At 48.3% G+C, this 70,998-nt stretch overlaps 1 protein-coding gene across 1 annotated transcript; it reads left to right on the forward strand.

Moving 5' to 3' along the window:
- The first annotated feature begins 9,958 nt into the window (after positions 1 to 9,958).
- PTBP1 (polypyrimidine tract binding protein 1) lies at positions 9,959 to 54,667 on the forward strand. Its single transcript, XM_056844595.1, has 15 exons — positions 9,959 to 10,070; positions 17,664 to 17,694; positions 29,813 to 29,888; positions 34,952 to 35,124; positions 36,780 to 36,926; positions 38,176 to 38,340; positions 39,545 to 39,655; positions 41,497 to 41,671; positions 42,371 to 42,445; positions 44,991 to 45,139; positions 50,315 to 50,348; positions 50,837 to 50,929; positions 52,900 to 53,116; positions 53,614 to 53,691; positions 54,531 to 54,667. The coding sequence occupies exons 1-15, from the start codon at positions 10,063 to 10,065 to the stop codon at positions 54,661 to 54,663; spliced, it is 1,665 nt and encodes a 554-aa protein (XP_056700573.1). The 5' UTR covers positions 9,959 to 10,062; the 3' UTR covers positions 54,664 to 54,667.
- The last annotated feature ends 16,331 nt before the right edge of the window (positions 54,668 to 70,998 follow it).

Genomic DNA, 70,998 nt, shown 5'->3' on the forward strand with positions numbered 1-70,998 from the left:
GGAAGGGGTGAAAAAACAAATCTCAAAATAAACTAGAGAAGGATGGGGGATAGAGGAGATTTCTCAGAGCACGTCTAGGGAAGTTTTCTCATGCATTTCTGATATGCTAAAATTCCGATGTGACATCTGATTGGAGGGTTCCCCCACCAAATGAACATTAATGCATTTTGTTACAACTAAGTAGTAGATTTGGGTCTTCCATTATCAGTATTACTAGCAAAATGCTCATCATTACGATAGACAAGGTGTATACTGCAATAGCTTTTGGGCGGCGGCAGTGCCTCTGTGCACACTAAATGCAAAGAAACACGTCACGCAGCCATGCTCACTGACAGCATGCTCATCTCTGTCACTGAGGATGGGAGCCCAAACTTCCCTGAGCGTGGGTTTCACCTTGCCACATTGCTGACCGCCCCCCCAAAACCAACTTGGAATAAGGAATGTCGGGGGGATGGGGTGTGGGCCGCTGCCCCTAAGATTTCCTTCGCCATCTGAAATGGCTATTCTGCTTCTTTCTCTCTTGTGACACTGTTCCCATGTCTTCATCTAGACTCCAGTGGTTCATTTCTAGAAAAAGATCATGATGGGTAGCTGTGTTAGTCATCCTGTAGCAGTAGAAAAGAGCAAGAGTCCAGTAGCATCTTAAAGAATAACAACATTTTAGCAGGGTATGAGCTTTCGTGAGCCACAGCTCACTTCCTCAGATACAGCTAGAATGTGAGTCCATCTATCCTTAAGTAGAGAAGAATGAATTCAGGCACCCAATGGCAATAGCATGTAAATGTCAATCGCAGGTAATTGATGTTAGCAGGCGGGATTGGAGGAGGAGGAGGAGAAGAAGAACAAGAAGAAGAAGAACAAGAAGAAGAAGAAGGAGGAGGAGGAGGAAGAGTTGGTTTTTATACCGACTTTCTCTACCACTTAAGGAAGAATCAAACCGGCTTACAATCACCTTCCCTTCCCCTCCCCACAACAGACACCCTGGGAGGTAGGTGGGGCTGAGAGAGCTGTGACTAGCCCAAGGTCACCCAGCTGGCTTCGTGTGTAGGAGTGGGGAAACCAACCCGGTTAACCAGATTAGACTCCGCTGCTCATGTGGAGGAGTGGGGAATCAGACCCGGTTCTCCAGATCAGAGTCCACAGCTCAAAACCACCACTCTTAACCACTATACCACGCTGGCTCTCTTAAAGGGACACATTTTGAACTGGACACCGGGGAGGGGTGTTGGCTGATTCTGAGCGAGGAATTAAAGGTGGGTTTCCACGTTTCAGGTTTGGTGGAAGGCAAGTTGTGGTTCGACAATATCCGATGAATGCAGCTCTATGTGACTTCGGAGCTTGTTTGGTTGAACGGGAACTTTCCATGACACTCGGCGGGGATGAAAAGAGAAAGAAGACACCTGAGCTCTTGGGCATGAATAAATCATGAAGGGTCTGAATTATTCAGCATTCTTGTTCAGCGCAAATGTTCTCTCCAGCACATCCCACTGTGGGACATGGCTGGGAAGCTGAAATAAGAACATAAGAAAAGCCATGCTGGATCAGACCCAGGCCCATCAAGTCCATCAGTCTGTTCACATGGTGGCCAACCAGGTGCCTCTAGGAAGCCCACAAACAAGACGACTGCAGCAGCACCATCCTGCCTGTATTCCACAGCACCTAATATAATAGGCCTGCTCCTCTGATCCTGGAGAGAATAGGGATGCATCATGACTAATATTCATTTTGACTAGTAGCCATGGATAGCCCTATCCTCCATGAATGTGTCCACTCCCTTCTTAAAGCCTTCCAAGTTGGCAGCCATCACTACATCCTGGGGCAGGAAGTTCCACACCTTAACTATGTGTTGTGTGAAGAAATACTTCCTTTTATCTGTTTTGAATCTCTTACTCATTAAAAAGTTTTCTCTATGTTTAATGCAAGCTAAAATCCAAATGATGCTAATAACTGCTATAAGGCCCTATAGGAGTTAGTAGCATCATTTGGATTTTAACTTGTAATAAACTTATATGTATTTAGAAAACGTTTTAATGGTTTAGCTTTTAATCATATTGTTGGCCTCGTCAGCTGTTTCTTGCTTGACCTTCAGGGAAATTAATTCCATTTGTAGGATTAAGTTTTATCCCCCCCCCCCGCCTTTTTTTGGACTTTGAATCTCTCACTCTCCAGCTTAAGCAGACGACCCCATGTTCTGGTCTTATGAGAGAAGGAGAAAAGCTTCTCTCTGTCCATTCTCTCCATCCCATGTATAATTTTATAGACCTCTATCATGTCTCCCTTTAACCGCCATCTTTCCAAGCTAAACAGCCCAAAGTGTTCTAACCGCTCCTCATAAGGCAGTTGCTCCAGCCCCCTGATCATTTTGGGTTGCTCTTTTCTGCACCTTCTCAAGCTCTGCAATATCCTTTTTTAGGTGTGGTGACCAGAACTATACACAGTATTCCAAGTGTGGCCTCACCATACATTTGTACAAGGGCAGTATGATAGCAGCAGTTTTATTCTCTGTTCCTCGTCTGATTGTGGCCAGCATGGAATTTGCCTTTTTCACAGCAGCCGCACACTGGGTTGACATCTTCATCGAGCTATCCTCTACCACCCCAAGATCCCTTTTCTTGGTCTGTCGCTGCCAGAACAGATCCCATCAGTGTATATGTAAAGCTGGGATTTCTTGCCCCAATATGCATCACTTTACACTGCCAGATTCCGATGAAGCCATGAGAACTGCATACAGGGGAGGGAATTTCCTGGTGGGCTGTTGCCAGGTCCCTCTTTTCCACCGGCGGGACGTTTTTGGGGCAGAGCCTGAGGAGGGCAGGGTTTGGAGAAGGGAGGGACTTCAGTGCCATAGAGTCCAATTGCCAAAGCGGCCATTTTTTCCAGGTGAACTGATCTCTATCAGCTGGACATCAGTTGCAATAGCAGATCTCCAGCTAGTACCTGGAGGTTGGCAACCCTATGGGCTGATGACCTGCGCCTTCCCCATGCTTGGGCCAGTCCAGCCTAGGATGGAAGGGCAATGTGTAGTAGGGCTGCGGTTGCCAGGTCCCTCTTCGCTACCGGTGGGAGATTTTTGAGGTGGAGCCTGAGGAGAACGGGGTTTGGGGAGGGGAGGGGCTTCATTGCCATAGAGCCCAATGGCCAAAGCGGCCATTTTTCTCCAGGTGATCTGATCTCTATCGGCTGGAAATCAGATGAATTAGCAGGAGATCGCCTGCTACTACCTGGCAGTTGGCAACCCTAAGTAGGGCTGCCAGCTCCAGGTTGGGAAATACCTGGAGATTTTGGGGGCGGAGCCTGAGGAGGGAGGGGTTTGGGGAGGGACTTCAGTGTCATAGAGTCTAATTGCCAAAGCGGCCATTTTCTCCAGGGGAACTGATTATCAGCTGGAGTTCAGTTGTAATAGCAGGAGATCTCCAGCTAGTACCTGGAGGTTGGCAGCCCTAAGGATAACAGACCACAGCATGTGGATGGTGGAGGTTAAACTGTTTTGGGAGGTTCTGTGTGGTCAGCAAGGGAGAAAGAGGCCTGCATTTTGCGGATGGATACAGGAAGGAAACTGGGGTGGGGGCAGCTTTGAAGGGGATTATTTATAAATATATCTTTTGTGTGTGTGTGTGTGCAAAGAAAGGCTTCTAAAGTCCTGATCTCAACCATGTCAGGGGGGAGGGTGACTAAAGAGGACACCAAACAGACGGCTCTCAGACACACGGCCTTTGTGGCCAGAACAAAATTCCTCAATACAGTAGGCAGGAAATGGCCGGGGTTTATTTCTTTTCTTTTCTCCTTGCGCACACAGGGAAATGAGTAATCAGAAAAAAGTCGAAAGGAGCAGGGAAGGCAGGAAAGAGCCACAATGATATGGAAAGAGAACACCAAAACAACTTTAAATGTCCAGTTTGCAAAATGTTAAGAGTGAAAAGGACGAGCGGAGGTGTGAATAGAGCCAGTGGTGTAGTGGTTAAGAGCTGTGGTTTGGAGCCGTGGAGTCTGTTCTGGAGAACCGGGTTCGATTCCCCACTCCGCCACATGAGCAGCAGAGGCTAAGCTGGTTTCCCCGCTCCTGGACATGAAGCCAGCTGGGTGACCTTGGGCTAGTCACAGCTCTTAGAGCTCTCTCAGCCCCACCTACCTCCCAGGGTGTCTGTTGTGGGGAGGGGAAGGGAAGGTGATTGCAAGCCGGTTTGAGTTTCCCTTAAGTGGTAGAGAAAGTCGGAATATAAAAACCAACTCTTCTTCTCTTTTTCTTCTTCTGTTAAGTACAGGCAATCCTCATTTTATTGTGCTTCACTTTATTGCGCCTCACAGATATTGCATTTTTTTTTTTTACAAATTGAAGTTTTGTGGCAACCCTGCGTCTAGCAAGTCTATCGGGGCCATTTTTCCAACAGCATGTGCTGACTTCGTGTCTCTGTTTCACATTTTTAGCAATAAAGTATTTTTAATTAAGGTATGTATATTGTGTTTTTAGACATAATGCTATTGCATCCTTAATAGACTACAGTATAGTGTAAACACAACTTTTATATGCACTGGGAAACCAAAAAATGTTTGTGATGGTCTAGAACTGGGGTTGCCAGCTCCGGGTTGGGGAATACCTGGAGATTTTGGGGGTGGGGCCTGAAGAGGGCGGGGTTTAGAGAGAGGAGGGACTTCAGTTCCGTAGAGTCTAATAGCCAAATCGGCCATTTTCTCCTGGTGAACTGATCTCTATCGGCTGGAGATCAGTTGTAATAGCCGGAGATCTCCAGCCACTACCTGGAGGCTGGCAACCGTATCTGGAACCGAACTCGCAATATGTCTGAGGTATGCCTATATTCTTTCTCTGAGCGCACTTGGGAATTTTGCTCTAGCTATCTGGGGATTTGGAGACATATGGATATATGGAGAGACAGGTCAAAGAACTGGAAAACTGTACAGTAGGGTTGCCAGCTTTTGGTTGGGAAATACCTGGAGATTTTGGGCGTGGAGCCTATTGGGTAAATTTGGTTAATATAGCAGTTTTGCCCAGTCATGGAATTGTGATACTGAGTGCAATAAATCAATCTTCCCAAGAAGTAAATTGCAAAAAGTGAAACTTACATTTATTCAAATAGATTCTGTTCAGGTTTTTGTTGCAGTTGATAGAAAGGTAGAAACCTAATCTAAACAGCACATTTCCCTATAAGGTTGCCAGGTCCCTCTTTGCCACCTGCAGGAGATTTTGGGGGTGGAGCCTGAGGAGGGTGGGGTTTGGGGAGGGGAAAGACTTCAATGCCATATCCAATTGCCGAAGCGGCCATTTTCTCCAGGGGAGCTGATCTCTTATCGACTGGAGATCAGTTGCAATAGCAGGAGATCTCCAGCTAGTACCTGGAGATCATCCCACTTGGGAACCTGTGGACATTGCTGTGGCTTAATAGTGTACCTTTGTGGACTTTGTTATATTCTGGAATTACCATTACATGGATGAGATAAAATGGGGCTGAAGAAACCAAGGTGAAACGGCCGTCCCCCATCTTTGGATTTATATTCACTGGATTCATACCAGATGAACATATTATACAATTGGAACCAACCAACTTTGATAGACTTAAGAAGAGGATATTTTTGCCTGGTTATTCTATAATCCATGTATATATTGTACATTGTGTAGTCACTGCTGTAAGTGTACATTGTGTAGTCACTGCTGTTAGGTCTATTTGTCTCACACTGCTGTCTTTGATGTTTTGCACTTATTAACATTTGAATTTTTGCTACTTGGCTCTGTGCATTTGTGTACCTTTCACCCGTGCTAATTTCCAAACCATATGGTATAGGCACGGGAGTGCTTTTGTTTTGTTTATACTGCCTGGAGGTTGGCAACCCTATTTCCCTAATACAAGTGGCCAGCTAGTCCAGCGTCACGTGAGTGCATGTATGAGTAGGGTTGCCACCTCCGGGTTGGGAAATACCTGGAGATTTTGCGGGCGGAGCCTCAGGAGGGTGGGGTTTGGGGAGGGGTGGGGCTTCAATGCCATAGAGTCCAATTGCCAAAGCGGCCGTTTTCTCCAGGGGAACTGATTTCTTATCGACTGGAGATCAGTTGCAATAGCAGGAGATCTCCAGCTAGTACCTGGAGGTTGGCAACCCTACGTATGAGATATTTGTGTCTACAGGAGAGACCTGCAGAAACATCTGCCTCCATTTCAGCCCACATGGAGAGAGAGCAACAATAAGAGAGAAGGAGGAGGGGTCAGAGGGCAGCTTCCTGGTTCAGACAAAGAGAGGAACATCCCATTCAAGAAATAACACTTATACACAGAGTGATTTAGCGCCAAGTCCCTCTTCACAACCAGCAGGAGGTTTTTGGGGCGGAGCCTGGGGAGGGCATGGTTTGTAGAGGGACTTCAATGCCATAGAGTCCAATGGCCAAAGCAGCCAATTTCTCCGGGTGAACTGATCTCTATCGGCTGGGGATCAGTTGTAATAGCAGGAGATCTCCAGGTAGTACCTGGAGGTTGGCTACCTATTTGGGGTGGGGTAATCATTACAAAAAAAAAAAAACCCCAGCAAGCTGGAGTAAGTGAGCAGCCTTTTCAATTTCTCCAGCACCGCTTCACTTTCAGAAACTAGAATAGTTATTTTCGACAGCTCTGCACTTCATCTTTTGCATTGTTTCTGGGTTTTGCTGCACACACCCCTTCCACCCATCCTTCCTTTCCCTTTCGTTCTTGATCTTTTAAAAACAATTTTTTCCCCACAGGCACGGAAAGAAAGGAATCCTTGTTTTGTACCAACAGCTTTTCAAAACGAAATGAAAAAATGGAAAATGACTGACACTGGGCCTCGATTCAGAATTTTCCCTGTCTGTTAGAGAATAAGGAAATGTCTTATTTCCAAGCGTCTGGGGCTGATCAGCTGCTTTAAACGGAAGAGTGACACACCCATAAATGCAAAGAGAACAAATATATTCTTCCTCCAAACTTGTCCTTCGGTACACAGTGGCCAACAGCTTATGCAAAAACCCCACGGCTATTTGGTGGTAGCTGCATTTCTTCTTCTTCTTCTTCTTCCCCACTTATCTACTCAGCTACTCAGCACAGTCCTGACCCCAACAGCATCCGTGGCATACCAGCAGAACACCAGCAACACCAGTTGTTAACCAAAGGGCTTACCATACGATGCTGCCAAAGGCCCCTCTTGCCAGGTCCCTCTTCGCCACCGGCGGGAGGTTTTTGGGGCAGAGCCTGAGGAGGGTGGGGTTTGGGGAGGGATTTCAATACCATAGAGTTAGGGTTGCCAACCTCTAGGTACTTTCTGGAGATCTCCTGCTATTACTGATGTGCTCCCCTCATTAACGTAGAGTCCAATGGAGCAATGAGGGCAAGGAGGCTGGTGTGAGCTTACGGCTTGCTTTATTGGCCAAGAAGTCATAACCGGGTGAGTCAGGATACAGACGAACAGCTCTGCAATCCTGTCACACCGAGGGAGGGGCAATGCAAGAGTTTTATAGACATTTGACATTCCAGTACAATATTGATACATTTACTTAACATACGATGTTAGCTTGTCAGTGCAACGTCAGTAGTTTCTACAGCGCCTGCGTGAGCCTGGCTACATTAAGGAATGGTCAGAGTGTTCCTTTGCAGGCTGAAGCGAAAGTATCAGAAAGGGGGAATAGGTGGGAGGGAGGCTGTTCCCTTATGTGAGAGGAAAGATGTGTGTGTGTGTGTGTGCCTACTTGCTTGATGCTAAAGGAAAGGGGGGCACTGGGCAGCGGCCTCTGTGAGTTCTGCTTGTAAGCAGTTTATGCATGTAGCTTGCGTGTCTGAATGTGATTACTCAGGCACAACATTACAACTGATCTCCAGCCGATAGAGATCGGTTCACCTGGAGAAAATGGCCACTTTGGCCATTGGACTCTGTGGCATTGGAGCCCCTCCCCTCCCTTCCCTAAACCCCACCCACCCCAAGCTCTGCCCCAACAACCTCCCGCAGGTGGTGAAGAGGGACCTGGCAACCCTACATAGAGTCCAAGTGCCAAAGCGGCCATTTCCTCCAGGGGAACTGCTCTCTATTGGCTGGAGATCAGTTGTAATAGTGGGAGAACTACAGCCACCACCAGGAGGTTGGCAACCCTAATCATCTACTTTTTAATCAATTGTATATTAATCAGCTCTGTATATTCAGACAGCCTTTGTGCTGGGGTGGATGGAGGGTCAGCCCTAGGGTTGTCAGCTCCGGGTTGGGAAATTCCCGGAGATTTTTGGGCCCCTGGAGAAAATGGCCGCTTTGGCAACCGGGTGCAAACGCTAAAATTCATGCTGAGACTTGACTCCATGGACTTTCTTCACGTTGCGGTTGAATTGCAATTCATGTTCATACCTTTGTATTTTGATTTTTGTATTTCGTTATGTGAATAGGGCAGAGAGTGACTTAGCGCTACATTGTTTAATTTCTCAACAGCATGAGGTAATGCTGATTGTGTTTATAATAAATACAGCTGAATGCTAATTTAATTTTATTGTATAACATATATGGTTTGTTAGTATATGAGCCTCCGTGCTGCCTTTTTCCCCTAAAGTTAACTTATTACTGGCACAGGTTATTTTTTTCGTTGTTAACCTCCAGGTAATAGCAGAAGATCGCCCACTGTTACAACTGCTCTCCAGGCGACAGAGTTCAGTTCACCTGGAGAAAAGGGCCGCTTTGGCTATTGGACTCTATGGCATTGAAGTCCCTCCCCTCCCCCAAACCCCGCCCTCCTCAGGCTCCGCCCCCAAAACCTTCCGCCGATAGCAAAGAGGGACCTGGCAGCCCAACCTGGGACCTTCTGTGTGCCAAACAGATGCTCTACCACTGAGCCACGGGAAGATGGACGAAAAGCACCCATTTCCATCCAAGCAAACCCTCCGTTGGATCAGGGGGTTGCCAATAGAGTTGCCAACTCCGGGTTGGAAAATACCTGGAGATTTTGGAGCCTGGGGAGGGCGGGGTTTGGGGAGGGACTTCCAAGCCATAGAGTCCAATTGCCAAAGCGGTCATTTCCTCCAGGGGAACTGATCTTTATCGGCTGGAGATCAGTTGTAATAGCAGATCTCCAGCTACTACCTAGAGGTTAGTCAAATATATGCAGTCACTATGGCTTGGAAAATATACATAAAGAAAAACCAACAACAAAAATTCTTTGCAAGTGTATAATAATTCTCTTAAGTATTTTATATAAGATTTCTTGGTTCTGTTACCTCATATAAATGTATGAATTATATGGTTTATGTGAGGTAACAGAACCAAGAAATCCTATATAAAATACTTAAGAGAATTATTATACACGTGCAAAGAATTTTTGTTGTTGGTTTTTCTTTATGTATATTTTCCAAGCCATAGTGACTGCAAAAATTTGACTAACTTCCTAGAGGTTGGCAATTCCAGGCTGAGAAATTTCTGGAGATTTGGGGATGGCGCCTGGGATGGGAGAGGTTAGGGGAGGGACCTCAGCAGGGTACAATTTCACACAGTCCACCGTTCAAAGACGCCATCGGGCTTAATTCCGGGAGATATCCAGGCGCTGCCTGGAGGTTGGCAACCCTTGATCTAGCGCTCGGCTTCTCCGCACGGTCATTGCAACGCTCAGAATTCGTTTGCCCACATTCAAGATGGCTGCCGCTTCCCTGGCTCCAACCCATAAAGTACTTACAGGCCCTCATTCAAAATGGCCGCACAAGACAACCCCCCCCACCATATACGCGCCCCCCCATTTTTAAGATGGCCGCTTTTCTCTTCACTGCCAGTCGTCGAGGTGGCGCTCCCGCCCAATAGCGCCACGCGCTGGAGCCTGGCCCCGCCTACTTCCCCCGGGCCCAGCCAATGGAACCCGGCCCAGCCTCCCAAGCCGGGAAGGGCTTTGTGTCGCTGGGAGCCTTCCCAGCCCGCCTCGTCAGGGCGACGCGCCGAGCAGCCAATGGCGCTTTGGCGCCGAGTGGGAGGGGAGGCGGGGTCGGCCCGCGCCGCCATTTTGTGAGTCTATATAACACGTAGCCGTTGGGTCCGCTCCTGCTATTCCAGCGCCTCCACTCAGTTCCCTTCGGGTCGCCTTCGTGTGCAATGGACGGGTGAGGAGCCGCGAGGGCGAGGCGCCGTCTCGGTCTGAGGGGAGGCTTGTGGGGAGGGGAGGCGGAGCGGGGCTCTCCTGAGCTCGCCCTGAAGGAGGGCCCGTCGCTGTCGGAGTCACTTTTCCCCTCAGAGGCGCCCCGTTGTATTTTTTCCGTCATGGGCGAAAAAGAGAACGCAGATTCCTTTTTTTTATTAGGGAGGGGGTGGACGGAAAGAGCGCTTCGTTTCTTTTATAACTTTTTAAAGTTGGGTCTATCTTTGGGGGGCAGAGGAGAGAATGTGGGGGGGGGTGGGAAGTTGAGGCCGTTTCTCGCGCGCGCGCACGCGAGCGTAACTTCGGCCCATCCCCCCACCCGCCTCAGCTTCCCCCCAGGCCGCGCGCGCCCCTTCCACTGGATGTTCCAAACGGCGCGCGCACCTGTACGGCCGCGCGCGCGCTCTCGCCCTCCCCCCTCTCTCGCCTGTTCTCAACGTTCTTTCGGCGCGCGCTGTCCCCTTTTCCGCGCGACGGGCGCGCTTCTTCACCTGGACTGCGCACGCGCACTCGCTTTGCTCCTCTCCACGTTCTAGGCGCTTGCCGTCTTCCTCGTCTCCCTCCCCCCACCCCATCACCAACATCTCTTCAAAGTTCCAAGCCCCATCTGGACTGCGCACGCGCACTCGCTTTGCTCCACTCCACGTTCTAGGCGCTCTTCCTCTCCTCCCCCCATCTCTTCAAAGTTATAAGCCCCACCTGGACTGGGCATGCGCACCTCTGACTTCCCTTCCTTCCCCATCTTGTCGTCTACTTTTCTCTCGAGGTGTGGGTCGTGGGCGTCATCTCCTGGCCTCTCCTCCGGATATGGTGTGAAGGGATCCTTTTATTCCTCTTCTCCCCTCCCCCTTGAAATACGGTAAAAAGGGGAAGTTGTGGAAGGAGGGAAGTAAAGAAACACGCAGGTCTGATCCGCCCTTCCTGCTTGTCTCAACATGACGGTAGAGGGAGCATGTGAAAGATGGGAGCAGGAGCCGGGAGGAGTTTGGGCGAACTTGTGCAAAGTCCTTTGGCCGTCCCTCTAAAGAGCAGCATGTGTAGTGGGGGTGGCTGTGTTAATTTTCTGCAGCCTTAAATGCTAACAGATCTATGGTTGTCGATGCCAAGCCCCCTTCTCTGTGCATCTGGCTTGATGATGGCGGGGGGATAGTGCTTCAGTGGCTTCCTTTTCCTAGGAATAAGGTGGTGTGTTCTCCTGTAAATTTGTTAGAAGTTTTTTCAGCCTCTAGAAAGGTGGAGAAAAATCATTTTTGTTTTGCTTATTTTCATGGCCTGAAACATCATCATCTTCCTCCCCTCCCCCTTGGGGATGTGGACCACTTTTCTATCCATGTATGGGAGAGAGGTTGTTTATAGTCCATTGGTTGGCCTTTTGGGGTGCTACTTAACCTGGTTCTAAAATGAACTTTCTCTTTATAAGGGAAGGGGACTTCTTTATACTTCTGAATGTGTGCGGTTTCATTTTTTAATAGCCTTCCTGTGTGATCTGTGAGGTGGAAATCTTGAAGTGAAGCCCATCTGGAGGGTCTCATGTTGAATCCTGTTTTCAGTTTGACTGAAAGGCTTTCTCTGAGAACTTCTGTCAAAGTAGACCGTACTGTAGAAAGACTGACTAATGTCTGACTCCATGTCCAGCAGCTTCAAGTGACTAACGTGGTATCTGTGGGGGAGACAGCTAGTAAATTTGGATTGAATTTGCAAGGCAAGATACGTGTTGAACTTGCTGTCAGTATCACTCTTTACACCTGGTTCACATCACCTCTTCTGGCCTAGCTTCTGTTGATTGAGCACTGTAAAACTGTTGCTGACACACATGAAGCTGCCTTCTACTGAATCAGACCCTTGGTTCATCAAAGTCAGTATTGTCGAATCAGACCGGCAGCGGCTCTCCAGGGTCTCAGGCAGAGGTCTTTCACATCATCTACTTGCCTAGTCCCTTGAACTGGAGATGCCAGGGATTGAACCTGGGACCTTCTGCATGCCAAGCAGATGCTCTGCCACTGAGCCACAGCCCCTCCCCTAAAACCTTTGCATGTTGCCTGTGGGTGGAAAAAGAAATGCCTTTGCAAGAGTCTCCTTTGTTGCTGCCATACTTCTCTCCCCATTTGCAAACAAAAAACATGTTCAGGACTGCCTCCCTCCCTGCCTGATAGTTACTGGCTGTTATAATAGCTCTGTAATTAATTGTTTGCTTCTTGCCCCAGCACAGACTCTTCCTCCTTCAACTTTCTGCATGTCCAGAAAGACGCTTGGCCTGTCTTTTCTGTGTATTCTAGAAATGCTAGGGGGCATGGCAGGTCTCCCTGCTGCAGCTGCCTGCCACTCCTTTTCCATGCACCAGGAGAAAATGCTCCCTCCTACACTTTGCATAAGAATCCAGGCTTCCCCTGCAGGCGCAGATGAGTAGGGGCTTGTTACCTGGGTGTGGTGAGCTGTGTCTACTTGGCAAGAGGTGGCCTTGTTGTTTTACACAGAGTCATCTTTAAGGTGACTTTGAGGGCAAAGGAAGAGTGGCAAAAGTGTGGTGATGGCCACAGTGTTCTGAGCACGTCTCGCTTTGAATCTTTATACTCCAAATTTCTATCCCACCCTCCCCAGCTGAAGCCAGTCTCGGGGGGGTGGGACAACATTTAAACCATCATAAATGCCATAATACTCAACATTAAAAACAATAAAGATAATTATACTGAACGGAACTATATAACAATAAAACAGATGTTGTTCAATTAAAAGAGTGACCACTGAGAGGCTCTGCTGTCAGACCATCCCCCAAGTTCTTAAGATGGACAGAATAACAGAGGGGAGAGGAGGGAGGGAGGCCACCTCATTACGTTCATGTAACAGATTCGCAGGGCCTGTAAGACGGAGTTATTCCACCAGGCCTACACATTGTCCGTGCTGCCCTCAGTTGTAGACCTGGTGGAATAACTCCGTCTTACAGGCCCTGCGAATCTGTTACAAGAACGTAATGAGGTGACTTGTGCCCTCCTATCTGTTGGAAGTAGGCTGTTGGTCTCTGAAGAGCTTCTGCCACAGTAAACTGGTTATAGATCATGATGGTTAGCCGTGTTAGTCTGTCCGTGGCAGTAGAAAAGAGCAAGAGTCCTCCTGAAAGAGTAACAAAATTCTGGCAGAGTGTGAGCTTTCGTGAGTCACAGCTTGCTACTTCAGTATCTGAAGAAGCGAGCTGTGACTCACGGAAGTTCACACCCTGCCAGAAATTTTGTTAGTCTTTCTGGTGCTACTGGACTCTTGCTCTTTCCTACAGTGAACTGGTTAGTTTGTGCAGCACTGCTGTGCTGTCGCTTTGCAGGAGACTTAAGTTTCTCTGTTTTTGAAACTGCTTCTTTGTCGCCCTGTGAAAATTTTATGAGCTTGCAGTCTGCCAGCATCAAGCGTTTTTGATCCCAGCCCTGTGCTGAGATGGCTAAATTCCAAGGCTTGAGTTCCATAGTTAAAATACCACGGGGTGACTGGGGCTGTTGCTGCTCTGGTGGGACTTGTTCAGTCAGCTTTTTCCTTTTAATCTTTTTGCCTAGTGAAGTGGGTCTCCTTTGGCCTTTCTTCTCATTTTGGACTGCTTGGAGACTTAGCCCATCTAAACATATGATTTTTTGGTTGTGTGATCCTTGAACACCCCTCTGGATGTAAAGTACATTGCAGTCAGGGAATCATCTCCCTAAACAACTATTCAGCGCCTACCAATAATAACCCACTCTTGCTGGAGATGTCCAAGCCAGAGCTGGGCTTGAGCTGTTGAGCTTTCGCTAGCTTTGGATTTCCTGCACTGAGCGGGGGAGGGTGTTGGACTATATAGCCTCTAAGGACTTTTTAACAAGAGGTGGCTATAGAGTTCTTTGCCACTGTTGACACCAATCCGGTTTTTTAAAAGATAGCATAACTAGACCCTTGTCAGGCTTTTTGAGCGCACAGCTCTCTATGAGACTACTCAGTTAAAAACAACAACTCGTAATTCAAGAATACCATTTCTAACCAGTCTTTTATCATGTCAATCTAGTTCTGGCAGGGTTGGTCCTGCCATAACAATGAAGGAAATCATAACATTTAAATCAGGCTTGTCCAAACTGCGGCTGGACAGCTATGAATGCGGCCCAACACAAAATCGTAAACTTACGGAAAACATTATGAATCAGCTATCATTAGTGTTATGGTCAATAGGACTTAAATTTTCTTCTTCACAAGCGATCAAAGAAAACTGGTACAAAATGTAGTGTTAGTGTATTTTATGTGTGGCCCAAGACAATTCTTCTTCCAACGTGGCCTAGAGAAGCCAAAAGATTGGACACCCCTGATTTAAATTCTGAAGATGTGCTTGAAGCTGAAGTTGCTAGAAGTCTTTTTAAAATCCAGTAGTTGTTCTAATTGATAATTTACTTTGTGGAGTCAAGTTTATTTAAAACAGTCATAGACCAGAATATAAATAAGAACACAATTAATCCATAAGTAAAATAGCTTACATACTGCCAATAAACATCTTATTAAAATACGAATTTACATAAGGCATCTTTATGTTGTCCTGCTGGTCTGAAGTGCTGCAAACGTAAAATATTTCCTACTTATAAGTCTTGGCACAGTAACTGTCCTTAAGACAAATGATAACCAGACTGAATAATTCATTACCGTGAAGAGATCTGGCTTTTCATCTGGGTCTTATGTAAATTATACCAGCAGCCCTGTTGGGAGGTGACATGCATCCTCTTCCTGTCGGGCATCTTACTGAGTAGCTGTAGTTGGCAGAGAGGATTGTTTGCCAGGAGCTACTACCATTATAAATATTTGGGAGTTTTGGGTGCGCTCTTAAAAAAGCAAGATGGTTTTAGAAAATAATTTCTAAAATTGCATGTCCCTGTCCTAATTCAGATGCACTACTGAAGCATTCCAGAGCTGGAGTTTTCCCGGATTGTTTCAAAATGGTTGTCCCGAATCAATTTGCCTGAAGTAAAATGTTTCTTGTGTGAGGCCCCCTGAGAAACAGGAAGTAGAAGTCATTGCTCACAGGGGTAACTTTGAGAGCTCTTGAATTTCAAGTGGCCTTGGGAATTTCCTTCTGCTGATTATAAGAGGAATAAAATGGTGTTCTGTTTCCCGGCATATGTTTTTAGCCCTTATATAATTTGGACAGTGAAGTGGCTATGTAAAACATCTCTTAGTTGGACTTCTCCAACGATTCGCAGATGGGTTTAATTAGTCCACTTGAGCCGGCATTCAGGATCTCAACAAAACCCATCTGTCTCTGCTGGCAATTGTAAACACCAGTGGGATTGTAAAAATTCTGTGTTCCCTCAATGAGCTATTTTCAGCAACTGTTTTGAAGCGGCAAAAGCGACTTAAAGCGTTCTGGCAGCCGCTCTTTAGGGCAGATAGGACGCCAGCTGTGAACCGCTGGGTTGCGATGACATGGCAGAAGTTGGTTTTGGAGGATGAAAGGAACAGGCCCTTGGTTGCGAGGAAAACCAGGGAGCTTTGCTGTTTGGCTTCCTTGAAAATACGGCATGGGAGGCATAGGGGCAATGGCAGACGTTTGAGTTAAAGATGAAACTTTACAAGGGTGGCATATTATAGGCCTTTATGCAAAGAGTTTATTCAAACTGTGGTAAGCCAAAGAGAGGGCATAGTTTGGGGAGGCCACCCGAAGTAGGAGTGGGCTGTGCTTGTTGCCAGGGGCATGGGGGGGGTTTTCCATTTCTGATTATTTTTTCATGAAAATAACAATGATTGCTAATGCAGTGTTAGACAAGCAGTCTCCAAGTTGTGGGTTGGATCCATCAAACATTTTCGAAGACAGGGTTTCTGTCCACAGAGTGAAAATTCTTCGCTTTCCCCTCCTACCAAAATGCAGCTCGGGGGGGGGGGGGAGCCCCAGGAACAATATGAGGGAGGAGTATGACGTCTGCAGCTGGGGGTAGAATTGGCAAAAATGGCCTTCCATCTGTCTCTGGAAATCCGCTGCTGGTTTGAAGTCACTAATGTTTTTCGGGTGCTGATCCCTAGGAAGCATGTGAGAGTACCTGTATGTAGTGGTCAATCCAGTGTAGGATCTGTGAGACCGGGGTTCTAATCCCCACTCTACTACGGAAGCTGACTGGGTGACCTTGGGCCAATCACTCACCATCCATCTAACCAACTTCATAGTGTGGTTGTGAGGATAAAACTCAAGGAGAGGAGAAAGATGCTCCTTCGGATCCCTGTTGGGGAGAAAAAGTGGGGTTTAAATGTTTTATTGGCTTGGTGGGGGGGAAGAGAAGCAACCACAAATAAAGCAAACCAAATAAATCACATGAAGTTGCCTCATACTGAGTCAGACCCTTGGTCCATCAAAGTCAGTTTTGTCTACTCAGACTGACAGCGGCTCTCCAGGGTCTCAGGCAGAGGTCTTTCATATCACCTACTCTCATAGTCCCTTTAACTAGAGATGCAGGGGATTGAACCTGGGACCTTCTGCATACCAAGCAGATGCTCTACCACTGAGCCACAGCCCCTCCCCAGCAATCAAGTTGGTTGGCTTTGCAGTTCAAATCAAATCCAAAGCTGCCATTGTTAATTACATGCTCCAGTCACCTGATGTGAAACCAACAGGTAATGGAAGTGAGGCCACAGAGAGTGGCAGTGAAATTGAGGTTGAGGTGTCCCTGCTACCTCTGTGGAAGAGTTAAGTTGAAATGGATGCATGGACGACCACATACACTCCATATTGAGCACAGTTCTTTAGGTATGCTGAAATTACAGTACAACCCTGTGCAGCGTTACTGGAGGTGAGAACATAAGAAAGGCCATGCTGGATCAGGCCAAGGTCCATCAAGTCCAGCAGCCTGTTCACACAGTGGCCAACCAGGTGCCTCTAGGAAGCCAACAGACAAGACGGCTGCAGCAGCATTATCCTGCTTGCCTGTGTACCAAAGCACCTGATATAATTGGCATGCTCCTCTGATCCTGGAGAAGTTTCAGGAGAACTGCTGGGTGTTTGCCCCAAAAGGGACATTTAATGGCAGCCGAGATTAATTCATTACAGTCGTTTTCAAGGCCGTGGACGAGATGGATACACAAGGGGAGAGACATGAGAGCCAATTAAGGCAGATGTTTTCTCTTCCATGAAGTTGTTACTGAAATAATAAAGTTAAGGGGCAGTTAGTTCTCCTGAAGCTGTTTGTGTGTGTGTGTGTGTGGGGTGGGGGGCTGACTGTTTTTACAAACTCTGGTGTGTCTGCATCAGATATTGTTATACAGCAGGCGGACCCGCTAACATGGAAGTAGATGGAATGCTGGGTGGATATCATTCTGGGAGGAGTGCTGGTCATTGGGGCCTTTGTTACCTTCTGCCTCACAGGACCAAAATGGGCATGTAGGAAGGGCAATTTTCATGTTTATTCTCTGTTTCTTGGGGCCTCCGACAACATTCTGAAACACACAAAAGTTTAAATTGCCCCTGGCTCGCAAGATGAGAACTGCACTGTTATGTCTTTTATTTTCCTTTCTGTAAATTGTCATGGATACATGTGCAAACCTACCTAACCTGGTCATCCTTTTCATTCCTTTACAGCATTGTCCAAGATATAACAGTTGGTACAAAGGTAGGCATTTCTCTTTCTTTAATTGCTCACTATCTGATGTATATTTTCTGCAGGCCATGATGTCCTTGCTAAAACAAGCTGCTTTTAAAACATATGGACCTTTTTGTGACATTGTATATGGTGTGTGGCTTATTGCCTCATGGGTGTGGTCATGTAATCTGGTGGCGTTCAAACTGCTGGGTGGGGACAGTGCTGTGTTCCCTCAAGGAGAAGATCAGTAATGGCAGGTGAACTTCCCTAAAATCAACTGTACCTGGTCTTCCCCTGCCATAAGGGATGGTGTGGGATGTGTTCTGGGGCACATCCAGGTATGAAGGAACTGTGCATACTCTAGTTCACTTCCCAAAATACATGGGGTCTTTGACAGGTAAGCTATAGAAAGCGTTTCCTCAGAAATTGCTGTTGTAATCCAAAACTGTATCAAAACATATTTCTGCTTTTAAGACTAATGGAAAGAGAGGGGAAAAGAGAGAAATCTGGATAATCCAGTTTGGAGTTACTCGGGAATCCTTAACATATAACAGCCTTCCTGTTTGGAAAATTGTGCCACTTTTAAAATGCTTTTTTCCTCTTGGAAGCCAGCATGGTGTAGTGGTTAAGAGCAGTGGTTTGAAGCGGGTTTGATTCCCCACTCCTCCACATGAGCCGTGGAGGCTAATCTGGTGAACTGGATTGGTTTCCCCACTCCTCCACATGAAGCCAGCTGGGTGACCTTGGGCTAGTCGCTCTCAACTCGACCTACTTCGCAGGGTGTCTGTTGTGGGGAGGGGAAGGGAAGGTGACTATAAGCCGGTGTGACTCTTCCTTAAGCGGTAGAGAAAGTCAGCATATAAAAACCAACTCTTCTATAAAACATGAACTTTAGTCCTGCTAGTTTTAGCCCAACCCTAATATAAAGCGCTGGTGGGGAAAGACACCTTATCTGCAGGGAAGGGCAACTGGAGATCAGTGTTTGTGGGATAAAAGCTTATGCCTGTGGACTTCAGGGAAATTGAAGGATAGGTGCTCTTAATTGCGCAGAGACAGTTAAAACACAAGAGCTTTGTATCTGCCCGTGTGAGGATGGCTAGGGTGACTACTCCTTAGCTACATGTGGTGTCAGTCCTCCACTGAGTAGGTGATGGTCATCTACAATTCTATGTTCTCCATCATGGTACAGAAGCCATTTGCTGGCCCTAGGAGTTGCACATTTTTTTCTTGCTCTGCCCTTGCTTATTAGTGAGCCAAAAAAAAAAAAAAGAACACTGTAAAATTGTTTTCTCCCAGCAAACATTGACCTTGGAAAAAGCTGTTCACTGGCTTGGCCTGAACTCTCGCATACTGCAACGGCTGCAGGTGGCACGGGCTTTGTAATGTGCCTTTATTGTGCTCTCCTCGCAAGTCGCTTTAGCAGGCGATACGCTTCGCCTGGCTGGCTAGACCTGGTTTTGTGGGGAGGCCAGGATCTTTGCTATGGGAACAGCAATTATGGCTTCGGGCCGCCGGCCAAGAATGCAAGGAGGAAATTCCAGCTCTCGTTTACAGCTTCAGTTCAAAGGCTGCAACAAGCTGGCGCTTGGTGGGCCTGTGGTAGCAGGCTTGGCTCCATTTGCAAGCCACATGTGTTGACACACACAAAAGAATATTGATGAACCCCCGAGCAGTCCAGAAAATATGGGAAACACGTAGGGTATGTGACTAGCATTATCTGGCATGTAAGAGAAGCTCGGTTTCTTCAGGTGGCCAAGGGGCCCTTTTGTGGTTTTTGAATGCATCGAAATCACTTCCCTTCTCACCAGTGAAGCCTGAAGTTCTGAAGAAGAGTTGGTTTTTATATGGCGACTTTCTCTACCGCTTAAGGGAGACTTAAACCGGCTTACAATCACCTTCCCTTCCCCTCCCCACAACAGACACCCTGTGAGGTAGGTGGGGCTGAGAGAGCTCTAAGAGAGCTGTGTCTAGCCCAAGGTCACCCAGCTGGCTTCATGTGTAGGAGTGGGGAAACCAACCCGGTTCACCAGATTAGCCTCCACCATTCATGTAGAGGAGTGGGGAATCAGACCTGGTTCTCCAGATAAGAGTCCACTGCTCTTAATCACTACAGCACTCTGGCTCTCTGGGCCCATTTCTTAATTGGCCCTGTGCCGTGACTCGAGTTGGTAGACTCTTGGAGTTGTAGAGCAGATTGTTTTACCCTCGGATGGCAAGCGGTGTTGTAACACGTGGAAACACTGCCTTGGATTAAAAGAAAGTTCCACAGGTTGAAAACCGGTAGCTCACAGCCTGTGCTGCAGCCGGGTCTCCCTAAAATACTGGGAATATTTGACAAAGGGGGCTTTGTATGTGAGGGAGCGCTCGAATGGTAGTCCTTCAGCCACAGTCTGACGTGGTACAGTCTGTACTGCCACCTTGTTCAGTTGTACAGATCGTGCCCCAAGTGACGTGGTTGCTCTTAGGCTCCAGTTTAGCCTCTGCCAACTCTTTCTAGGCACTTTTCAGTATGCTGGGCATGGTGTGATAATTGTTTCCGTTTAAGAATGGAGTGGGATCAATGTCAGCAGTCAACGGTTGGGTGAGGGTAAATGGTTTAGATTAGTGGTTCACGAACTTTTCGGGCCACCGCCCCCTTGGCTCCACAAACTCAATCCCAGCTCCCCCTACCCTATCCAACAACACAGTTGAAGGGCCCCACCTCTAGCGCCCCCTGCTGCCCCCTTGCTTCTTAGTGCCCCCCTAGGTAATCCCACTGCCCCTCGGAGTGGTACTGCCCACTTTGAGAACCACTGATTTAGATTAAGCCTCAACAAAGCAGTACTGCTGGTTGGGGTGATACCTGGTAGCAAAGGGGAGCCGTGGCAATCTGTTGTAGCAAAATTAAAAGTCCAGTAGCACCTTAAAGACTGACAACTTTAATTTCAATACGAGGTTTTTCCACAGTCCATTTCATCAGGTAGACCTGATCCAGGGATATGCACCTGAAGGAAGGGGCCATGGCTCTGTAATGAGGGGCTCGCCAGCCTGGTGTAGTGGTTAAGAGCGGTGGTTTGGAGCAGTGGACTCTGATCTGGAGAACCGGGTTTGATTTCCCATTCCACGTGAGCAGCAGAGGCTAATCTGGTGAACTGGATTGGTTTCTCCACTCCTACACATGAAGCCAGCTGGGTGACCTTGGGCTAGTCACAGCTCTCTCGGCCCCACCTACCTCACAGGGTATCTGTTGTGGGGAAGGGAAGATGAGTATAAGCCGGTTTGATTCTTCTTCCTCTTCATAAACAAAAGGTTCCAGGCGCCCATAAACAAAAGGTTCCAGGCGCCCTTAAACCAATCTCAGAGTAGAAAATACTCTCAAGGTGGCCTGATGGTCTTCCACATGCACATGTTCTCGTTTTCTGCATATATTCTCTTTCTCTGTCTCTCCCTCCCCCATGCTTTATTGTTTATGTACAGGTAAGTATTCAGCCTCTTTTTGATGGGGTTGCAACTCCTGGAAAGATTTTGCTTTTCTGTTTGGGTGTGCTCCTGTATCAGACCTGGTCCTGGCTGAATGCCCAGGTAGAGGTCTTTGTTTTGCCAGGCAAGAGTCATTTGGCGACTGTGCCCTGTTCTTGGCAAGAAGGGTACTACCATGTTTACTGGTGCTTTCCTCATTGGACTACCTTAATGGTCGGGGGGGGGCTGCCTTAGAAAGTATTTGGGAACAACGTATTGGATTCCATGGAAGATTTCTGCAAAAGAAAAGTGGAACGGTTTTTGTTGATTCCCCCCACCCCAGCTGTGCATGCCTTCTGACCCCCCCTAGGAATAGCATGGGGGGTGGTCTCCTGGGAGCAGAATTTCAAGGGCCTTTGGGGCTGCAGTGGAAGAAAAGGAAATCACACTCTGCAGGTAGAACTACAAGTGGATCTGTGCCTTCTCCTGTTCTGGGATATAGCTGCTGGACATGGTTAGCTAAGGCAGGTCAAAGTCACATGGCTCGTGTTAGTCCAGGTAGTGAACAACCACTAGTTTCCAGGGCCAAGTCAGGATTGTTTTTGACCTTTAAAGCATGAAACTGTTTGGCACCAACTGCTTTAAAGGACCACCTCTTCCTTCCTTGAGTTTGCGCATGAAATAGGTCATACTGGAGACCCTCTCTCATGTGGCCCCCTTTATGAAAGGGGCACGTGAGAGGACTTTCCAGAGGCCGCACCAAGATTATGGGACATCCTCCCTAGGGAAGCTTGCCATGTTACCTTCACTGGTGTTCAGAAGGCAAGTGAAAACTGCTCCTTCCAGTGGGTGCTGAGGAAATTCAACTGAGGTCCTCTGGGTTTTTTTGATGGCCGGTCATGTTTTGAAATTGATTTTGTTGGGTTGTTTTCACGTCTCGATTTTTGGCATGTGTTTTGTAACTTAGATTGCTTTGTGGAAATCAGGTCAAGAAGCAGTCTCTAAATAATTAGGCAAATGGGTTCTAGCTGTAAAGCTGCGAGGGAAGCCTTGCAGCTCGACTGGTCCTGTGAAGCAGGTGCCCATAATTTTAGACCAACCAGTGGTTAAAATACTGGTGAGCAAAAAACATTCCATGCTTGCAGGTGCTGAGAGGCTCAATCTCGTTTGCAGTCTCTTGCCATCAAGATAGAGCAAGTAGTAGTTTAATTAGCTTAAACAGGCCATGTGGGTAAAGCTTCAAGTTACATACAGGCCCTCCAGTGCCAGGGTGGTAAATGAAAATCAGCTGTCTTGAGTAAGCAGGAACAATCCTCAGGATTCATGGTTATTTCATTGCTTGCTTGGGGCATTTGAGTTGAGAAAGATCCCCCTGAGGAAGCGTACCGTAAAACGCGTAGGGGCAATTTAATTATTAAATACTTCTTCCTTGCACCAATTGCTGTTTTTTGTCTTCGTTTAGCATATGATACCGTCACGTTTGCGGGATGAGAGGTAATTTAAGGGATTCTCTCAAGTTACTCCAGAGGGAGAAGGTGGCTTCAGGGTGACAAATGCACTGAGAAAACTAGAGCCCTATACTGGGCCAGGCCTGCCTAAGTGGCCAGATGGAAGGTTTATAATTTCCAGCTCTGGCGTCTTAAAACTTCCTTATCACAACAGGGGAGTTGTTGGTCAGTTGGATCTTGGCTGGAAGAGTGGAATCGAACCCACAAGAGTTCTGATGGGGTCCACAAAGACCTGCCCGAGCTGGAAATGGTTGAGACTGTCAGCTTGGCTGGGCAGAGTGTGTGCCAAGGAAGAGGAACTGGGAGAACAAAGTGAAGCCTGCCTCAAGGCCGGGGAGGAGCAATCTTTAAGCTTCTGTTTCCCTGGAGCCCATTTTCCAGGAGGGAAATGTCAAGGCAAATACTGGCCTAGGATTAGCAAGGTGGCACTCCCTTTCTTCCTTTTTTTGTAGTTATCTGCAACATCTCTTAGCTGTGTTCTGACCCATTTACCCTTGATTGGTTTTTTGTCAAATTTATTTATTTACGTTATTTACAGTCTGCCTTTCAAGGCAGATTACAAAAGAGTGTGATCAGAGTTAGAGCCGTTCCTCAGTGGAACAGGCTTTCTCTGGAGGTAGTGAGCTCTCCTTCCCTGGATGTTTTTAAGCAGAGGCTAAATGGCCATCTGTCAGCAATGCTGAGTCTATGACCTTAGGCAGATGATGAGAGGAAGGGAATCTTGGCCATCTTCTGAGCATGGAGTAGGGGTCAGTGGAGGTGTGGGGGGTGAGGTAGTTGTGAATTTCCTGCATTGTGCATGGGGTTGGACTAGATGACCCTGGTGGTCCCTTCCAGCCCTATGCTTCTATGAGAGTGAATCAATGCAATCACCAGGATGGGACAGTCAATAAGCAATGCAATAGGATTAGGGTTGTAGAACCAGTCAGAAATCTAAATAGAACTGAAGCAAAGCATAAGTATTACTATGACACATTACATGATGCGGCTATTACGTAGTAGGATTCTAACTTCAGCAAGCTAAGCACAGTAGTATAGACCACAGCCAGTTATTAAAGCTCTATCTTTAAAGATGCTTGATATGTTCTGACTGCCCTTAGCTTTTATGTGCTTAGACCATCCATGCAGCTGTGCTTGACCCAGCCAAGCACAAGGGCTAGCTTCGGCTGAGGAAAGGAGGTTTGTCCCCTCTCATGCATTACCCCACCTCTAGTGGGGTATGAGAAGGGAGAAAAAGGGGCAAAAATATCACCCCTGGTTGGTGGCGGCTACTGAAAGAATTCTCTAGCCCCAGGAATGGGGGTTGAAGAGGAAGGGAAACTCGCATTTAACTTAGCTGTGAATGAACCAGCATGGTGTAGTGGTTTAAAGCTTCGGATTCTGATCTGGAGAACCAGGTTTGATTCATCCTCCATATGAGCGGTGGATGCTAATCAGGTGAACTGGGTTAGTTTCCTCACTCATACACACCAAGCCAGCTGGGTGACCTTGGGCCAGTCACGCGCTCTCAGCCTCGTCTACCTCACAGGTTGCCTGTTGTGGGGAAGGGAAGGTGATTGTAAGCCGGTTTGATTCTGCCTTAAGTGGTAGAGAAAGTCGGCATATAAAAACCAACTCTTCTTCTTGATTGAGAACCAGTGTGGTGTAGTGGTTAAGGTGTCGAACTAGGACATGGGAAGCCCAGGTTCAAGTCCCCACCCGTGCTGTGGAAGCTTGCTGGGTGACCTTGGGCCAGTCACAACCCTCTCAGCCCTAACCCTGGCTAGTATTTGAATGGGAGACCTCCAAGGAACACCAGGGCTGTGACGTGGAGGGAGGCAAGGGCAAACCACCTCCGAAGTCTCCTGCCTTGAAAATCCAACAGGGTTGCCATAAATCAGCTGCGACTTGATGGCAAAAAAAGGGGGGATATTCGATTAGCATATTAGTGCAGCTGGCCATTCGTCATTGGCTAATTGATCTTGTTCCTAGAATACTGGCTTGAAGAGCCTTGATGAATAATGTTCTGCCAAAGGCTTTTTAAAGCTGAAGCGGCCAACTTGGGGATCGCTGTTTATGGAATAAACTCTGGCATTCCTGCCCTGATTGAATCTGCTCCATGGTACTCGCAGGTACACTTTGCCCTAAGGTGCAGAAGCCGGAGAGAGCTGAAAACTCTTCTTGGGAGGTGCTGAGGCCTGTCACAGCTTTTCTGGGAAAGGCAAGTTTGTAAAGTAAAATGTGAGACTGTATGGCAAACGCCAACATTCGTGCTGAGAGCCTAGTTACTCATTTACTCTGCCTGCATGCCCCAAGCAGGCTGGCCCTGCTTCTTACTCCTCCTTTTCAGCTGTAGGCTCCCTTTTCAATTAAAAGCTTTAGGTATTTTACAGATAAGCTATTGACATTTCAGCACCCCATAAAGTCCCTCCTGCATAATGGACTGTGAATGAAAATAATAATAGTCTACAGTACCTGCTGACCTGTGGAAAGAAGAGAGTTCCCTTTTAGTGCTGTGTCTGAAGCAGAGTTTCCTTTTCAATTACTGTTTTGCCAGATTTGCCCAGCAGCACAGTTTCTGGTGGGGACAGTGGACTGCCTTCAGCAGAGTCTGGAAGGTGTTTACTGAACCCGATGTACAGGCTGTATCCAAAACTGGCCTGAAGACTCTGCTGTCCGTTTTTGCGACTGAACTTAAAACTTTGGTTAAGGGTCTTGGGTTTGCAGTGTGACTTCACTTTCTGGAACTTTGTAAAAAGTGCCAAACTCAACCGGCAGTTTGCTTGGGGGGACGGGGTGGAGCCACGTACCCTATCAGACAAGAATGGCTGCATTGCTTTGGCTGCTTTGAGCTCAGGAATTTCCAAGTTGTTCAACAATAGCCACACCCTTAGATCTGCTCTGAGGGCAGGCATATTTCATGGCTTGGCTTCATAACAGATGGAAGTTGTCTGGATGGGGGCTGGGGAAGAGGTCAGAGCAGGATTTTGTCCATTTCCCTCCTCAGGCATGGACAAAAGGGGAAAAGTCTCCGCTGTATTTCAAGAGGTATCGAACTACTTGCTTATGCTTTGCCCCGAATGGATTGCACAGTCTTACCTCTGTGCGGGGTTAAACTGGCGCGGGTTCTTATTCTGAATTTTAGCCTGCTTCGCTCATTTGAGGCAGTATGGGGGATAGCCCATGAATGGCTTCTTCAACAGTAACAGCTGGGAGACTCTGGAGGTGTATACACTGAAGGATAGCATTTCAGCTAACTGGAGAAGTGTAACAAGAGTGAGATCTTTATCAAGTTGCCTGGGAAAGGGACACCAGACTGGCTTGGAGAAGCTCAAAACAGAATCAGCCAGACTCTGTTAATAAGCCCCAGTTTGGCTTTTTGGAAATCTGAGACAAGACAACCACAGAACTAGGAAGTAAATAGGGATCTTCCTTTCTGATTTTCTTAAAACCAGTGGTCGTATCCATCACCTTCAGTTGAGAAAAACGCTTCAAGCTCTTCACATTTTTTGGGCCCTTGGATTTCTTGGACTGTGACCATACTTGCATTACCATGGACACTGCCCAGTAACCCTGGGGATTGTAGCTGCTGGAGGGTGCTGGACATGCTTCTGGAAGTTCCTGACATAATACCCTGGGTCCTTGCTGGAACTACTTAAATTAGAGCTAAGCTGGTTTAGGTTTCAAGGTTACCAGAATTTATTCCAGTGCTTCTTTGTCTGATGAAGCCACCTGAAATTAAAATCAGGTCTTGCTTCAGTAGTCGGAGGATGTTTTACCTAGGAACACTCTTTGGATGTGTTTCCCAGTATAATAGAAACAGCCGTCCCAGATAGCTTTGTTTTTGGCCAATGAAGGCGGGACAAATAATCTTTAATGGCTGCTGTTAAATATTGAATCTTGATTGTTCAAAAGCAGTGATGTGGGTTTTCTGAGAAAATAATGAACTAGAAAATTTTCCAACACAAATTTAATTAATTTAAACATTTAATGTTACCAAATATAAATGTTAGCAAAAGAAGGCAAATATACCATGTGCAAGCCTAGACCATGTACAAGCACTGTCCATACTTCATGGCCCACATTTAGCCCACCTAAAATGATTGATTCGCAGCTCAGCAGACCAGACAACTTACTAAACAGACTATATTTACATATGTAGGGCAGAAAATTTCCCATGGAAAAATACAGCACTGGAAAATGTGTCACCCCACATCATTCTTCAGAAGACCCTTCTCCAAAAGCTCTTGGGGAAACATAAAACTCAGTCAGATAAGAGGGCAGATGAAATCCCACCCATTTCAGTGGGGTATTCAATGGGGGGGGTGAACCATGGACTCTTCACTGTCGCCTCCTAATTCCATCATGGGCCTGGATGCAGAATAATCTGAAGACTAAATTTATTATTTCATCTTATTAAATTTGTATCCCACTCTCTATCCCGACAAAGTCCAGGCTCAGAGCAGCTAGCATCCATTAAAATACAATCCAAAACATAATATATAACAAATTCAATACAACTCTTAACAATAAAATAAAATGTAACAATTCATGCCACTGGATCCTAGAGGCACATTAGTCCCGTAGTTCTTGCCAACAGTGGACTCTGAATGTCGGATGGGTGCTGTCTGAACAGCGCTTGGAAAAGTTCTGGTTCCCAGCAATAGGGCACGTGCAAAACTGAGGGAATAGGCTGAGGTTTCAGTGTGGGCACTGGTTTTAGGGCCAGATTAAGTGCTTCAAACTCGTCTGTTTCTGGTTCTATTGTGGTGCCTCCTCTAGAGAGTCTCGCTAGCCCGTTAACACTTTTGCACGAGGCAAAGCTGTGAGAGCATTGTGCCAGACTTTTCATAGCTGAAGCATTCTTTTTTTCCAGAATTAAAATTGGAGGTTCACGAGCGTCGCTGTTTTGTTTTGTTTTGGGATCAGCAACCTTAAAGATAAAACATTAGCCCTTTTGTTGGTCAGAGATGCTTCCAGAAGGTGACGTTGAAAAATTGAGAGGTTGGATTTAAGGGAGCTTGAGGGGAAAGGACTGTTGGGAAACATCGACAAGTATGTTTAGCCTGAAGAGGAGAAGACAGAGGTGATATGGCACCATCCTCTACGTGACAGCCCTTCAAGTCTTCAAGTACTTGAAGGGCTGTCACGTAGAGAATGGTGCCAAGTTGTTTTCTGTTGCTCCCAAAGGTTGTACCAGAACCAACGGGTTGAAATTAAATCAAATAGGAAAACAGTTGTGGGGGCAGGGTTTTTTCCCTGCTTTCCCCCCGTATTTTCTCTGGTCAGCATCTTTACCAGTTAACCAAATCTTTGTATATATTAATTTATACGTGTGAATTACATCCCTTCAGTGGAAAGCAGTGTTAAGTTGGGCCATTCAGTGCTGAGATGTTCTGTCACAATGGGTTTGTCATAGGTGGCTTAGGGAGACTGAGGCAGCCCGGTGAATGGTCAGTGCATCACTCTAAAAAGCCACAGCTTTGCAATAGAAAGGAGTCAGTTGCGTATGTGCTCAGAATTGTTCAAGGTCAGTCGAGTCAGCGACAGATGTGCCTTGTCAGTTGTGCTGAAGATGGATCCCCAGCCTCTAGGGCAGCACTGAAGACTAGTAGGTAGAGCCAGCATGATGTAGTGGTTAAGAGCGGTGGTTTGGAGTGGTGAACTTTGATCTGGAGAACAGGGTTTTATTCCTCACTTCTCCACATGAGCGGTGGAGGCTAATCTGGTGAACTGCCTGGCCATAGTAATTGTAGGAATCAGTGGTTACAAAGACCAAGGCAGGCATCCGCAGCAGAGAGGTTTGTCCAAGTTTTCCTAGGCCTTCCCATCTCTGAGCCTGAGGGGTTGGCCTAGCAGTTGTTCCTTCCGAAGAAACTGTATTCTTGCAGTTAAGCGTTTAACTCAAGGCAAAAGCATCTCCGTGAAGTATTAGCAGAAATGTTCGATTGCAGCCCAGTGAAAGCTCAAACTCAGCCATAGATCTGTGTCTTCCTTTCCAAATGACAGTAGTATCCTGTTAACCTCAGTAGTAGCACTTTCCCTGCCCTGCTGCACAGCCGCTTCGCTTTGGAGCAAAGTTGTTGCTTGTCTTGAATTCCTTGGCAAGAAGGAAATGGTGGCGCTCTCTATTGTGTTGTGGAGAGGAAGGGAGTATGCAGTCTTTGAAAAGAGACCTTGAAGGGTGATTTGTGGGACTACTGCTAAATCCGCTGCCAACTAGATCTGCTGCCAGCTATCTCCTTACAGCTATGGGGGCAGTAAACAGATAAATGCCGCTGTGGTAAACTTGCAGGAAGCCAGCCTCCTCCAGGCCGTTTCACGCTTGACGCAGAAGCAGGCACGGGTTTGCTGCCCGGGATTTGTTCACTGTGGCCACCCTTGGCTGCCAGACCAGGGTACCTACCCTATTTATGATGTTCACCTTTGGCATGTTCCCACATTGCACTGAGCATGCGCTGAACAGTATAGGCGCCTGCTAAAAAGACAAATGTGCGAAGGGAGGTTTAGAGAAACTTAAAAAATGCCAGATGGAATATAACATGCTTGGGATGAGCTAAATATGTTGGCCTGTACAGGAAGAGGTTCTGGCGATGCTTCTGAGGGTTGACTGCTTATCCGTTTGGTCCCCGGCCGGCAGTCTTTAGGAGAATTAGTGTAAGAAATTTGGGCCAGTGCCCCCCAGTATTCTTCCCTTGACAGTTTCCAAGGAAGGCACCTGGGGAGGGGCTGTGGCTCAGCGGTAGAGCATCTGCTTGGCATGCAGAAGGTCCCAAGTTCAATCCCTGGCATCTCAAGTTAAAGGGACCAGGTAAGTAGGTGATGTGAAAGACCTCTGCCTGAGACCCTGGAGAGCCGCTGCCAGTCTGAGTAGACAATACTGACTTTGATGGACCAAGGGTCTGTTTCAGTGTAAGGCAGCTTCATGTGTTCAAGGCTTCAACGTAGTGGCTCTTTCTTCTAAGGGGGAAGTCTACCCTTGGTTGTGGGCACCGTTGGGGCAGCTCTGCACCTTCCTCTGTGATTTCTGATCCTGTTCCATGCAGGCAAATGAAGGGAGGGGCGCACAAAATGCACACACCCTTCCTGCTTTCCCCACCCTTCCTGCTCATTTCCTCTACCACTTCAGTTCTGGATCGTCCTCTTGCTCTCACAGTACCTGAGTAGAATGTAGCAACATGCTCTCAACTTACCTTTTTTTTCCTTTTCTGTTTCTCTTCCAGCGGGGATCTGACGAGCTTTTCTCTACTTGTGTCACTAACGGACCCTTTATCATGAGCAGCAACTCTGCTTCTGCAGGTAAAATTTTGCCAGCCCCTAGGAGTTTAGCGTTTTGCGCTGGAGGGGTTTTTTTAGCCCATGTCCCTTACACTTATTTGCATGCTTGTTCTGGTTGACTTGGCTACTACATTGTCTTGTTGGGGGGGGGGTCAGCAGATTCCTCCCCCCTTCCTGCCTTTGTCTCTTTTTCTAGTTGCGCATGCTCATGAAGTGCACAGCCTAGCTTAGACAAGCAGGTCAAGGTAAAGAGGGCAGGTGGCAGCAAGCATGCATATCAGTAGGACCACTGTAGGGGCACTCCTGAGCACTGAATAGGTTTATTTATTTACAAAGTGCAGAACAATAAAATCAATAAAACCTTAAGATATAATTTAAATACATTTGAAAAATAACCCAAATCATTTCAATAAATAGGGGAGGGGTACTTCCCCTGATAGAGCCCCGTAGCACAGAGTGGTAAGCTGCAGTACTGCAGTCCAAACTGCTCACGACCTGAGTTTGATCCCAATGGAGGTTGGTTTCAGGTAGCTGGCTCAAGGTTGACTCAGCCTTCCATCCTTCCGAGGTCGGTAAAATGAGTACCCAGCTTGCTGGTGGTAAAGGGAAGATGACTGGGGAAGGCATTGGCAAACCACCCCGTAAACAAAGTCTGCCCAGTAAACATTGGGATGTGACGTCACCCCATGGGTCAGGAATGATCCGCTGCTTGCACAGGGGACTACCTTTACATTTACCTACTCCCCCCGATGGTGTTAAAATCACCTAGTGGATTCTCTGCAGCTTGCTAGATGGAACTGACCTCCCCCTAAAATGGGGGAAAGGGCTCAGCAGTGGGAAGGGGAAAAAAGGACTACCATCGCTGGCCTCAACCATAAGCCCGGCAGAATAGCTCTGTCTTACAGGACTTGAAGAATTCTTGAAGGTCCCACAGGGCCCTGATCTCACATGGGAGGCTGTTGCACCAGGCAGGGGCCAGGGCAGAGAAGGCCCTGGTCAAGGCCAGCCGGACACCTTGGGCCGGGGACCACAAGCAAGTTGTTGTTTTGTGATCGTAAGTTTCTCTGGGTAACATACCAGGAGAGGCGGTCTCGAAGATGCGAAGGTCCCAGACCGTGTAAAGCTTTAAAGGTCATAACCAGCACCTGGAACCTGACCCAATCTTCCAACTGGGACCAGTGCAGTTGATGGAGCACTGGAATAATGATCTCGCGGTGAGGTACCAGTAAGCGACCTCGCTGCGGCATTCCGTACCAGCTGGAGACTTCGAGTCAGTCTCAGTTTGTTGAGTTTGTAGGGAGGGGAAAACAGCTTTTAAAAGCAGGCTTCTTGGCTGCCTGCCTCCATATGTGAGACTGGCTTGGAGCATCTTCATAACATATTGGAGCATCTTCACAGCAATCGATATCCGTGAATGGCAGGTGTGCATTCTTGGCGTCCAGTGGCTACAGATCGCCCTTTGGCTGAACACTGCCACAACCCACGCTCTTCCCAGAAGTACTTAAGAGTTGGGCGGCCTAGGGTAAACCACAAGGGAGTGTGGAGAAATTGCCATCCCTTATTGCTGTAGCATTGTCTGGGTGAGCTGCAGACCTTGATGCTTGCTGAATAGGGTGCACAGTAGAAAAGTTTGTGGTTAGCCATTATGCAGTAACTGCCTAGAGCAGGGTGCTGCTCAGAGGTGCTACTTGGCAAACCGTGAAGGAGATAATGTTGGAGTCCCTATTACTTACCTGGATAGCCCCAGGCTAACTTGATCTTGTCAAATCTCAGAAGCTAAGTAGCGTCAGCCCTGGTTAGTATTTGGATGGGAGACCTCCAAGGAATACCAAGGCTATGATGCGGAGGCATGAAAGGACCAATCACTTCTGTTAGATTCTTGCCTTGAAAACCCTAATGGGTTTTATTTATTTAATTACATTTTTACCCCGCCGTCCCCAGCCTGCAGGCCAAGCTCACAGCAGCTTACAAACCCAGGGAAAAATCAATAAAACCTTAAGATATTCTTTAAATACATTTAAAATAACCCATATCAGATTCAATAAATACAGGCGTAATACTCCCCCCAATGGCGCTAAAATCACAAAAAGTTGTCTGCAGTTGCCATAAATTGGCTGCTACAGCAACAGAAAAGAGAAAGACATTTTGGAGGGCATTGATTCAGGAGTGACTTGACAGCACTTAATGCACGTGTGGTTAAGGTGTCGGACTAGGAGCTGGGAAACCCAGGTTCGAATCCCCAGTCATGCCATGGAAACTTGCTGGGTGACCGTGGGCCAGTCACACGCTTTCAGCCTCGACCCTGGCAAGTATTTGGATGGGCGACCTCCAAGGAACACCAGGGTCATGACGTGGAGGCAGGCAGTGGCAGACTACCTAAAGGGGAAGGGCTGTGGCTCAGTGGTAGAACCTGTGCTTAGCGTGCAGAAGGTCGCAGGTTCAATCCCTGGCATCTCCAGTTAAAGGGACTAGGCAGGTAGGTGATGTGAAAGACCTCTGCCTGAGACCCTGGAGAGCCGCTGCCAGTCTGAGTAGATAATGCTGACTTTGATGGACCAAGGGTCTGGTTCAGTATAAGGCAATTTATGTGTTCATGCGTATCTTCAAACATCTCTTTCCTTAAAACCCCCACTAGGGGGTCAGCATAAGTCAGCTGTGACTTGACAGCACAAAAAAAATTACCTGCAAGCTTGACATGGCATCCCTGTGGTGCTGGTCTCTGTTGCTGTGCGGCGTGTCTCACCACATGGTTTGTTCCTGCGCTAGTGCAGGATCTGCTCCTGCTGTCTACAAGAGACATGAACCTGCTGCTCACCGAGTCCCCAGTAGCTTGGGGAAGGAGCCCCTGCACGAAAGAGGTGCAGTTTCAGGCTGATCCCCTGTTTCACTTTCATATGGATCGGTCCTAAAAAAGTAATACCAAACCAGAGCTGCTTGGCCACAAACAACCCTGGCATCTGTCAAGACTTGTGGAAATGCTAATTGTATCGTAGGCGATTGAAATACAAATTAGACTTTGCCCTCCAGGACACAATATCTCTGGAAATATAGTGTGTGCCCTTCTGGTTTGGAGTGATCTGGAGAACTGGGTTTGATTCCCCACTCCTCCACATGAGAGTAGGATGCTAATCTGGAGAACCGGGTTTGATTCCCCACTCCCCCCACACGAACGGCGGACTCTCACCTGGTGAACCGGGTTTGTTTCCTCCACATGAAGAACAGTTGGTTTTTATATGCCAACTTTCTCTACCACTTAAGGAAGAATCAAACCGGCTTGCAATCTCCTTCCCTTCTCCTCAACAAACACCATATGAGGTAGGTGGGGCTAAGAGAGCTGTAACTAACCCAAGGTCACCCAGCTGGCTTCATGTATGGGAGTGGGGAAACAAATCCAGTTCACCAGATGATCCTCTGCCGCTCATGTGCAGGAATCAAACGGGGAATCAAACCCGTTTCTCCAGATCAGAGTCCTCTGCTCCAAGCCACCACTCTTAATCACTAAACTACGCTGCTGGGTGACCTTGGGCTAATCACAGTTCTCTCAGCCTCACCTGCCTCACAAGGTGTCTGTTGTGGGGAGAGGAAAGGAAGCCGTTTTGAGACTCCTTAAAAGGTAGAGACAATCAGCATATAAAAACAAACTCTTCTTGTTTTTCTGAAGAGAAGGGCCCCCCAGGACCCCAGTTGTGCTTGGGGGAAGTCTGTATTCTGTGGGTTTTTTTAAAAATAGGGGGTAATAGGGAAGTCTGTACTGAAACTCTTGACTTTGATTGTGGAGGTTGTGTAACTAACTGACGCGTGAGTTCAGGCTGGGTGTGGTCCTCCTAAGGCGCAGCTGGCTGCACAGGTTGCATTGTTCCTGTCAGTTGCGAGCTGGGCAGAGCAAGAAGTGGAACGTTGGAAGCCTGCTTCGAAATTGGGGGTTTGGGGTGGTGGAGCTGCTTGGCATGGGTGTAATTAGAACACTTAAGAACAAAAGAAAAGCCCTGCTTGATCAGGCCAGGGTCCATCAAGTCCAGCAGTCTGTTCACTCAGCGGCCAACCAGGCGCCTCTGGGAAGCCCACAAGCAAGACGACTGCAGCAGAATTATCCTGCCTGTGTTCCACAGCACCTAATATAATAGGCCTGCTCCTCTGATACTGGAAAGAATAGGTATGTGTCATGACTAGTATTAATTTTGACTAGTAGCCATGGGTAGCCTTTCCTCCTCCATGAATATGTCCACTCCCCTCTTAAAGCCTTCCCAAGTAGGCAATCATCACCACATCCTGGGGCAGGGAGAAAAGCCCTGCTGGATCAGGCCAAGGCCCATAACATCCAGCAGTCTGTTCACACAGTGGCCAACCAGGTGCCTCTAGGAAGCCCCACAAACAAGATGACAGCAGCAGCATTGTCCTGCCTGTGTTCCACAGCACCTAATAGAAGAGGCCTTCTCCTCTGATACTGTGCAGAATAGGGATACATCACGACTAGCATCCATTTTGACTAGTAGCCACGAATAGCGCCCTCTCCACAAACATGTCCATTCCCTTCTTAAAGCCTTCCAAGTTGGCAGCCATCACCACATCCTGCGGCAGGGAGTTCCACAGTTTTAACACTTGCTGTGGCGAGGCTTCTAGGTCGGTTCCTCCCCCCTTTTTTTTGTAGTTTGTGCTCGTGGGGAAACAAAAGGTTGGGGCTTGGCTGATTTCAGGCCTCCTTGCTTGCCCCTGGTGTTCGAACCTTCAGTGTTAACAAATGTGCTTGGCTGGAGTAGTTGGCAATACTGACCATAGTCCAAGAGGTGATCTGAATTGAATACCGGTGAGTCTCCAGGTAGTATCGGAAGATCAACTGAGAGAATGAAGTGCTATCAAAATAGAACAATGTTCTCTCCCCCCCGCCCCCCATTCAAAGCTGTGTTGCTATGTATGTGTTTGTGAAGATGGAAGGATAAATACGGACCTGGGAAGCAACAGCAGTGCGACCTGGTGTGAACTTCGATGTGTGCTCAATAATGTGCGAAAAGCAGCTGGTTGGGGAGTGCTGGGTGGGATACGGCTGTGGCAGAAGTTTAACCCATGCCCTCCCAATCTCTTTTCAGCCAATGGGAATGACAGCAAAAAATTCAAAGGGGACAATAGAAGCGCAGGCGTCCCATCACGAGTAATCCACATCCGCAAGCTCCCCAGTGATGTTACCGAAGCTGAAGTGATTTCCTTGGGTTTGCCCTTCGGCAAGGTCACAAACCTCCTGATGCTGAAAGGAAAGAACCAGGTACTTTGCTTGCTCTTTAAATTGCAGAATGGCAGCCCTATTGAGCTCCAGGCCTTCTCTGTCCCTTTTTAAATCAAGTAGCCTGATTAATACCTGTTTAGAAATAAAAAAGAATACAATGCCTATTGCCAACATGGTGTAGTGGTTAAGAGCAGTGGTTTGGACCGGTGGACTCTGATCTGGAGAACCTGGTTTGATTCCCCACTCCTCCACATGAGTGGCGGAGGCTAGTCTGGTGAACCGGGTTGATTTCCCCGCTCCTACACATGAAGCCAGCTGTGTAACCTTGGGCTAGTCACACTCTCTCAGCCCCACCCACCTTACAGGGTGTCTGTTGTATGTGTGGGAGAAGGTGATTGTAAGCCGGTTTGATTCTCCCTTAAGTGGTAGAGAAAGTTGGCATATAACAACCGACTCTTCTTTTTCAGATGCTAGTCTTTTTCCTTCCTTGTCTCTTAAGCAGGCCTGGTAACTTTCTTGGTTTCCATCCCCCCAGTTCTATGCCTTCCTTAACCGAGAGCTAAAATTCTCAGGTTGCCGAAGCCTGCCTCTGCAGGCAAAAACCAGGCTTGACTGCTGTTGCTAACTATTAAGCATATCCTAACCATGGTTCTGGCATTTTAAAATTCTGCTTCTGAAACTACCCCCACCTTTATGTTACGCTCAAGATCTTTGGTCGGATGAGCTTGAAATAAAAGGAAAGGAACTACCCCCACCTGATGTGTGGTGCATGGACTGACCTGCCTTTGTTGAGGGCCAGCGTGGTGTAGTTTTTAAGAGCGACAGACTCTAATCTGGGGAACCAGGTTTGATTCCCCACTCCTCATGTGCGGCAGACTCTAATCGGGTGGACTGGGCTTGTTTCCCCACTCATGCACATGAAACCTGCTGGGTGACCTTGGGCCAGTCACAGTTCTCTCCGAACTCTCTCAGCCCCACCTACCTCAGAAGGTGTCTGTTGTGGGGAGAGACTCAAAGATATACATACACATATAAATACATAATTCAAATTCTCATATTTTTTCCCATAGACTGCATCTGTCGCCATGTTTTTTTGTGTTGTTAAATGATGGTTCTAGTATATCTTTGAGTCTGGAATGTTGATTGCTTAGACCACTGAAGAAGGCTGCATGGCCGAAACACATATGGTCAGGGTATAATTGTGTTACTTTATGTTTTACTGTGTTATGTGATAGTCAAAAAGGGCAAGAGTCCAGTAGCACCTTAAAGACTAACAAAAATATTTTCTGGTAGGGCATGAGCTTTCTGAAGAAGTATCTGAAGAAGTGAGCTGTGGCTCACGAAAGCTCATACCCTACCAGAAAATATTTTTGTTAGTCTTTAAGGTGCTACTGGACTCTTGCCCTTTTTGACTACTGCAAACAGACTAACACGGCTACCCACTGTGTGTTATGTGAGCATGTCAATTTGGTAGGCTGTTGCAATGCCCTGTATGTGTTGTATGTGGTATTAGATTTTATCTTGAAATAAACGTATACATATTTTGTACTTACATAATTTTTAGAGTATATAACCTTGGGCCTTGGATTTTTACTTCATTTATATTTTCTTGACCTTTTGGATACATAATTCTGGTCTTTAGGGTTAAGTTTTTCCCCCCTTTGTTGCTGATGTGACAAATTCTTCCTCGCCAGGCTTTCATAGAGATGAACACCGAAGAAGCCGCTAACACAATGGTGAGCTACTATACGACAGTCACTCCAGTCCTCCGGAGCCAGGCCATCTACATCCAGTTCTCCAACCACAAAGAGCTCAAGACTGATAACTCCCCAAACCAGGCGGTGAGTTCTGCTTGGGGCTGTCCCCGGCATTGCTTCCTTGGCTTGAGTCCTCATTCTCTAGGCTCCTGCGAAGGGTTGTTGATATTCCTGGCTGCGGACACCAGGACCTTTGTGCCAAAATAACAGGTGGCACTCAAATGGCCTGTCCACTCAGATGTGGGTCCATTTGACTTGCAAGGATGGCATATTACCGGGGCGGGGGGGACGAGATCATGTTAGGGTGACCAGGAATGAAGCAGAAGCTCATCTTAGACTTGTAGTGAGAGAAATGAGTGGTGTCGATGGGTAGTTCAGGATTGTTGCGGAGGGGTGTGCCAGTTCTAGGACGATGTGGCTAGCGGAGTAAAGTGGGTGGGGTACAGATGGCCTTGCTAGATCAGACTGCAAGTTCCTGTTGGCCCAGTAACACCCCCTAGGAAGCTCATGGGTAAAAGAGGCATGGCTCAAATGGTGGAACACACCAGCTCCATCCTGGCACTCCAGTTAAAGGGTGTCAGGAAAAGCCCTTTCTCTTCCTGAGACGACAGAGAGCTGCTGGCATCAGAGGAAATAATACTGGGCTAGATAGGTGATGGAAGGGCAGCTTTGTACGCCCAGAACCTGATAACCCTTTGAGAGAACACATGAAGCTGCCTTATACTGAATCAGACCCTGGGTCCATCAGAGTCAGTATTGTCTACTCAGACTGGCAGTGGCTTTCCAGGGTCTCCGGCAGAGGTCTTTCCCATCACCTACTTGCCTGGTCCCTTTAACTGGAGATGCCGAGGATTGAACCTGGGACCTTCTGCATGCCAAGCAGTGACTCTACCATTGAGCCATGGCCCCTCCTTGAGGATCTGTTCCTAAGTATCATGGCTTACAGGGCAGAGAGATGTGTGTAAATTGACTATTTTTGTCTAAGAGCTTCTTACGTCGGAGCCCTCAGAACATCCTAGTCAGTGGCAACACAGGAACGTGAAGTATTGCATCACCTGAACTGTCCAGATCCACCTACTGTGGAAAGGCGTGACAGGCTTGTGTATGAAGTGAATCGTGCGCCTCTCTCCGCTATCATAGCTGTGTCCAAAACCTGTCTGCTTAGAGGCGGGCTCACGAGATATTGGTCCATTGGAGTAGCAGCCGTCCCTTTGCTCTTCCGTGTCGTGTTGCTTTGAGTTGGTAGAAGAGCAGGGGCCAAAGTGAAAACCTGTAAGTGTGTGTGTGTTTGGGATCCTCCCGTGTTAACACCCAGTGCCCTTTGGCTCCCCAGCGTGCTCAGGCGGCCTTGCAAGCGGTGAACTCGGTTCAGTCCGGCAACCTGGCCTTGTCCGCCTCTGCTGTCGATGTCGGGATGGCCATGGCTGGCCAGAGCCCCGTCCTGAGGATCATTGTGGAAAACCTCTTCTATCCGGTGACCTTGGACGTTCTGCATCAGGTGAGAGGCCACCCCACCCCCCGTCCGTCCATTTCAATGGGCATTAATCTGGTATTCGTGGCATTTTGTAGCAAGTTGCGGATTGTAGAATCATAGAGTTGGAAGTGACCACCGGGGTCTTCTAGTCCAACCCCCTGCACAATGCAGGAAATTCACAACTACAATCCCTAGGATCCCTGGCCTGGAGGGAAATTGCTTCCTGACCCCAAAGTGTCATTCGGCACTACCCTGGGCATGCAAGAGAAGGGCCACGAGAGCCAAGCACTGATGCAAACCTTCCTGCCCTCCCTCTCATGATCTGCCTAAGGTCATAGAATCAGCATTGCTGACAGATGGCCATCTAGCCTCTTCTTAAAAACCTCCAGGGAAGGAGAGCTTACCACCTCGCGAGGAAGCCTGTTCCACTGAGGAACTGCTCTGTCAGAAAGTTCTTCCTAACGTTTAGCCAGGGACTCTTTTGATTTAATTTCAACCCGTTTCTTCTGGTCTGACCTTCTGGGGCAACAGAAAATGACTCGGCACCATCCTCTATATGACAGCCCTTCAAATACTTGAAGGCAGGTCCAGTTATGTTGGGTCCAGTGGTGCCTTTCTCCCTAAATGTGTTGGCTGCAGATGGCTTTGGCCAAAGGGTATCTACCCCACTGGATCTGTTAAGCATGGCTTTAGGCCAGTGGTGGGGATACCTATTTCAGACTTTCGGTCCTCTGAGTAGCAGAGGCTCCCGGGAGGAAAGTAAGTTAGCAGTTTAATGCAGCAAAGGAAAATCAGGGAGCTTAACAGCTTGCTTTGTGTTGGGCAGGATTAATGATCTAGGTTTCCATTGTCAGAATAAACTTGAGGCTCCTGTACCTTTGGAGAACCCCCACAAAAGAGGTCTGTTTGATTCAGCCGCATGGCCAAGAAACTGCCTTGTGCAGAGTTCTCACACTCGGTCAGAAGGATGCATCCTGTCCTACGCTGGCTGCCATATTTGGCACTTGCGAACAGCTGCAGTACCCAGCGGTACTTGCCAGCTGTAGACTTTCTGGTGGGAATGGCTGGGATGCAGCTGTCTGGACTCGAGATGCTTGCGTGCAGGAGACCGGAGTCACCTCCCTGCTCCACAGAATGCGGGAAATGCCTCGGGGAAAGGAACGCCTCCAAAATAGTCATCTTGCGACTCAACCTTTTTTTTTTCTCCACACACACCCCCCTTTGGCAGATCTTCTCCAAGTTTGGCACAGTACTGAAAATAATCACGTTCACCAAGAACAACCAGTTCCAGGCCCTCTTGCAGTATTCGGACCCCATGAGCGCTCAGCACGCCAAATTGGTGAGTTCCCCTGAGTGCAGGAGCACGTGGTAGTGGGCAGAGAGCTGCTTCAACCATAGTGGAAGTGTTTTGTAACCCACATTCTCACAAACACACACACACAAAAAAGCTTAGAGGGGAAATCGGCATTAGCATGGGTGTCAGGCCCATAATGGTTGGTACTGCTTGGTCATCTGGGTGGGTGAATTGGACACAGAAACATAGTTGGAAGGGACCACCAGGGTCAACTAGTCCAACCGCCTGCACAATGCAGGAAATTCACAGCTAACTCCCACATACACACACCCTGTGACCCCTACTCCATGCCCAGAAGATGGCCAAGATGCCTTCCCTCTCACCATCTGCCTAAGGTCATAGAATCAGCATTGCTGACAGATGGCCAACTAGCCTCTGCTTAAAAACCTCCAGGGAAGGAGAGCCCACCACCTCCCGAGGACATGCCGAGAATTAATTGCGGAGCATTCCTTGTTGGGTCGCTTCCCTTTGGCTCAGTGGCAAGCCACAGTGGAAGGGATCTCTGCACTGGTGAGCCATCCTTAGGGCGGTTCCCCCGGCAGGCCAGCGTGCCCAGAGACTGAAGTACCCAGTTGGGATGGGGCAGGAAAGTGGGCGTGAGGCTCAGAGCCACGGCTGAACATGCGCATGCTCAAGCTGTGGTTTGAGTTCTCTGAGTGGCGGTGAGCGCAAGCCCCTGTTTGGTGTCTGAACTGAGCCACGCTAGGGATCCATGGGCTCAGCGGTAGAGCATCTGCTTGGCATGCAGAAGATCCCAGGTTCAGTCCCCTGCACCTCCAGTTAAAGGGACTAGGGAAGTAGGTGATGTGAAAGACCTCTGCCTGAGACACTGGAGAGCCGCTGCCAGTCTGAGTAGACAATACTGACTTTGATGGACCGAGGTTCTGATTCAGTATAAGGCAGCTTCATGTGTTCATGTGTGCCTTGTATGGCCACGGACAGTACAGCAGCAGCGTGTGCTCTGTAAGTCAAGTCCATCCGACAGTGGCTTGGCTCACAGTATGTATGAAGTGTGAATAGTGTTGCAGGTTCCTTTACCGTGTTCTGATTTATTGAAAATCTTTTAGCTTGCACTTCTCCCAATGTTGCTATAGTCTTCAGTTCCCATCCGTCCCATTCCCTCCCCCCACAACAACAGTTTGATGTAGTTTTGCCTCTAATTCTGAGCTGAGTAGGCAGCAGTAAGAAGAGGAGTTGCATTTTTATATGCCGACTTCCTCTACCACTTAAGGAAGAATCAAACCGGCTTACAATCACCTTCCTTTCCCCTCCCCACAACAGACACCCTGTGCGGTAGGTGGGGCTGAGAGGGCTGTGACTAGCCCAAGGTCACCCAGCAGGCTTCATGTATAGGAGTGGGGAAACCTACCTGGTTCACCAGATTAGGGTCCACCACTCCAAACCACTGTTCTTAACCACTACACTGCGCAGAATGAGAAGAGCAGGTGAAAGTGTGTGCCATTGCTGTGAGCATGGGTTTCCTGGGGTGCCTCCTCTGCCCCGTGCAGCCGGGGAACGTAGATCTTTTGAATTACTGCTGCAACGTGCGATGGCTTTTCTTGTGCCCACATGCTGAGTAACAGGGCAGCGCAGTGACTTTGGTGCCAGAAGAGAGACAAAGCAGAACGGAGGTGCATAGATTCCAAACACTAAGCCAGTCTGACACAGTCCACAACACACACACACACACACACACACACACACACATGCATACATACTTTGGCCACTCCCTTACATCGTGTCCCACGGTTGTACGGAAGTTCTGGGCCTGGGTCAGGGAGCCCCACAGCGGCTCAATTTCCCTTGTCTGCCTCCCCTCGCTGCAGTCCCTGGACGGGCAGAACATCTACAACGCCTGCTGCACGCTCCGCATCGACTTCTCCAAGCTCACCAGCCTCAATGTGAAGTACAACAATGACAAGAGCCGGGACTACACGCGGCCGGATCTGCCTAGCGGGGACAGCCAGCCCTCCCTCGACCAGGCGATGGCAGCCGCCTTTGGTAAGGGGACTGAGGGGCAGGGGATGGCAAAAGTGTGTCCTGTGAGCTCAGTGGCAGAGCATCTGCTTGGAACGCAGAGGGTCCCAGGTTCAATCCCCGGCATCTCCAGTTAAAGGGACTAGGCAAGTAGGTGATGTGAAAGACCTCTGCCTGAGACCCTGGAGAGGCGCTGCCGGTCTGAGTAGACAATACTGACTTTAATGGACCAAGGGTCCAATTCAGTATAAGGCAGCTTCATGTGTTCATGAGCCTGGAAAATAGGGTTGGAATCTTAGCTTGGGCTGTCAGCTGTCTCTTGACTTCAGTGGTTTTTGGAGTTGTCAACAGCTGCTTTTCCTCCCTGCCCTTTTCCATTGGGTCCTTTTACTGCCCTTCTGTTCCTGCATGTTGGCCGCACATTAAAGTTCTCAGGAACTGCTGGCCCTACGGTGGCCGCGTCTGTCTCTACAGAGCATTCCCTTCAGAATGGGAAACAATCCCACAGCTGGCACAGGTGTGCTCTTAAAAATAGAGAGGTTGGGTTGGACCAACTCCCATTCAAGGAGTAGATCCTCGGCCACACTGAAATGAGCTCATGTATTCTCTGGGAAAAATTCAGAAGTTAGACATTTGCAGTTCTGAAGAGCAGCTGATCTACAGGTAAGATCGCCTTGTCCTCATGAATCTAATGACAGAACACCTCTTTGCTTTTTCCTGTAGGTGCTCCAGGATTAATTTCTGCCTCTCCATATTCAGGGGCTGGCTTCCCTCCCGCTTTTGCAATTCCTCAAGCAGGTATTGTTTCCTCTCCGTGTTGCCTTTCCCAGAAGCTCATGACTTTGCCATTCAGCTAACTCCTCCTCCTCCTTCCCCCTCTGGGCACATCGAGTGCCCTCCCTGCATTGGGCAATCCGGAGCGTTGACCCAAGGGAGGATCCATAACTGGGGTGCCAAGTGTTCCCTCGGGCAGGTCCAGCGGCCTTTTTAAATCTCTGAAGTGAAGGTTCCCAACCCGCGTCACAGACCGCCTTGGGAACGCCTCTGTTTTCCAGGGGGCCCCTGAGCTCTTTGCCGGGATCTTTGAATCCCAGCCAATGGCCAGGCAAAATTTGTGCCTCTCTTGAGTTCCTTTAGGAACGTTTGGAAAAGTAGCTCAAAAGCAGAACGGCTCTGGCCTGTTTTCCCTTCGGTACCGGAAGGTTCAGCCATCTCCCCATGTTTCTGGAGCTCTGGAGGGTTGGGCTCAGGAGACAGTGCCCCGCCTAACAGCCATTTTGTGGGTTCATAAAGCCCATGTTAGAGCTGGACAATGAAGAAAGCTGATAGGAAGAAAGTAGATTCTTTTGAAATGTAGTGTTGGAGGAGAAGGTTACGGATACCCTGGACCCCCCAAAAAAACGAATCAGTGGGTTTTAGAACAAATCAAGCCTGAACTGACCCTAAAAGCTAAAATGACTAAACTGAGGCTGTCGTACTTTGGACATATTATGAGAAGATCAGAGTCACTGGAAAAACAATTATGCTAGGAAAAGTTGAAGGCAGCAGGAAAAGAGGGAAGACCCAACAAGAGATGGATTGACTCCATAATGGAAGCCATGGCTCTCAATTTGCAAGATCTAAGCAAGGCTGTTAAGGATAGGACACTTTGGAGGACATTGATTCATAGGGTCGCCCTGAGTTGGAAACGACTTGACGGCACTTAACACACATAACAAAAACCCAGGTTGAGGTCAGGTAGTGGTAGTGTGTGTGGGCTGGAAGCATTATGTTTGGGGGCTCAAAAGAGTGGGTGCAGCGAGAGGTTACAGGGGAAGCTCTGGAATTTGCTACTCTTCCGGCTGCTGCTCTAATGAGACATCACCTAGAGTACTATGTTCAGATTTGGGCACCGCAATTTAAGAAAGATGTAGACAAGCTGGAATGTGTCCGGAGAGGGCAACAAAGATGGTGAGGGGTCTGGAGACCAAGTCCTATGAGGAAAGGTTGAAGGAGCTGGGTATGTTTAGCCTGGAGAGAAGACTGAGAGATATGATAACCATCTTCTTGAAGGGCTGTCAGAGAGGAGGGTGCCAAGTTGTTTTCTGTCGCCCCAGAAGGTCGGACCAGAACCAACAGGTTGAAATTAAATCAGAAGAGTTTCTGATTAGACAGTAGGAAGAATTTTCTAACAGAGCGATTCCTCAGTGGAACAGGCTTCCTCAGGAGGTGGTAAGCGCTCCTTCCCTGGAGGTTTTTAAGCAGAGGTTAGATGGCCATCTGTCAGCAATGCTGATTCTATGACCTTAGGCAGATGATGAGAGGGATGGCATCTTTGCCATCTTCTGGGCATGGAGTAGGGGTCACGGGGTGTGTGTGGGGGAGGTAGTTGTGAATTTCCTGCATTGTGCGGGGGGGTTGGACTAGATGACCCTGGTGGTCACTGGGGGCAGGGGTTCTAGTGCTGCAGCAGCATCTGGCGGGACTGTCTGGAGTGCAGAGTCCCCAAGTCTCCCTTGGAGTACGTTGGACAGAATTCTACGGTTTCCAAAACATGCTCTGCTCTTTGCAGTTAAAGGGTTCCCATTATTGGGCTGCCTGCTGGTAGCTGCAGAAGCGTGCACACGTCTCTGACCCTTTACGCACCTCAGGAGTGCTCAGGAGCCCATCGCGGCTCCCGCAGAGCGTTCTGCCGTGTGTATTTGCATGCGCAAGGAGCGAAAGACGTGTGCATGCATTCAACGGTTTTGGCTGGTAGTGCCAAAGGGGAGGGGGCTGGCGCAGGAATCTTTCAGTTCTCCTGTGTAGGAGCTGGAGCTGAGATGCCTTGGCTGGAAAGGGTACCCATTTCAAACGGATATGTGGAAATGGCTGGAGTGGGCACAGTCATGGCTTGGCATATGCATGTTACAAGAATGAGGCTCTTCTGGCATGCATTGGTGGGAAGACCTGACGAATGCACCGCTTGTGTTACCATCCCTTCCCCTGCATCCCCTACAACGGATCCGCTTATGTCAGCCTGTGGAGTTGTGCAGATGTGTTTTAAAAGCCAGGTGTCCGGAAACATCTTTCCGTTTTGCCCAGCACCCAAGGAGAGCCAAATGCCAAAATCCTTTGCCCCCCTCCCCTTACCACCTTCTGTACGCCCGAAGCAGAGTTGTTGGTGTCCCAAAGGCTGGAGTGGAGGGACTTCCTCATGACTGAGCTGTCTGGCTTCCGAGTGCTCCTGTAAGAACTCTGAAGGACTCCCTTCCCCTGGGCCCTAAGCACCCCGCAAGTCCAAGCGTTCACCCCGTTAGCAGAGACCCCCCCCCCCCCCCCGGCTGCTGATTTCTTCACTGGTTAATATGTTTTGATTTTTCAGGCCTCTCAGTTCCAAATGTTCATGGAGCTCTTGCTCCTTTGGCTATCCCATCAGCAGCTGCTGCCGCCGCTGCCGCAGGGCGGATTGCTATTCCTGGCCTCAGCGGGGCAGGGAACTCCGTTCTGCTGGTTAGCAATTTGAACCCCGAGGTTAGTGGAAGCCTTGTTGTAATCTCTTCTGTTCGACTTCTCTCACGGTTTTTTTTGCTTCCTTCCGATGACTTTTTTTCGCTCTCACTTCTCTGGAACTGCTTTTTAAAACGAGATTTGTGCTGAAGCCATCCTAAGGGTTGAACCTGTCCTGCCTTGAAAGACAGGTCTGAAGTGGGATCATCAGAAAGGGCAGGTCAGCAGCCACGCCTCATTCTGAGTGGGTCACCGGGGCTGTCAAGGTCTTATTTCCCCCTTCCCGTGCCAGAGGAGCTTCTTTTTACCTTTTTTCGCTGCTGGCTTTGTTTCTCATCCCCCCCAAAGCCAAAGTTCAGAGTGACTTCCTCTCAAAACCTCGCCCTCACACTTTTATCCCCCCATGGTTTTGCCTCTACTTGGGTCTTCCTCTCCATAATAGTAAGAACCACTAGTTCTCCTTTGGCATGTTGTAATGCTTGACGTTGGAGTGACAGCATCTGTCCTGTCCTCTCCGTTGGGTCTCCTGATTCCCCCTCCCCGTGCCAGCTTAGCTTTGTTTTACCTTTTTTTGCAAGTATTATTTCCTTTGCCATGCATTGACACATCCCCCTCCCCCTTTTATGAGATTCCTTAAAATTGTGTGTGCCTTGTTTTCCGCTCCTTAACTTTCTAAATTGTGTTTTCAGTTCCATTTAACTTTTTTTTCCATCGAGTCGAAACATTTGGTTGCCGTTACATGTTCAAGAGGTTGCTAAAATTGGGAGTCTGCAGAATGTCTTTTTGTCCTAGATTTGGACTTGTGCGCAAAGCATACCTTGCATCTAGGGTTTCTCTCTGCAATGGGGAGACCCCTCCATTGCTTGGGACCCTGGATGCATAAAATAACTGATAGCCTGTACCTGAGACTGAATTTCCGCTGCCCTCGTTTATGTCCGAAGCTTCAAAGGGGAGGCATGGATGAGAGAACTGCTATCGATTTGAAACTTACAGGAAATTAACCGTTTTTTAAAACCTTTTGCTGTTCTTTTTTTCTGTCATTATAACTGTTCTCTTCAGGACATGAGATTTTTTGCCAGCAATGCTTGCTCCCAGCATATTCTCAAACCCCCACTGAGCTGTGAGGTTCCTAGTGACCAGGGCTCTCCCTTTTTACCAGGAAGACAGGCCGGGGGGGGGGCGGGGAGGGGGATCAGTTTTAACAGCTCCCTCTCAGGGCTGAGGAGGCAATAATAATGTTAAGTGCCCCTGGCTGTCCATCTGTCCCCGTCCCCCCCAGCTGCACATTTAAACCCCTTTGAAAGGAAGATTTCCCCCAAGGTTTCACGTTTTGATGCCCATTAAAGAACAGTAGAAAAGAGTAGGAGTCCAGTAGCAACTTAGGGACTAACAAAATTTCTGGCAGGTTATGAGCTTTCGTGAGCCACAGCTCTCTTCTTCAGATACAGCCGGAATTCAGATTCTTCAGATACATTCTAGCCGTATCTGAAGAAGAGAGCCAGTGAGGTGTAGTGGTTAAGAGCTGTGGTTTGGAGAGGTGGACTCTAATCTGGAGAGCTGGGTTTGATTCCCCTCTCCTTCACATGAGCGGCGCACACTGATTGGTGAACCGGGTTGGTTTTCCGCACTCCACCACATGAAACCAGCTGGGTGACCTTGGGCTAGTCATGGCTGTGTTAGAGCTCTCTCAGCCCCACCCATCTCACAGGGTGCCTGTTGTGGGGAGGGGCAGGGAAGGAGATTGCAAGCCGGTTTGATTCTTCCTTAAATGGTAGAGAAAGTTGGCATATAAAAACCAACTCTGCTTCTCCTTCTCACGAAAGCTCACACCCTGCCAGAAATTTTGTTAGTCTGTAAGGTGCTACTGGACTCCTACTCTTTTCTAATGTTAGCGACAGACTAACATGGCTACCCATCGGGATCTATCATTAAAGAACAGTTCTGCTTCCCAAAGTGGTACTGGGGTGGGGGTTGGGGAAGTGTAAGGGCTTACGGTCATTAGTATTCACACATTCTAATGTCCAAAAAGGTCAGATTCTCCAGTCAATTTCCCTACATGGTGACCTGTGGTCAGTGATTCAGCGGGAGGAGTTTGGTTTCTTCCCTTTGTGGAAGAATACAGCTGGGTGTGGGAAGGGGGTGGTTTAAGGCCCTACCTTGTTAGCAGCGACGGGGGGAGGGGACAGAGCATCCTCCTTTCTGAAGACATGTGTTTGCTTTGCTCCCTCTGGCGCCAAGAGGTAAAGTAAAACCGTCCCGGGAAGCCGAAATGCCTCTCAGCAGGAGCATGGTCAGGCTTCACGAAAAGGAATGCTGCGTTGGAAAAAAAGAAAACGGAAAGCGATGCGAACCGTTGGTGTCACGATCGAAGTACGCCCAGTGCTGGATTAACTAGCGGGGAAAGCCGTAGTTTTGAGAAACAGTGGGGGGGAGCCTCTTAAATTCAGTGCCCCTCCCGATGTGCCAAGCCGCAACCAGCCGTCCTGTTGGTCAGCACAGCCACCTTTATTTATTATGTTTTTATCCCGCCCTTCCCAACTAAAGCCAGGCTCCGGGTGGCTGACAACATAGTATTTTATTATTTTAATTATAATTCTATCTAAATAATTAAAACATTAGATTATTAATAAACAATAATGGCGCCCTGATCCCGGCTCTCAGATGATGTTGCTATTTCCAGGTTCAGAGAAACCCATGGTATCCTGCCTGGGGAGCCACGAGGTATTAATGGATGGGCATAAGATAGCCTTTACTTAAGATGAGGGCTCTGCCAATGCTGGGGCCCCCGTGACGGAGCGTAGTGAGAATTGCTGAGCAACTTAACTTCATGCCTTTTTGTGTGTTTTTTTAATGAGCTCCTCACTTCATCCATCAAGCTTCTCTTTTTGGGCTAGACACTTTGATCCCTGTAGTGAAGCTGTGAACTAACAAGACTCCTCAACTTTTTTTTTTATTATTTCCATTGCTTGTGTAATCAGTGTTGTAGAAACTTAATCTGTGCAAACGACGGAAGAGACGGTATTCCTCCAGAGGGACTCCTCCCCTCCTCCATATTGGGCCTTGCCGGTATTGAAAGGGGCGTGAATTGCAAGAGAAGGGGTCTGCTGAGCGCTGGCCCCGCAGCAGGGAGATCAGTTCTCGAGGTCCTTTGCTTGGCCAAGTCGGCAGCTGAACAAGAGAACATCTTGCTGTCCCGAATGCCTGGAATCCAGAAATGTGGGGAGCTGCTGTTAGGATTAAAAAAACAAAACCCCTCTCGCCTTGAGTTTTCCCACATCTAGTTTTGGGTGCTGGCAAAAACCGGATGTATTGGTTACAGGGAATCCCATTGTCTCTGACAGATGTGCTATTTCATTTAAAAGCACTTTCAAAAGACCCGGTTCTCAAAGTGCAAAGTGGACTCGAATTGCCTCTAGAGAAGGTGAAAGTTACCCCCTTAACCCAGGGCATTTCCTCCCTAGTTAGTGCTAACAAGATGGCCCCAGTTGGGCAGCTATTCAATTTTCTGCTTCTCCGGGGTCCTTAAAAACACCACTTGGTACAGCATCTTTACGCAGCTGTTTTGGCTGCTGCCCACTTCCCACCCCCCATCGCATCATAACAGTTTCCATTTTGGCTCAGAAAGGCACAGGGGTTGCCAACCGTTGGCCACTCTCAGTCGGGATGGCCAGCTGGCAACCCACTGGGTCGACCCTGGCAAGTATTTGGGTGGGCGACCTCCAAGGAACACCCGAGCCATGACGCAGAGACAGGCAGTGGCAAACCACCTCCCGGCGCCTCTTGCCTTGAAAACCCCTACAGGCTCGCCATAAGTCAGCTGTGACTTGAGGGCACTAAAAAACAAACAAACAAAAAAATCCCTGCTGCAGTTCAAGCTCTGCTGACGACCGGAGTTCGATCCCGACGGAAGTCAGTTGCAGTTAGCCGGCTCAAGGTTGACTCAGCCTTCCATCCCTCCGAGGTTGGCAAAATGAGTACCAAGCTTGCTTGGGGGCAAAGTGTAGACAGCTGGGGAAGGCAGTGGCAAGCCCCCCTGGAAACCCAGTCTGCCTAGTAAACTTTGGGATGTGATGTCACCCCATGGGTCAGTAATGACCCGGTGCTTGCACAGGGGACTACCTTTACCTTTTATAGAAACTTGAGTTGTGCCTGTAAAGGCTGCAAACCGAGTCCTTGATTTGCAGTTTGAGAACCTGGGCCTTGACTGGATTTGACTTGACCCAGTCGCTAGTTACAGTTAAGCTCTTTGGACAGTTGTGAGAAATGCCTCAAGCTTCTGTGTGCGTTGTGTGTGTGTGCAGCACACATGAAGCTTGTCTCCCCTTTTGAGCCTGCGGTTGGTTTCGGCCAGCGTTTCCCAACCTGTGGCGGATCCTCACCCAAAAAAGCAGGTCCCAAGCTTTTGCAGTTTCAATGACTTATTGAATGCTGGTTCCCCCCCCCCCCGCCGTGTGGGTCCCCATACCAAATAAATTTGGATTTACAGGTCACCATATCAAAGGTTGGGGACCCCTGATCTAGGCGGCCTGTCCCCAAAGCTGCTTCTCTCAGGTGCCCCAGGCTCCGGGAACGGCAGTCTTCCCTGCCCCTTGCCAAGTTGCTCTGTTGCAAATACCGTCTCTTCCCTCTTAGTTATATCTTAAGTAAAGTACTCTCCTTTTATCGTTGTGTTCCACTAGGTTTTAAAACCTATTAACTAGTTTTTTGTGTAAAACAAAAAGTGTTGTACGTTTTTTAGAAAAAAATCTATAAATCTTTTACTGATGGAACACGACATATTTTCTTTATGTATTTACTGACCTATGTTTTTTTGCTACTTTTTTTCTTTTCTCTCCTCCCCATCCCTGAATATTTATTATTTTTTTCTCTCTCCCCTTCTCCCCGATCCGGAATTTCTTTGCCAACTGACCTGCACGGTACTTCTGCTTCCTGTTGTTGCTTGAAACAAAATAAAAAATAAAAATATCCCCTTCCAAAAACAAAAAAAATACCAAACCTTCCTGCTCTTCGGAAACCAACCTGCCCTTCAAATATTAACCATCTTGAAAACTTCATCATCCATCAACCAATTTCGCCATTTCCTGCCGGGGGACTCTGCCCTTCCTTCGTTGTCGACGATTTTGCGCAACCTTCGCTCTTCCCTCCGATTCCTTACCTCTTCCCTGTCCCTCCGCTGCCTTGCTCTGCTGTTCTCTAAAGAGAGTTACACCCCAATGCCTCTTTATTCTTTTCGGTATGTTATCATTCACACTTTTATTATCTTTTTTTTCATTTTGAGATTTTACTTCAAAAAAAAAACGGGTTGTGTTTTTTTGCAGTTTTGCAGATTCTGTTGAATGCTTTAAAAAATAGATTACGTATACCATGCCATTTAGTGGTTACTTTATTATTTTCCTTTTTTCTTTTCTTTTTTATGTATTTTGCATGGTTTTGATTGCTTTGCATGCCTGTTGGGTCAGAAACAAGAGAGCATGTTGTAAGGGTTTGGTTTGACCCCCCTTGGGGTACAGTTGCTCAGCTTTTAACTTTTTCCTTGATTATTCCAATTATTCTGTTGCTTCTTGGATTTTACCCTGAGCAGCTTTAGACTCTGGAACAAAACTCTCTCTAGAATGAGAGCGAATCTGGGTGTGTGAATGTCTTTGTATTAGTTGGTGTACAGATGCAGGATTTCTTCCTGAAGGGGACTCCCTTTTGTTTTTCTTCCTTCGCTTCCCCAAGGGGTGTATGGTGATGTGCACAGAGTGAAGATCTTGTTTAACAAGAAGGAGAATGCCTTGGTTCAAATGGCAGATGGCAATCAGTCCCAGCTGGGTAAGCTTTTGTGGTAGACTACCATTTTTTTTTTCAATTTTTCAGCTCAACACTTGTGGGACCCTTAAGGGGTAGACCTACCTGCCCGTTAAGATCTGGGCTCCAAGCCCTGTTGCTGGTGGCAGCTTTTCCGTAGCGGCCACAACACTGTGGAATCACCCTCCTGAAGAGCTTTGGAAAGACCCAACATCTGTTTTCTGCCCAGCGTTGAGGGGCTGCCGTGTTTTGGGGCTGTTAAACCTGCATTTGCACTGTACCTTTTAAAATGCATTATGTACCGTCATCCTTGGAAAGCGAGATAAAAATTTCTAAATAAAACTCCAGAATTGATTGAGATATGGGTTCCAAGATCCATTCCAAGATACTGGTTACCAAAATTACTGGGATACCAAAGCATTCCAAGATACTGGTTAAAAATAGGTTTGGTCAGCCACCTGAGATTGAGGGAGAAGGATCCCCCCCCCCCATGACTTTTTCCACCTCTCTTTACAGGATTGACAGTAGCCTTATATGGGCTTGCTTGAAAATCCTGCCTTTCTATCAAACTGAACATCTGAGTAGATTAAAAGAATCAGCCTAACAAAAAACTAAGAATTAAAACCTGCTCAAATTATGATGAGGGGCCTGGAGACCTAGCCCCACCTGGAGTATTGTGTGCAGTTCTGGAGGCCTCAATTAAAAAAGGATATGGGCAGAACGGAGCGGGTGCAGAGGAGAGCGATGAGGATGATCAGGGGCCCAGAGACCAAGCCCTATGAGGAAAGGCTGTGGGAGTTGGGAATGTTCAGTCTGGAGAAGAGGAGGTTGAGGGGGGACAGGATTGCTCTCTTTAAGTATTTGAAGGGCTGTCACTTAGAGGAAGGCAGGGAGCTGTCCCTGTTGGCAGCAGAGGATAGGACTTACAAGAACAGATTTAAATTGCAGGCTGAAAGGTACCAGCTGGATATTAGGAAAAAATTATTTACAGTAAGAGTTGTTTGACAGTGGAATCAGCTACCTAGGGAGGTGGTGAGCTCCCCCTCACTGGTAGTCTTTAAGGAGACAAACAGTTGCCAGGGATGTTCTAGGCTAATCCTGCATTGAGCAGGGGGTTCGACTGGATGGCCTGTATGGCCCCTTCCATGATTCTATAGTACTGAATGGAACCAAAAGCAGCCCACAGTTAAAATGCACTCCCTAAGGCCGTTAGTGGGATTTGGTTTACTAAAGGCTAAAAGCCCCAAAATGGGTGCCAGGTAAATGCATCTGGAAGGTGTATATGATTTAGATTACCCTGCTTTTCACTCCTCCACTATCTTTGCAACAGCCCTGAGAGAGAGAGAGAGAGAGGTTGGGCTGTGTGGGCACGACTGGCCAAAGGTCATCCAGCATGCTTCCACAGCAGACCGGGGATTCAAACCTGCGTCTCCCAGATCCTAGTCCTACAGTCTCACTGTGGGGTGCCACAGCCAGAATGCAACAGCAGGAAGGGCCCAACTCTGCTAGCCACCCTCAGATCCTATGGAGCCAGCGTGGTGCGGTGGTTTGGAGCAGTGGACTCAGATCTGGAGAACCTGGTTTGATTCCCCACTCCTCCACATGAATGGTGGACGCTAATCTGGCGAACTGGATATGTTCTCCCACTCCTACACATGAAGCCAGCTGGGTGACCTTGGGCTAGTCACAGTTCTCTCAGAACTCTCACCCCCACCTACCTCACAGGGTGTCTCTTGTGGGGAAGGAAAGGGGATTGTTAGCTGGTTTGTTTTTCCCTAAATGGTAGAGAAAGCATATAAAAACCAACTCTTCTCCTCCTCCTTCTTTTCCTCCTCCTCCCTCCTGTGGGTGGGTGGGAAGAGTCTGTGCTGTTCGGTGCAGCTGCCTTGTGGTTGGGCAGAAGAGCAAGAGAGCATTCTAAGACAGATAACACTGGGGGAAGAGGGGAGGCTTCTCAGCCCAGGTCTGTATGTCTCCTCCTTCCCTCTTGGCAGCCATGAGTCACCTCAACGGCCAGAAGCTGCATGGCAAGCCGATCCGCATCACCCTCTCAAAGCACCAGACGGTGCAGCTGCCCCGGGAAGGGCAGGAGGACCAAGGGCTGACCAAGGACTACGGGAACTCTCCCCTCCACCGCTTCAAGAAGCCAGGCTCCAAAAACTTCCAGAACATCTTCCCCCCTTCCGCCACCCTTCACCTCTCCAATATCCCGTGAGTGCTTTGTGTCGGCGGGTTTGGGGGGCACAGGTGCCAAGCCCCTGGGGTTGCGCGGCCAACCTTGTCTTCCAATCTCAGAGCAGCCGTTTTACTTAGGGCAGGAGCCAAGTTGGGGGATTAAACCGATCGTATGAGCCAGGTATGTGGGTAACAGTTCAAGCAGTTCCTCAGTGCGACAGGCTTCCTCGGGAGGTGGTGAGCTCTCCTTCCCTGGAAGTTTTAAAGCAGAGGCTGGATGGTCATCTGTCAGCAATGCTGATTTTATTACCTTCGGCAGATCGTGAGAGGGAGGGCACCTTGGCCATCTTCTGGGCATGGAGTAGGGGTCACGGGGTGTGTGTGGGGGGAGGTAGTTGTGAATTTCCTGCATTGTGCAGGGGGTTGGACTAGATGACCCTGGTGGTCCCTTCCAACTGTTTGATTTGAAGCATGCTCAAGGGTACATACTATAGGCTAAGCCTAACCATGACGTGTTTTTTTTTCTCTTCTAGTCCTTCAATAACTGAAGAGGACCTCAAGATGCTTTTCTCAAGTAATGGTGGAATGGTGAAAGCCTTCAAATTCTTTCTGTGAGTCTGAGGTTGGATCCCTTCTAGCTACTGGGGAGGGGGGATGGTATTAAAGAGCTTCCCAGACTGTTAAATGGGGGGGGGGGGAGTAAAGTGTTTTGAGAATCAGAACAGTGATCTCTTCCCCCAGCCGAGAGCCACACTTGCCAGTTCAAGGTAGGTTTGGCTGGCTGGGCCATCAATATGACTCGTGCCTGGCCTTTCATACCAACAAATAAGAGACCAGATGAAGAAACCTCATAAGAGGGCTACCTCACTGGTCTCTCTACCCAGTGCTGTCTGTGGCTGGGAGAGGCAGCAGCTCCCCCTGGGTCTCGGACAGAGAATCGAACCCGGTTCTCCAGATTATAAGAGTCTGCCGCTCGTGTGGAGGAGTGGAGAATCGAACCCGGTTCTCCAGATTAGAGTGCGCCGCTCCTAACCCCTACACCGTGGCCAGAGATGAAGTGACGGGGAGGTCAACAGCCAAATTCTCACTTTGCAAGAAAAGTTCAGTCTCCGGCATCTCTAAGGACATCAGATGGCAGGTTCTGGGAAAGGCCTTTCTCCAGTCCTCCACATGAGCGGCGGACTCTAATCTGGTGAACCGGGTTAGTTTCCCCACTCCTCCACATGAAGCCAGCTGGATGACCTTGGCCTAGTCACAGTTCTCTGCAAACTCTCAGCCCCAGCTACCTCACAAGGTGTCTGTTGTGGGGAGTGGAAGGGAAGATGATTGTAAGCCAGTTTGAGTCTCTAAAAGGTAAAGAAAAGCAGGGGATAAAAATCAGCTCCTCTTTTTCTTCTACTGCTCACTTCCTATGCTGATCTCCAATCTTGCTGGGTTTTCCCCTTGACAGGAAAGACCGAAAGATGGCTCTGATTCAGATGGGGTCTGTGGAAGAAGCCATTCAGTCTCTCATCGACCTCCATAACCACGACCTGGGTGAGAACCACCACTTGCGCGTCTCCTTTTCCAAGTCCACCATTTAAGCGCTTTGGGTGGGGAAAGCACAGTGGACCCCGGACTGCAGGCAAAAAGCAAAAAACCCACCACAGCCCCCTCCCTCGGGCTTCGGCCTGGCATCTTGGGCAAACGCCTGCTTGGGGCGAGACAACTTCCATCATTCCAGAGAAGAAAAAAGAAAAGAAAAAAGAAGCCACTTTAAAAAGAAAAAAAAAGCAGCTGAAGTGACCTTAAGAGACAACAGATTTTATTTTTTTAAAGAGGAAAGCAGTTTACTGGGTTTTTAAAACAAATTAAATCTTAATTCACATTGCTATAACCTTTTCTTGCAGCGTTGTGGGATCACAATCCTGACTGGGGGGAGGGGGCAGGGTCACAAGCCTAAAAAGTTTACATTCTTAAACTGCTCTAGGATCAATCCTTCCTTCCTTCCCCTCCCTCCAGAGTGAGGAATAAGGGTGCCCAGTCCCAGAAACCGTCTCAGCTTCATAATAATGCCTTTATCTACTTCAGGCCTTGAAAAGAGACCCCCCCCCCCAAGCTGTGTGGTCTTGGTTCCTTTTTTTTTTACCCCTCCCGAGCACAGATACCTCCTTAGGGCTGACCTGCCGTCTCTCTAAGCCTTGGATCGAATATCTTGTGCCTTAGAAGCTTTTTTGCTAATTTGGGGGAGGATCACTAGTCAAAAGCCGTAAGAACAGAGGAATCATCTGTGGGCGATGGCCTGGGCGATGTCCCCCCTCCTTGAGCAGTCTAGCGTCTCTCCAGAAAAATTGTCTTAAACCGCCCGAGCATTTTGAACCGATTCCCTTAGTCCTGCATGTTGCCGGAGGGAGTCAACAGGACAAACAAAAATTTGGCTGGCTGTGCTGCATTGCTCGGGGTGGGGGAGGACAGGAGAGGGAAGATCCCTGGTCCCTTCACCACTCCGCTGTCAGCAGTCAGCCTAATCAGATTCCACTCGCTGGTTTAAAAATGCAAAATAGTTTCCCCCGCCAGTTGAAACTGAGCAAAGAGCATCAGAAGTTGCTTGCATAGCAGAGTCTGAATTATGGGTCTGCGTTCAGATCATAGATTCAGACCTCAGACATGCGAAAGGTTGCTTCAGGTTGCCTTGCCCCTCCCCTGCCAGAGTTCATCCTTAAGACCAGCATCTCTACTCTCCTACTAGTGACCTCAGCTTTTTTTCTTTTAAATCTTTTTATTACGAGTTTTTTTTTTTTTTACAAAACAAGTCTATTCTCTGCCTAGCAATATCTCCAGTTGACCAAATATTGTAATGGGTTCATATATATGCATATATATGCAAAAAGGAAATAGCTTAACTTTTTTTATAGCTAAAATGGTATAAATGTATCTACTTAACTCTTGTTCTCTTACTCTTGTATGCTCGTTTTTTTGTTTTGTTTTGTTTTGTAATCTGAAAATAGCGCAGTAGTTGAGCCAGGTAAAGAGTAATCTTATACGGTGAAGAAGTAAGTACTTAAAAGTAGCAAACACCAGTTACTTCAAAAGGAGGAAATGACCCAGATTTTAAGGGTGGTGTGTTTTTTTACTTCACCCGAGTTTATTTACTTTATTTAAAGAGAAATGCAACTTTCCCCTTCCTGATCATATCTCACAATGCTATTCCTCCCGCCTTGAGCTCTTTTGTCTGCCGATCTGCCTTCGTCGTAATCCAGAGTTGCCTTACTTCTGCCCTCTTTAACTTGCGTGAGATTTTTTAGAAGAGCCAGAATTTTGTACTTAATATCAGGGTTGTTTCTTCAAAATGTGGACCAAAGTTTTTTTCTTTTTTTTTAAACAAACAATGTGTTTTGGTGTCGCGTTGCTGTCCCCTCTTCCCCCTACCGATTCACGAGAGACGTTGACTTCCGGTGGGCTTTGAGGGGAGGCGGAAGAGTCTTAACACTACTTTAACTAAAACAATTTCTCCTTGACATGAAGAGGGGCAGCCTGATGCTGGTGATGCTGCAGGAGAGGGGGTCCCTCCTTACCCAGCTGCCTTTGTCAGGTCCAGGAAGCAACAAGGGGGCATCTGCTTAGACCATCGGGAGACCTTGCCTTAATTTGACCCGGAGGGAGCTCTCGGACACTCCGTGTAGTGGGTCCAGCACCAGTTGCCTCCTTTTGGCTATCCAAGGGCATGGCGGGCCTTTACCGCCAACCGGCCTTTCAACATTAGACCCATCGCTGCCTTTTGTTTTCACAAAGGCGACCAGCAGCTCACACAAACACACACCCTCCCCAGGCAAGCGATCGGCAGGTACTTGCATTTTACTCTTGTCTTTCGTGCGCGCGGGCCCACCCGGAGCGACGGGAAGGCCGCTCGTCTGCTCGAAGTGGGCCGGGGTTCCACAGGCTTGAGGTTTTTTTTCCCTTGGCCTGTCGGACCCAGGTCAACCGTTAGTTGTTGCCGGTGTGATAGGTCGGCTTTTGAGGAGGGGTTGAGTGACTCGTCCCGTCCCCCACCCCCGCTCCCCAAAAAGGAGTAAGGGAAGATCAACTGCTACCCCGTGTTTTTAGGTGTCAGCAGAACTTTGAGAATGGTCAGGCCTGGTCCCAAAATCCGCTTGGGGGTCCCGTTCTTGGTGGAACGTAGCCTCTTTGCTGGCACGTTTTATGCTCGCATTCCGTCAGGAGGCAGATGAGGGGTGTGTTTTGTCCTTGCCTCTTTTTTTTGCAAGAAGCACATGGCCGGTGTACTGCTGTTAACCCCCCAGACCCAAGCGACCTTAAGGGTGGAGAGGGATTAGTTGGTTTTGTTTTTTTCTCTTTGTTCGATCCTGTGTGTTGCATGTAAATGTAATGAGAAAAAGGTGTAAATATTTATGATTTTTTTATACCTGTTGTAAGACATGAGGGGGCAGCAGAACCCAGGTTTTTACAGCAAAAGGATGTATTGTATATTTTGATAACCAGCTATTACAGGTTCAGTATTGGGGAGTTGGGGAGGGGCTGATTGTTCACAAAACACCAGAATTCATGGCCTGGCTAAAAAGAATGTAATGCAAAAAAAGAAAAAAAATGGAAAATTAAAACTATTTTATAATGAATTTTAGTACCTTTTTCTGTAGCATTTAGTTCTTGACTTGTTCAGATTGTAGAAAACAGTTGTGGGCTTGTCTGTACTTCCTTTTTTTTTGCTTTCAATAAATGTCTTCTGTATTCTTTGCTTCTGTTTTTCCTATCTTTTTTTATTGTGCTTCCCCCCCCCATTTGTACTTGACTTCCTCTCCCCTCCCCACGTAACCCAGCTGCCTCTTATTTTGTGTAACTTTTTTTGACTTTTTCATTTATCTTCCTGGGGGAGGGGAGCGCTTCGGATTCTTAACATTTCCCACTACCGTATTTTTTAAGGGGGTTGCGGAGACCATGTTGAAGCGGCCGCGGGCCCTCCCTTATCCCCCTTGTGGCAAACGTGTCCCTTTATGCTTTCAGGAATGGTTTGGGCAGAGGGTTTGGCCCACAAAGGGGTGCCATCTCTGCTTTTTGCCCAGCCCTTTCCTGCCACGTGCCCTGACTTTTCATAATCTCTGCCCTAATCCATGAAATAACGCATCTTCCCATTGGCTACATAACTCCCTCTGTGCCTCTTTTCTAAAGGTAGATACGCATGCCATGGATGGCGTGCCCTAGTCTTTGTAACCACTGATTCCTACAAATCTTGTGACCAGACGTGAGGAGCTGTTGTCTTCACAAGGTCTTGGGGGGCGGGTGGACAGAGGCATGGGTCCCAAGGGGGTAGCAACCGTACCAATGGAGCCGGGCACCAAAGGGGGAGGAGGGTCGTTGTAGCTTTGAGGGAACTTTCGCAGTCAGCGTGGCAGGGAAGAAGAGGAGGAGTTGGTTTTTATATGCTGACTCTCTCTGCCACTTAAGGGAGAATCAAACAGGTTTACAATCACCTTCCCCTCCCCACAATAGACACCCTGTGATGTGGGTGGGGCTGAGAGAGCTGTGACTAGCCCATGGTCACCCAGTTGGCTTCATGTGGGGGAGTAGGAAAACCAACCCAGTTCTCCAGATTAGCCTCCGCCGCTCATGTGGAGGTGTGGGGAATCAACCCCAGTTCTCCAGAGTCCACCGCTCCAAACCACCGCTGTTAAGCACTACACCACGCTGGCTGGTTCTTGCAAATACTGTGGCCAGGCGTGAGAGGAACTGTGGTCTTCGCAAGGTCTCGTGGGAGGGGTGGACGGAGGCATGGGTCCCAAGGGGGTAGCAACTGTACCAATGGAGCCGGGCACCTAAGGGAAGAAGTCGTAGCTTTGAGGGAACTTTGGAAGTCAGAGTGGCATGGGAGGCCCTGTGGTGTACATGGACGAGGCCTCAGTTTCACACCATCAGGAGAGGAACGTGTTTTCAGGAAAGGGTAACCTTATTCAAAATTTGCTATTGCAGCACAGTAGAGTGTGTCTTACAGATGGCCCCTATAAAGGCTAAATACCAGCGTGGAATACAAAACGAAGAGGCTGTTAAGCATTTGAGTAGGCTGCTCAAGAGGAGAACCACATATGTGGATCTAGTGGCAACGGAAGCTTTTGACAGCCCAAAACAGATTCACAAAGTGCTGCTCTTAAGTCCCCGAGAATCCCATTACTGATATTAAAACAGAAATGGAGATTAAGGCAGAAAAGGGATCTTTCCAACTAGAGTATTTTGGAATACTACGACTTCTCCACTCCTCACCGGTTATCCACCAGAAAATAGTGTGGCAAAGGAAGGAGGTTCTCCTAATAGAAACAACACAAATAGACTTAATTGGACTGAGCAACTAGAAATGCCTTCTAGAGCTGCTCAGATGGGATACTCAATATAGAAGAGTTGCTGTTTTTTATGCCGACTTTCTCTACCACAAGGGAGAATCAAACCGACTTACCTTACCTTCCCCTCCCCACAACAGACACCCAGGGAGGTAGGTGGGGCAGAGAGAGTGTGACTTGCCCAAGGTCACCTAGCTGGCTTCATGTGGAGGAGGGGGGAAACCAACCGGGTTCACCAGATTAGCCTCAGCCGTTCATGTGGAGGAGGGGGGAATCGAACCCGGTTCTCCAGATCAGAGTCCACCACTCCAATATAGGAGTATTTGATGCAGCCTTTTGTACATTTACCAACGGAAGACCAAATGGCAATGACAGACAGACTAGAGGATTTTAGGAATGAATTGCAGAGAATATTCAGTGGGAAGAATTTAATGGTTACGATGGAGATTGGACTAATCCCAGAGAGGAAGGAACTTTTATGGCACAGCAAATGGATTGGATAGAAGAGGAAATATCATCAGAATAAATGGTTCTAATGTGGCTGCCCCTCTTGTGTTAACATCTAGCAGTGTGGAGCGCGTGCCTCACCACCACCAACCTCTTGTGACAGAACAGGAGGAAGTTTAAAAATTGCAATAGGAAGTAGGTCCAGCCAGCCTCCTTCCCCTGAGGTTTCTCCTCTTACGGGGCCCTGGTTTTTTTTTTTAACTTTAAATCTCAAATATGGAAGATGCTAGAATAACTACGTGTTTTTAAAATGTGCGTGATGAAGCCAGAGCAGGTGAAGTGTGTACTTCATAAGAACATAAGAAAGGCCATGCTGGATCAGAACAAGGCCCATGAAGTCCAGCAGCCTGTTCACCCAGTGGCCGACCAGGTGCCTCTAGGAAGCCCACAAACAAGACTGTAGCAGCAGAATTGTCCTGCCTTTGTTCCACAGCACATAATATAATAGGCCTGCTCCTCTGATCATGGAGAGAATAGCGATGCATCATGACTAGGATCCATTTTAACTAGTAGCCATGGATAGCCCTCTTCTCCATGAACATGTCCACTCCCCTCTTCAAGCCTTCCAAGTTGGCAGCCATCGCCACATCCTGGGGCAGGGAGTTCCACAATTTAACTATGCGTTGTGTGAAGAAATACTTCCTTTTTATCAGTTTTGAATCTCACCCTACAGCTTCAGCAGATAGCCCCATGTTCTAGTATTATGAGAGGGGGAGAAAAGCTTCCCCCTGTCCACTCTCTCCAAACCATGTGTAATTTTATAAACCTCTATCATGTCTCCCCTTAGCCTCCTTCTTTTCAAGCTAAACAGCCCTAAGCGTTTCAGCCGTTCCTCATAGGGCAGTTGCTCCAGCCCCCTGATCGTTTTGGTTGCTCTTTTCTGCACCTTCCAACAGCACATGCGGCTACCGCAGGGAGAGTTTGAGAAACACTGCGCTGAATTCCCATTTCCACACGTGTTCTGCCGCTGCTGTACTTAAACATGAAGGGGGTGGGACTTCTGAGATGGTGGGTGGTCCTCGCTGTTATAAACATTCTAGATAGAATTTTTTTGTAAAAAAATTTGCCTGCCAGCTCAGACTCCGGAACTTCCTGTGACGTTCGTAGGCCACAGTCCAGTTTCGTATGCCCGCATCTGGTTGGCAGCGGTGTTTTGTGCTACCTGGCAGGAGCGATCGCAACCCCAAGTTGAACACATGAAGCTGCCTTATGCTGAATCAGACCCTTGGTCCATCAAAGTCAGTATTGTCTAAAACAGGCAGCAGCTCTCCAGGGTCTCAGGAAGAGGTCTTTCACATCACCTACCTGCCTCGTCCCTTTAACTGGAGGTGCCGGGGATTGAACCTGGGACCTCCTGCATGCCAAGCAGATGCCCTACCACTGAGCCACGGCCTCTCCCCATCGTCACTCAGCATCACCTCTGCCTAGGAGTTCTGTTGTAGCAACTACCTGCAGGAGTCTAAATTCTTCTGTTGCAGTATATTTAGTTCTGTTCTTCAACATTCAGGCAGGTTGAACATTTTCTCCCCCACAGGTTTACCCGATGTCTTGTTTTGTGCCCATAGTGTAGAGAAGGGCTGGGTTTGTCCAGTGTAAATAAGACCATGCTGGGTTCGCTATGCCATTGATGAGTGGAAGAACTTGGAATATGTAAAATCCCCGATTGCCCAGAAGCCCCTTTATTAACCTCCAGACTCCCCTGGCTACCTGCTGACCCTTCAGCTAAAGCTTTGGTTGAACTACTGCTTAAAAATTGCAGCCTACTCTAAGACTTTCAGCTATGTTTGGAGTTCTGCTGGTTTTCAGCAAATACTGTTTCATAGAATCAGAGTTGGAAGGGACCACCAGGGTCATCTAGTCCAACCCCCGGCACAATGCAGGAAATTCACAACTACCTCCCCCCCACGCACCCCCCAAGTGACCCCTACTCCATGCCTAGAATATGGCCAAGATGCCTTCCCTCTCATCTGCTTAAGGTCATAGAATCAGGATTGCTGACAGATGGCCATCCAACCTCTGCTTAAAAACCTCCAGGGATGGAGAGCTCACCACCTCCCGAGGAAGCCTGCTCCACTGAGGAACCGCTCGAACTGTTAGAAAATTCTTCCTAATGTCTAGACGAAAACTCTTTTCATTTAATTTCAACCCGTTGTTTCTGGTCCGACTTTCTGGGTCAATAGAAAACAACTCCACACCATCCTCTCTATATGGCAGCCCTTCAAGTACTTGAAGGTGGTTATCGTGTCCCCTCTCAGTCTTCTCCTCTTCAGGCTGAACATACCCAGCTCCTTCAGCCTTTCCTCACAGGACTTGATCTCCAGACCCCTCACCATCTTTGTTAACCTCCTCTGGACACGTTCCAGCTTGTGTACATCCTTCTTAAATTGTGGTGTCCAAAACTGAACTCAGTACTCTAGGGGAGAACGGTCTGGATCGCTAAGCCACCCTGCTCTGGTTAAATTATCTTCTTGCTCTTATGTGCATGCATTCTTCCCAGCTTTAAAACCCACAAGAGGCATCTTTTTTTTTTTTAAACAGTCACAGGGATAATCTGCCTCTTGGTTCCCCCCCCACCCCGCTCCCCTGGCATGGCAGTGAATTATGGTCTGTCCGGAGTCATTATGCGGTTCGGCTGTAGGATGGAGGTGGGTGGTAGACACAGCATCGCTGTGGCAACGGTGGGAAAAGCAGGATTCGGTTTCCCATTTGGACCACGCGTTCGGCTTTTACGAGCGGTGTTGCCATAGGAACTTGGTTCAGGGTGGAGGAAAGGGCTCAGGGATGCGGGGAAGCCATCAAACGGGCTCTTGGCAATAGGTGGCTATTAGCAATCGAAAGGACTCCTTGCTCTCGGCAATAGGTGGCTGATTTGCATTGCGGCCTACAAATGGAAGGAAACGTGCCCTGTGCCTGTTCAGAGGCAGCCGTGCCCCAGCCGTGTCCTGGCTGCCCCTCCTCTGGGGAGAAGCTGGAGAGAAGCTACGGGGAAGAGGGGGTGATGCCTGAGGCAGGAACGGCTGTCCCTATGGCAACAGTGAGGTCAGCAGCCCGAGACGTGCCCATTCATCACTTTAATGAGCTGTGAAAACGGGACTAGCGGGGGGGGGGGTCAGGGGAGGGGGCATTTCCCCCTGGGACCCATGTGCGCCTTGCACGACTAATGCTTCCAAATTAGGCACGCACTCGCAGGTGGCGTGGCCTGTGGTGGAATGGGTTTTGAGAAAGGGGCTCTACGCCGCAGACCCATCTAGCGCTGCTCCTTCCACACTGCGCACATTCCGCCCACCTTAGCCCGAAATACGCCTCCTTTCCTGTCCCCTCTATTTGAACACATATGAACTCATGAAGCTGCCTTATACTGACTCAGACTCTCGGTCCATCAAAGTCAGTATTGACTACTCAGGCCGGCAGCGTCTCTCCAGGGTCTCAGGCAGGGGCCTTTCACATCATCTACCTGCCTAGTCCCTTTAACTGGAGATGCTGGGGATTGAACCTGGGACCTTCTGCATGCCAAGCAGATGCTCTATCACTGAGCCACAGCCCCTTCCCAATGGCACAATTCTGCTCCCCCCCCCCCACTCCTGATCTCTTGCCAGCAACTGATGTAAGACCCATGCTGTGGCTGTCTGGAAGGGGTTCTTAGCAAGGTTAGTCACTCCTCCCCCCAAAGCCCTTAGAATCATAGACTCATGGAGTTGGAAGGGACCACCAGGGTCATCTAATCCAACCCCCTGCACAATGCAGGAAATTCACAACTACCTCTCTCCACACAAACACCCAATGACCCCTACGGCTTGCCCAGAAGATGACCAAGATGCCCTCCCTCTCATGATCTGCCTAAGGTCATAGAATCAGCATTGCTGACAGATGCTCATCTAACCTCTTCTTAAAAACCTCCAGGGAAGGTGAGCTCACCACCTCCCAAGGAAGCCTGTTTCCCTGATGAACCTCTCAAACTGTTGAAGAGATGCTTAGACAATGAAGAGACTGGTCATAACCATGACAGATCATAGAATCATAGAATTGGAAGGGACCACCAGGTTCATCTAGTCCAACCTCCTGCACAATGCAGGAAATTTACAACTGCGTCCCCCCTCCCACACCCCCAGTGACCCCTACTCCATGCCCAGAAGATGCCCAAGTTGCCCTCCCTCTCATGATCTGCCTAAGGTCATAGAATCAGCATTGCTGACAGATGGCCATCTAGCCTCTGCTTAAAAACCTCCAGGGAAGGAGAACTTACCACCTCCCGATGAAGCCTGCTCCACTGAGGAACCGCTATAACTGTCAGAAAATTCTTCCTAATGTCTAGATGGAAACTCTTTGGATTTAATTTCGACTGGTTGGTTCTGGTCCGACCTTCTGGGGCAACGAAAAACAACTCAGCACCATCCTCCATATGACAGCCCTTCAAGTACTTGAAGATGGTTATCATATCACTTGGGCAGCTGGGCCTTTGTCAAAGGGGGGAAAACTCAGGAGACCTGCTTTTCCCCCTCTATGCATTACTGTGTGGAGAAGGAAATCTCTGGACAGCGAAGGATGAGTTAAAAATGTCCCTAGCAGCTCCTTCCAGGGTAGTGTTCTTCCTTGTTCAAGTATGTAGGAGAACGCCGTGTGTCTACACCACACTGTAGCGCAGTTGGTGGGTTATGAACGTTGCTTTGCATCAAGAAGGAAAAAGCTCCATGTAGATACAGAACGTACACAGGGAGGAATGTCTTGGGCTTGTACTAGTTACACTCCCGGACTAGCATCTGGGAGACCCAGGTTCGAATCCTCGCTCTGTTGCGGGAGCTGGCGGATTGTGCCGACGCCCAGGAATAACCACCAGTACCAGTAGAGCTTGTAGAAAATGCAGTTGTTAATTCACAGTTAATTCACGCTCTTCCACCACTATCTCCCGACACAGACTCACAGAGTCTAGCACTTATATACAGATGCTATCTCCAGGCAGCAATTAGTGTTACTTGGCTGAGTCACTCTCCAGGTGCAACTCATTACCTTTAGGCTGAGTCACCCTACAGGTGCAACTCATTAACTCAGTCTCAGGCCTTCTAGGGGCTTTCCAGGTTATTGCATCAGCTTAGCTTGACACTTAGATCCCCTGAATCTAAAACCACCTGTTATTGCTAATATGAACAGACTTGAATATTCTGTCACGCTCTGCCATGGAAGCTTGCTCGGTGACTTCAGGCCAGCCACACACCCAGCCTCACCTATCTCACAGGTTTGTGAGGATAAAATATAGGCCAGGAGAGTTACACATGAGCACATGAATCTGCCTTATACTGACTCAGACCTTTTGTACTTATTATTTGACAACTCCTCGTCTCTAGAGCCTTCTGTTTAGCTAGACTGAATGCTAACCCCTCTATGGTTATGCAGGCCAGGATTTTGAATATACCATACCCAGACAGGACCTGTCCTTGCTCCTCTGGCTCTATTGATTCATTAGCTCATGCCCTCTTGAAATGCCGCTTTTATGAGGAACTCCGATCACATTAACATATAAATCTAATGCCTCTGTGTCTGACATAATGCCTTTTTTACTAGGTGACAGGGATCTCAAGGCTACATTGTCAGTGGCAAGATTTGTTTCAGTCCTTATATCCCTCAAACATTAGATATATGCTGCTCAAGATCAATGGATCAAGGAGCTTCTATCTAAGGGATAAAGGAATCAGACCTTTGGTCCATCAAAGTCAGTATTATCTACTCAGGCCTGCAGCAGCTCTCCAGGGTCTCAGGCAGAGGTCTTTCACATCACCTACTTGCCGAGTCCCTTTAACTGGAGATGTCGGGGACTGAACCTGGGACCTTCTGCATGCCAAGCATATGCTCTACCACTGAGCCACAGTCCCTCTCCATGGCTCTCGGGGGTCTCAGGCAGAGGTCTTTCACATCTCCTACTTGTGTAGTCCCTTTAACTGGAGATGTCGGGGACTGAACCTGGGACCTTCTGCGTGCCAAGCAGAGGCTGTACCACTGAGCTATGGCCCTTCCCCAAGAAGAAGAGTTGGTTTTTATATGCCGACTTTCTCTGCCACTTAAAGGAGACTCAAACCGGCTTACAGTCACCTTCCCCTCCCCACAACAGACACCCTGTGAGGTAGGTGGGGCTGAGAGAGCTCTAAGAGAGCTGTGACTAGCCCAAGGTCGCCCAGCAGGCTTCATAGGAGTGGGGAAACCAACCCGGTTCACCAGATTAGAGTCCACTGCTCCTAACCACTATAGCACAATCCAGATTTCTCCCCTTTAGAGCCCTGCTTTATCAATTTGAAATCCCTGGCTTTTCTCCTGCTATCCTCTCTGTGCAGTGGGGTGGGGGGTGGGGGTGGGGATGGGATTGACTGAATGCCCTCTGGTGCCTTTTCCACTTTCATTATCTTCTGGGTAGTCATTAGCCTGTATCTTGTCAACGGATGGACAATCCATCCATTTGAACTCTGGCATTGTCTCGATGCTTCTAGCACCTGCTGCCTGCCTTTTTTTCCTCCATTAAAACTGGAGGCATGCAAACGTGAACAGTTCATCACGTCAAATAGGGGGAAATGATCCTTTCTTGGAGGGGGCGACCCTTTTGCTTTTCTATGTGAGTCACTGGCCTGCATTTGCCTTCTTGGTTGGTAACTAACCCTTCTGCACCATGAGTAAAGGAATAGTTTGATTAGGCCTTATCCTTAGAAGTGGCTGATTAGTAAAAGACGAGTCCAGTGTTGGAATATACAGCCTTTGTGGTGTCACTTAACTGCAGATCCAGAGGGGGTCTCATCATAGAGATAGATAGATAGATAGATAGATAGATAGATAGATAGATAGATAGATAGATAGATAGATAGATAGATAGAACAGGGTGGAAGGACTATTTGATCTCTATCTCTCTCTTCCTGTGCTTTGATGTTGTAGACCAGGGGTGGGGAATGTCAGGCCTGGGGGCCGTTTAAGGCCCGCAAAATCATTTGGTCTGGCCCTTCATGGGTCCTGGCAGATCGCTAGCTCAGAAGGATCTAAGACTGGTGATCCGCCCCCTCCCACGGACAGGAATAGCCTCTATTCAAGGCGAATGTGAGTTTGCTTTGCCGAGAAAAGGAACCTTTCCCCCCCTTGCAGAAGAGTCATTAGCTATGGAGCTGCTAAGACCACCCAAGAAACTGTGTTAACCCTTTCCCACCCGGGCCGTGGAGAAATGTATTCCCTCTGTACTACAAGAGGGCTAGGGGTTAAAGGGGGCAGGGCCAGAATGCACGGGAGGGGGGGCCGAGTTCTTAGCCAGTGTGTCCTCATTTCCTCCCTGCAGGCGGAGGTAGCAGGAGCCGGCTGTAGAATCCGGCGCCAACCATGCAGAGCAGGAGCAGCTCCAGTGTGTGGCTGGACCGCTATAGCCGGCTGGTGCAACAGACCATCCATTGCCACCAGGTGGGCAAGTGCACCACCGGATGGATGCCTGCCTGCTTGCCTGTGCGGGGGGGGGGGTCATCTGGGGCAGCTGCCTGCTTGGAGCTTGGCTAATTTTTAAGTTGATAATTTTGTATGGCCCGCGAATGATGTTATAAATATCCAAATGGCCCTTGGCGGAAAAAAGGTTCCCCACCCCTGTTGTAGACTGATATATCTTAGGGTTGCTTTCGATTTCACTCACTTCTCTTTGTTCTCTCCTCTCATCAGCATCTTTGATGCTGAAAGTAAGGAGCCGCACGCCGCTCTGCGTGCCCGCCTTGCACACCCACACAATGGGGTGGAAAGCAGATACCTTTTCATACTTAGAAAACTAGAAAGTTAGATTAGATTAGTGGACTTGTCCTTTTCTATCAGAAGTGTATTTCCACAATAAATGAGTTTTTAGTTTGATTAGCAGAAAAACCTGATGCCTTTTCTTTTCCTGTGAGCGCACACACGTGGGATTCTGCTGTAGCTGTAAGCCTAGAGCACTCTGCGACATAAACGGAAATTATCGGAACCAAGATATATTTCCAACATCCAGAACACAATGGCAGCTGCCTCCAGGTTTTTGCTCAAGTCTCCCGTCGATTTGGGAATAGCGGTGCTTGTCACTTAACAGTTTGGTTTTACTCCTTGATGCAAATGGGCATCATCCCCCCCCCCCCCACATACACACACACACACTGCATTCTTCGTTTTTTCTTTGCCCTCCCTACTTTCGGAGACCTTCAATTTCACCTGCTTCCATTCTTGCCTTGTAGGCAAAGCTCTCTTCCTCCCACCCACCCCCACCCTTAGAAGCAGCAACACAGAGACTTTTCTTGTTCTATGGGTGGGGGTGGAGAACAGAGATGCGTCACTATGGAAGGAATGCCTCCGCCGAGTTTCACATGGATGTAAAAAAGCAAGCTTCTCACACACTGAAAACTGCATGTGTGCGCACCATCAAGTCACAGCTGAGTTATGGCAACCCTCGTAAGGCTTTCAAGGCAAGAGACGTTCGGAGGTGGTTTGCCATTGCCTGCCTCGGTGTAGGCAGAGTTCAGAGAGAACTGTGACCGGCCCAAGGTCACCCAGCAAGCTTCATGTGGAGGAGTGGGGAATCGAACCTGGTTCTCCAAATTAGAGTCCACTGCTCTTAACCACTGTGGAACTCCCTGCCCCAGGATGTGGTGATGGCTGCCACCTTGGAGGGCTTTAAGAGGGGAATGGATATGTTCATCGAGGAGAGGGGTATTTGTGGCTACTAATTAAAATGGATACTAGTCATGATGCATGCCTATTCCTCCATGAACATGTCCATTCCCATCTTAAAGCCTTCCAAGTTGGCAGACATCACATTTTGGGGCAGGGAGTTCCACAACTGAACTATGCGTTGTGTGAAAAAATACTTCCTTTTATCTGTTTTGAATCTGTCACCCTCCAGCTTCAGCAGATGACCCCACGTTCTAGTATTATGGGAGAGGGAGAAAAATTTCTCCCTGTCCACTCTCTCCATACCATGCATAATTTTATAGACCTCTATCATGTTTCCTCTCATGTCGTAGTCTTCTTCTTCTTCTCTCCCTCTCCCAAAATACTAGAACTCAGGGTCACCTGTTGAAGCTGGAGGGTGAGAGATTCAAAACTGATAAAAGTATTTTTTTTCACACAACACATAGTTAAATTGTGGAACTCCCTGCCCCAGGATGTGGTGATGGCTGCCAACTTGGAAGGCTTGAAGAGGGAAGTGGACATATTCATTGAGGAGAGGGCTATTCATGGCTACTAGTAAAAATGGATACTAGTCATGATGCATACCTATTCTGTCTAGTATCAGAGGAGCATGCTTATTCTATGAGGTGCTGTGGAACACAGGCTGGATGGTGCTGATGCAGTCGTCTTGTTCGTGGCTTCCTAGAGGCACCTGGTTGGCCCCTGTGTGAACAGACTGCTGGACTTGTTCTTGAAGAGACTAGAACATAAGAAAAGCCATGGTGGATCAGACCAAGGCCCATCAAGCCCAACAGTCTGTTCACACAGTGAAGCCCACAAACAAGACATAAGAAAAGCCCTGCTGCATCAGACCAAGGCCCATCAAGTCCAGCAGACTGTTCTCACAGTGGCCAACCAGGTGCCTCTAGGAAGTCCACAAACAAGACATAAGAACATAAGAAAAGCCCTGCTGCATCAGACCAAGGCCCATCAAGTCCAGCAGTCTATTCACACAGTGGCCAACCAGGTGCCTCTAGGAAGCCCACAAACAAGATGACTGCAGCAGCATCTATCCTGCCTGTGTTCCAAAGCACCCAGTATAACAGGCCTGCTCCTCTGATCCTGGAGAGAATAGGTGTGCATCATGACTAGCATCCCTTTTAAGTAGTAGCCATGGATAGCCCTGTCCTCCATGAACATGTCCATTAAAGCCTTCCAAGTTGGAGGGGGCAGGGAATTCTACAATTTAACTTTGCATTGTGTGAAAAAATACTTTTATCTGTTTTGGAAGAGAAGTCACGTTGGGGGTGGGTAACAGCCAGGTGGGTGATGCCGACTGGTGCCGCAAAGCTCCTCTCGCCTGCCGCTAATCCCCAGGCCCAGATGTTTCTTGGCTAAATATATGGGTTGATCCTTCTCAGCCATCACACCCAGCGGGGAGTGGAAGGGCCCAAGCAGCAGCCAGTATGTTCTGCCCATCCAACGCCTCTGCTTCTCCCTTCCATTCCCACTTTCCATCTCTGGCCAGGCATGCATGGGAGGGAAAAAATATTTGCTCAACAGGACTGGGCGAGCCCCCAACCTGATGGGTCTCCTGGGGGAGAGGTCAATTCTCCCCCACCCTTCTGAAGCACACGGCTAATGTTGGCCAGAAATTCAGGGATAATGAGGTACAATTGAAAATGTGGGAGGGGAAAAGGAATGGCCCCTCTCCTTGAAAAGGGTACCTTTGAGTTTCCAATGAACCTGCAGTGGCAGAATCCACTTTTTCTTGGTGCAGAATTGGTAGGGATGCCAACCTCCAGGTACAAGCTGGAGATCTGCTATTACAAAAGATCTCCAGCTGATAGTAGGGTTGCCAACCTCCAGTTTAATAGCTGGAGATCTCCTGCTATTACAACTGATGTCCAGCCGCTAAAGATCAGTTCCCCAGGAGAAAATGGCTGTTTCAGCAATTGGACTCTATGGCATTGAAGTCCCTCCCCTCCCCAAACTCCGCCCTCCTCAGGCTCCGCCCAAAAAAAACCTCCCGCCAGTGGCGAAGAAGGACCTGGCAACCCTAAGAATTGGGTATCCTTCATTCAGCGCCAAGCTTTGTCTGGTTTGGGTATTTTTATAGCTCCACCCGGACAGAAACGTTCTGTGACTTCCGACAGAGGGCCAGCGGGTTTTCAGAAACATCAACCTGCGGCACAGAATTTGCCGTTCTCCGGTGCAGAATTGAGAGCCGCGGCAGAATGGCGTGGGGGGACAGAGGGACGCAGGCAGGGTACGAACGTCACTCTCGCCAGCAGCTGTTCAAAAAAAAGAGATTCTCCCCCTTTTGGAGCAGGCGTTTAAATTGGCTTTGCAGATCGACAACCGGGCTGCAAAAGGGAGCACAACAGAGCTGATATTAAAAGCTTAGCGGCTTTGAATTAGTAAATCAGAAGGAGAAAGCAACGTGGTTCT

This window comes from Euleptes europaea, chromosome 2 (genome assembly GCF_029931775.1).
Source record: "Euleptes europaea isolate rEulEur1 chromosome 2, rEulEur1.hap1, whole genome shotgun sequence".
In the NCBI taxonomy this organism is placed as follows: Eukaryota; Metazoa; Chordata; class Lepidosauria; order Squamata; family Sphaerodactylidae; genus Euleptes; species Euleptes europaea.

Coding starts and splice junctions, on each gene's coding strand:
- PTBP1 (XM_056844595.1), top strand. Junction 35,125..36,779: donor TGCTGAAAGGAAAGAACCAG/GTACTTTGCTTG, acceptor CTTCCTCGCCAG/GCTTTCATAGAGATGAACAC. Junction 50,930..52,899: donor TGGCAATCAGTCCCAGCTGG/GTAAGCTTTTGT, acceptor CCCTCTTGGCAG/CCATGAGTCACCTCAACGGC.